At 56.9% G+C, this 70106-nt stretch overlaps 2 protein-coding genes across 2 annotated transcripts; both read right to left on the reverse strand.

The window, feature by feature from the left end:
- Positions 1-33886: 33886 nt before the first annotated feature.
- On the reverse strand, positions 33887-35734 carry LOC138822130 (uncharacterized protein DKFZp434B061-like). The gene has a single exon (XM_070014684.1). The coding sequence runs from the start codon at positions 35732-35734 to the stop codon at positions 33887-33889; it is 1848 nt and encodes a 615-aa protein (XP_069870785.1).
- Positions 35735-63291: 27557 nt separating this feature from the next.
- LOC138822131 (uncharacterized) lies at positions 63292-66553 on the reverse strand. Its single transcript, XM_070014685.1, has 3 exons — positions 66233-66553; positions 64294-66156; positions 63292-63561 (listed from the first exon to the last, which is right to left on the reverse strand). Exons 1-3 carry the CDS (start codon positions 66551-66553, stop codon positions 63292-63294), a joined length of 2454 nt encoding a protein of 817 aa, XP_069870786.1.
- Between the last annotated feature and the right edge of the window lie 3553 nt (positions 66554-70106).

The following is a 70106-nucleotide window of genomic DNA, read 5'->3' on the forward strand; positions in this document are numbered from 1 at the left end:
CTCTCACACGCTGCTGTGCGGGCAGATGCGTGCGTGGGTGTGTCGTGTGCTGGAAGAGGAGGAAGGCACAGCACCCTAGATCTGCCTCTGCCAGACCCGTCCTGCTTTCTGCCTCTGAAGGTGAAGAGCTGATCTTGGCACTTGCTCCACCCTGAGTGGGACAGCAGCCCTGGCCACTCTCTGATTGTGAAATCTTCTCTGATACCATGTTTCACACCCACATAGAATGTAGATTACATATGCCATAGGTATTTTAATTGACTCATTACCACATGCGTTGGTCATGGAGTCATTCACATAACTGGATAATGCTTATTGGAGGTGAGGATCCGAGGTGTGTGGCAGGGACCCGTCTCCCCCGGGGACACCAGGGCAGAAGTCAGCATCCATTAGAGCATGTTCAACACTGGTAAAGTAGTCCTAATGATAGCTCTTTGATTTAAACACCTTCTGAAAGCTTCTAGTGTTCCTTTAAATGTGCCAAGATGAGAATTCACTTCCCGAATGACAGCCGCTCTGCCCTCTTCCGCTGCCCTGGTTGCCCTGAACAAAGGGCTGTTGTCCAGCTGGCCAGACGGCCCTCACACCCACGCCCAAGCTGAGCTCGCGGCCCTGCACACAGCTTTAGGGACTTCAGCTCAATGGAAGACCCAAGTCCACAACTGCCCTTTGCCCTCAGGCCAGAGGCGGAGCCCTTCATCCATCAGAAGCCCTGTGATTGGTACAGGAGCACTCTGGCCCAACAGAAGCCCTGTGATTGGTACAGGAGCACTCTGGTCCAACAGAAGCCCTGTGATTGGTACAGGAGCACTCTGGTCCAACAGAAGCCCTGTGATTGGTGCAGACATAATCCTTCATTTGCATAGTAGGCTGTACCTGGGGGTGTGGGGCAAACAGGAGGGGGTTCTTGTGCCCTGTCCTGCCTGGTCTCCTCCTCCTTCAGGCTTCTCACCTGGTCTTGCGAGCCTCTGGGAAAACATCCCTTGCTCTCTCCATCCTGGGTACGACATCAAATCAACCAAGCCTTCTGCTGAGCAGCCGTCTCTCCCAGGCCACACAGCTTACCCGCCACACTGCCAGGGCAGCGTCCTCCCTGCCCCCTGCCGCTTCTCCTTGTGACCTGAGAGCTGGACTCCGTGCCCCGCCCACGCTGCCAGAGACCCGGACTGGCCGGTGCGGCCCACGGTATCTACCCCACCACCCGAAGCCCCCCGGGCCCGGGGTGAGGAGGCCTCCCTCACCCACTCACCATCTCCAGAAAAACCCAAGCAGTTTGGCTGGGTTTTCACCCGAAATCCCTGTAAGGAGATCATGTCAGGTGGAGGCGGCGGTGGGGTGGGGGGCAGGGTGCTGTTCCCGCCCCCTGGGGACAGTCTCCAGAGTGTATTTGAAGGGCCAGGTGGTGACCCTCGAAGCATTCTCTTCAACAGAAGCCAGTTTTAGCTGGAGAAGTATGGTAAATCTATTTTCTATTAAACAAGTGAGCTGTGTAATTGTTACAGATGATAATTTTTTTTCAACAGGACAGGGCATAGCTGCAAATCACGCAGATTCTATGAACAACCAGAGCTAATGAATCCTGAAGAGACTGAGGTAGAAGTGGCCAGGCCGGGGCTGTTGCACACTGCATGGCGGTGGCGAACCGTGTCATCACGGGTGGATGTGGGCAGAGACGTGGCCAGTGTGGCTGTCACTCCTGGGCCATGAGCACGACACCCGGGGGGCTGCACAGGAGAGGGGTGGCTTGAAGGTGCTGCTGCTGGGATCCGGAGGCTGCCGGGGCAAAGCGAGGGCCCTGCTCTCCACCAGGAAGGGGGTGGCCTGACTCGAGGCTCCCTGGCAGGAGGGTGTCCCCCGTGGCTGGCTTCCAGGCCATGAAAGATTAGGTGTGAGTAGCACGTGAAAGGACTGGTATGGCTGTGGAAAAACCCAATCTGAGGAGGTTCAAGAGCTGGTGGTCCAGCTGCCATGGTGAGTGGGGCTGAGGGGGACAAGCCTGGAATTGGGGCGCTGCAAGGCGGCTCTGGAGAGGTCCGGGGGAGGCCGAGGGGCTTCTGGACCGGTGGAGGGGCCACACAGTTGGACAGGGAGAGAAGACGCAGAGGAAGTTCACTCAGCCGAGTGGGACTGACTGAAATGGTTGGCGTGGGGCAGGCACAGAGGAGGGCAGCCCGGGTGGGCCGGGCTTCCACTGCGGAGACTGTGGAACGGGCCGTGGGACAGTGACCACGATGATGTGAGAGGGGGATTGAGCGTTTGGGAGGTTGGAGCCTGCGGGAAGAAGCCGGGCCTGCTGAGGCCCGCGGTCCTGGCTGAGCCCGGGCAGCGCACGCAGCCCGGCACGAGCCACAAGCCGTCTCAGGGAGCAACGCAGCGTCTGAGGACGGGGCAGCGGGCCATGAGGCAGAAGGGAGGACTCAGAACAGAGCCTGCGGGAGGAAGGGGGGCGGGAGCTGCGTGCGGCAGGGGTGGAGGAGGACCCGCGGCCGGCACCGGCCTCCCGGACACTGCTCCCCCGGGTGGGCTGGGCTTTTTCATTCACTCTCCATGCTTGTGAACCAACCATGCACACCTCTGTGTGTGCTCTCCATGGTTTCCGTCACGAGGTCAGGCTCTCCATACCGGGTCCCCCATCACTCAGGGATGTGACTGTCACAGGGTCGGCGTGTGGGCTCTGAGTGACCTTCGTTCCCCCGAAGCTCTCCGTGGGAAGTCAGGCCGGGCCGGGAGGGGCACAGCCCACAGGTCACTGGCGTCAGGTGCACGTGTATCTCTTTGCACACCCTACTCAGGCGTAATTTCCCCACTCAGGACTAAGGGCAATGGCAGACGTGGTTCAGACAGGGCCTGCTAATCTCCGACGTTGTGTTTGGGCATGCGGGTGCATGCAGGGTGACCGTGAGGACTGTACTGGCCCTGTGAAATACTGGATGCCACGGGCTGGGAGACAGGGTTCTGCATCTCAGCGATGGAGCTGGCCGGTCACCCAGGAATGGCGGGTCTGTGTCAAAGCCCCGTGCTCCCACGGTGCTGTCCTGGTGGTCACCTCCAGTCACGTGGCCCGAGTGCCGGAGAGGAAGGCTGAGGCTGAGCGAGGCTGTCCTGCTGGCAAGGGTGCCGCTGGGCGGGACTTCATCCCAGATCTCGGGAGCTGCAGGCGCCCGGCTGTCTAAGACCCGATGTCTAAGATGTTTCCGTGGCTTTCCGTTTATAGCACCTCTTTTGTGAGCACTCAGCCAGATGGCATTCATGCAAACCCAAATATCCCCCAGAAAACTACTCCTTCAGATTAATTAGTTTCCTTTTATATGTCTCACCTCCAAAAGCTTTAAAGATACTCTTTGATATTCAGTTCTGGCCTTCTCCTCCTCATCTTTACTATGTCCTCCTGTGCCTGCAGCATTTCCCAGAACAAAGCTTGGTACCTCAACCAGGCCCTGTTTGCCCACCGCCAGGTATGCGTTCTTGGGAGCAGAGCACTAACCATTCCTCCTGGACACCCCTGGACCCAGACTGCACTGGGATAATGTGTGAGCCTATTTTAAGAACAAGGAACATCTGTAGTACAAGGGCACATTGATTACCAAAGAGAACAAAAAGGATTCTGTAAAAATGCAGTAGGAGGCACAATTTCCTGATGCTGTCTCCCAAGCCCAGGAGGTAGGTAGGTTGTAATAGGTTTGCTTGCTCATATGTGTTTTACCCTGATGCAGATGTGGACCCCTGTGATGATGGATGAGACCTGTCCCTAGCTCAGAAGAATGTTAGAGTCCTGTGACAGAACCACACAGGGTAAGGGGTAGTGTTCTTGCTTAGACCTGTAGGCACAGCACAGGGATGAAGTTTAGGTGCTTTTGGAGTGATAGATCTGAAGGGTGCAGGGACGGATTTTTGAACTTAAAGCTTCACCTTGAAAGTGGGTAAGATCAGAGATAGGAGGAGGAGGCAAAGGAGCTTCTGGCAGAGGAAGCCTCAGTAGAAAGGTAAGAATGAACAAAGCCATATGCGTTTGATGAGATTGAACCATAACATGTAAAGTCTTGTGGGGGCGGCCCCATGCTTCACACAGGAAGTAGCCTGGAAAAGCAGCTGGGGCGACAGCACGGCGCCACCGTCATCCATGCCGTTGTGGTTCTACGTGCCGCAGCTTCTGTGCAGCAGCAGCAGCAGGTCAACCGTGGCCCGACACCACTTCCATCGCAGCTTCTGCTGTGACTTTCTCCATGACATCTGTGTATCACGTGACATCTGCCGTGACTTCCCTAGGGCTGGGAAGGCTCACCACATGACCTCTATCATGCTCCCTCTGAACTCTTCCAGCGTGACTTCGCCATGACTTCGGAGCGTCAGGGTTCTCTGCCTCACTTCTGCCACGTCTTCTTGAATCACAACTTTTCCCACGACTCCAGGATGCCTTCCTTGCGTCATGCCTTCTGAGACTCAGGCTGGTCTGTGCATTTTGCTTCATATCCAGATGACAACTTTTGCTTGCATATGAAAATAAGAGTTATGTCTAAGGTGGTCTTTCCTTCTCACACTGCCCTTCCTTATGAGTGATAGCTCAAAGATTTCGGAAGTGACTTGTTTATGATTACTTCTTTGCGATGTGTAAGTGCCGGCAGTTGTTCTTGTCTTTCTTCTCAATTTTGCCTGAAAAATCAGATTTTTCTGCCTGTACAACCAATTCCACGCTTCTGCTCTGTCCAGCATCTGGGTTGGTGTTCTGGGTACCTACTTCTCGGCCGTTAGGTTAGCTCCGGGAACTGGACCTCGGTGAGTGGCCCCCTCAGAAGTTCTTGTGGGTCTGCCAACAGTCCCTCCTGAGAATGTGCTCTATAACATCATCATGGCAAAACAGGCATCTGATGTGAACGATCTCTCCTCTCAGAGGTTCGCATTGGTGGTGCGACTGATTCCACGTGTGTCAAGGCCAGCTGCTCTGGTGGGGCTCCTGCCGTCAGGACTCCACCTGGACTGGAACTTTGATGGGGTGCTTCCTTGCTGGCTGCTCCAGGGAGATCCTTTTCTTTTGTTTCTTGGATTCTTCATCTGTATGATGAGGATGGTGGAAAGGTTTCAGAGAGAGTACAAATCAGGTGCTTAGTGGTGAAATTCACTTAGGGTGAAACCAGGTAATACTTATTGTTGTTTATACAAACGACACATGATTTCTGCCCTCCAGGAGCTATAGCCAAGCAGAAAAGCCTGCAGTTAAAGAGGTGAGTGATACACGGTTTGATGAAGGTTGGCATAGAGGTGGAGCATAGATCCGGAGAGAGGCAGGGCGGGTGGGGAAGACAGGGAGACGGGAATGCTTGCGGACTGGACACTGAAGGACCGTTTAGACTTCTCACTGTGACCCTTGCAAGGCCTGAATTCTGCCTGGAGGAGAGCTGTGGCACATTCTGCAGCAAAGATAAGAAGCCTCATGCTGGGTTCAAGCTTCTGAGAACTGCAGACTTGGCTTTTGCCCTTCTGGGGACGAGTCTGTAGGATAAAGGATAAGCCCAGGCTGTGAACCTAACAGAGAGCGTTCGTACGTCCTGAGCCCTGGGGGGGGAGGGCTGTCGGGCAGCTGAAGAGGGCCCGCCTGGGGTAGAACAGAGGGCCCTGGGGTAGAACAGAGAGCCGTGGGGTAGGACAGAGAGCTCTGGGGTAGAACAGAGGGGCCTGGGGTAGAACAGAGGGGCCTGGGGTAGGACAGAGGGCCCTGGGGTAGAACAGAGGGGCCTGGGGTAGAACAGAGGGGCCTGGGGTAGAACAGAGGGGCCTGGGGTAGGACAGAGGGCCCTGGGGTAGGACAGAGGGCCCTGGGGTAGAACAGAGGGGCCTGGGGTAGAACAGAGGGCCCTGGGGTAGAACAGAGAGCTCTGGGGTAGGACAGAGGGCCTTGGGGTAGAACAGAGGGCCCTGGGGTAGGACAGAGGGTCCTGGGGTAGAACAGAGGGCCCTGGGGTAGAACAGAGAGCTCTGGGGTAGGACAGAGGGCCGTGGGGTAGAACAGAGGGCCCTGGGGTAGGACAGAGGGCCCTGGGGTAGAACAGAGGGCCTTGGGGTAGAACAGAGAGCTCTGGGGTAGGACAGAGGGCCTTGGGGTTAGAACAGAGGGCCCTGGGGTAGGACAGAGGGCCCTGGGGTAGGACAGAGGGCCCTGGGGCAGGACAGAGGGCCCTGGGGTAGAACAGAGGGCCCTGGGGTAGAACAGAGGGCCCTGGGGTAGAACAGAGGGCCCTGGGGTAGGACAGAGGGCCTTGGGGTAGAACAGAGGGCCCTGGGGTAGAACAGAGAGCCGTGGGGTAGAACAGAGGGGCCTGGGGTAGGACAGAGGGCCCTGGGGTAGGACAGAGGGCCCTGGGGCAGGACAGAGGGCCCTGGGGTAGAACAGAGGGCCCTGGGGTAGAACAGAGGGCCCTGGGGTAGAACAGAGGGCCCTGGGGTAGGACAGAGGGCCTTGGGGTAGAACAGAGGGCCCTGGGGTAGGACAGAGGGTCCTGGGGTAGAACAGAGGGCCCTGGGGTAGGACAGAGGGCCCTGGGGTAGGACAGAGGGCCCTGGGGTAGGACAGAGGGCCCTGGGGTAGGACAGAGAGCCGAGGGGTAGGACAGAGAAGCTTGGGGGAGGGGGGTTACACTTGGCAAGGGGGACTCAGAGTTCTTATAACAACTCACAGGTCCCAATTTCTTAGGATAACACGTTTCAGGAAAGCGTCTCTGTGTTACCTGTGTGTTACAGAGGCTCGGAGAAGCAGCACAGGGCCAGGTGCACCTCAGCCCTGGACCCTGGCCATGCCCACAACCCGGAAGCTTCCTCAGCTTCGCCCTCCTAGGTTGGTGGTATGAGGCCTCGCTGCCAGGACTGACGGACGGACGCCTCACGGACTTGGCCGGGCTCCGGGCTCCCCCAGGAGGAGGGCCGAGTGCAGCTGGAAGTTCCACACCTTGGTGGTGAGCCTGCTCCTCCCTCCACCTGCCCTCCCAGTCTCCCCAGTGCGATCGCGTTAGCATGAACAGGGCGTGCTGCAGAGACACGCCTTGTGTGTCAGGAGAGATACTCCCAGAGCTCAGGAGATGGAGAGGTATAGAACCCTGTTCCAGGCAGGAAAGACAGACAGGCACCATAGGAATACAGGTCACAGAGATAGATTGCTGGCCCTACCTCTTTGCTTCATTCACTCATATCTATCTATCTATCTATCTATCTATCTATCTATCTATCTATCTATCTATCTATCTATCTGTCTGTCTGTCTATCTATCTATCTATCTATCTATCTATCTATCTATCTATCTATCTATCTATCTATCTATCTGTCTGTCTGTCTGTCTATCTATCTATCTATCTATCTATCTATCTATCTATCTATCTATCTCTATCTATCTGTCTGTCTGTCTGTCTGTCTGTCTGTCTGTCTGTCTGTCTGTCTATCTATCTATCTATCTATCTATCTGTCTGTCTGTCTGTCTGTCTGTCTGTCTGTCTGTCTGTCTGTCTGTCTGTCTATCTATCTATCTATCTATCTATCTATCTATCTATCTATCTATCTGTCTGTCTGTCTGTCTGTCTGTCTGTCTGTCTGTCTGTCTGTCTATCTATCTATCTATCTATCTATCTATCTATCTCTATCTATCTGTCTGTCTGTCTGTCTGTCTGTCTGTCTGTCTGTCTGTCTGTCTATCTATCTATCTATCTATCTATCTATCTATCTATCTATCTCTATCTATCTGTCTGTCTGTCTGTCTGTCTGTCTGTCTGTCTGTCTGTCTGTCTGTCTATCTATCTATCTATCTATCTATCTATCTATCTATCTATCTATCTGTCTATCTGTCTGTCTGTCTGTCTGTCTGTCTGTCTGTCTGTCTGTCTGTCTATCTATCTATCTATCTGTCTGTCTATCTGTCTGTCTGTCTGTCTGTCTGTCTGTCTGTCTGTCTGTCTATCTATCTATCTATCTATCTATCTGTCTGTCTGTCTGTCTGTCTGTCTGTCTGTCTGTCTGTCTGTCTGTCTGTCTGTCTGTCTGTCTATCTATCTATCTATCTATCTATCTATCTATCTATCTATCTCTCTGTCTGTCTGTCTGTCTGTCTGTCTGTCTGTCTGTCTGTCTGTCTGTCTGTCTGTCTATCTATCTATCTAATCTTTAAGTTGTACAAAGGAGTTGCCATTCAGCAAGCAGCTTATGAATACATCTCCATCAACGCCCCCCCTTTCAACACCCCATCCTTCCCTCCCCGCCCTTCCCTCACATTGGATTCTTGACTACCCTCTCCCCCTTCCTCTTCCTTGTCCACCCCTTTCCCTTTGAACAGACCCCACCTCTTGCAAGTACCACTTCATGGTATCTATGTTGTTGAACTTTGATTTAGCCTTTCTATCACATCGTCCTTGTTTCTTTTGTTGTGGTAGTGGGCTTTGAACTCAGGGCCTGCTGCTTGCTGATCTAACCCCCATCCCCTTTTTGCACGGGTAATCAATGAAGATGCATGTTTTGAAACAGAAGTCAAGGCAGCAAGTCTGAAATGGAGTGCTGGCAGGCTAGGTTCTTTCTGAGGACAAGTCCTCCTGGTCTCTTTCACAGCTTCTGGGAAGGGCGGCTGTACTTGGTGTTTTCGATCTGTGCCTGCGTCGCTCCGTCTCTGTCTCCGTCTCTGTCTCCATCTGTTGGTGTTGTCTGGGTGACTCTGCCTTCTAACCCTCATACACAGACTCGAGTTTGGCTGGATGGGGACCCGCTCTATCCAGTGTGACCTTGTACAGCTGTATCTGCACAGACCGCACATCACACTAAGTTCACATCCTGAGTTATGTGGGGGTTGGGGCTGCAATCTTTTTTTTCTGAATCTAATCCATCATACTTAATGCTTAACTGATTATTTAAGAAAATGCCCCATTGTTTCATCTCCTATTTATTATGTTTGTTTTTGCCTTGTTAGGGCTCTTGGAACAGTGGGCATCAATTGTCCATGTACCAGGACATTATGTCTCCAAAATCTCTTGACGTCAGTTTGACATGAATTGCAATCTAGATGCCCATACTGGTTATTTTGAGACAGGGTCCCACCTCCTGTTGGAGGAGATACCTAGACTGTGATCCACCTATCTGATGCTTCCTGCTGTAGTGTAGATCACAGGAGAGCACGGTGCCACCACGCTTGACTTCTTTCTGTTGAGATGCAGTCTTAAAACTTTTCTACCCAGGCTTCCCAGAACTGTGATACTACCAATCTCTGCCTACCGCAGAGCTGGGATAAGAGATGCACACACCCACCAGGTATTGGTTGAGATGGTCTCAAGTTATGCATGGGCTGTCCTTGAGCCTCAGTCCTCTGAGATCATCTCAATGTCAGCTTCCCAGGTAGCTCGGAGCCACTACACATGAGCCACTGGCTCCTGATCCAACTGCTAACTCAGAATCCTGGTTAATTATGGGTTTGGCTGAGGGCAGCAAATAAAGCTCCGAAAATACTTGATCCTACGGTTAAGGGATTAACCATGTGGGGATGAAAAGCAAGATATCTATTTTGAACAATCAAGAAACAATAACCTCAAAGCTTAGCATTTACCTGAGGATCAACAGCTTATAGTATTTTTCTTTTTGATGTAAGATAGTCATTAGCCAATTACTCCAGATTGGAATGAGAGCGGGCTTGGAGGAGAGGTCTCCTGAGCATCTCATGGGAAGCCGGAGGCAGTGGTGGTGAGCGCAGGGCCTCGGCTCCCGGCCTGTCTCGTGCATGGTGGAGGCCGGGCTTGTGAGAGCAGCGGGGCTGGCTGGGCATCTGGGAACAGCAGCGCGGGCCTTGCTGTCCACTTCCCCTTGGTTTCTGTGGTTCTTAGCTGCTCTTTCTGCCCAGGGAAAGCCTGTCCAGCTCAGCGAGCAGCCTGACAAGGAAGCACTTGCTCGGGAGTGACTGGCTTTGAAGGTGCTTCTGGGCTTATTCCCTGGGACCCCGCCTGCCTGTCTTCCCACCTGCGTCCAGCCAGGTTTCCGCGGGAGTGAAGGAGAAAGCAGACAGGCCTGCTGCCGCTGCTGCCACACGCAGCTCGGAGCCGGGAGGCGCTGCCCTCTCTTCACTGCTGCCGGAGTCTCAGAAGTGCTTCACTTCCATTCTCCCGGGACTGGAAGAAGTCTGCGGAGCAGCAGACAGACAGGGAGTGCGATTCAAAGAGACTGCCACTTCCCGAAGGTCTCCCCGTGACGGAGCCAGGCTCTCTCCAACTGACAGTCACATGCGATCCGTGCTTTTTTCTTCTTCAAGGTTCTATGGTTAAAATAGTTCTGTGAAGAACCAAGTGCATTTGGCGTCCTCTTGTAATCAGCAGACAGCCCGCACGGGCTGGAGAGATCTAGCAAGAGACCAGAAGCTGCGCTGTCTAGACATGAGGAGCCATTGCCACCGGCTTGTGTTTTAGAAAGGGATGCTTCATGCGGGCGTGAATTCCTATTGAGCCCCAAATATTGTGGCACCACCCAGGGACAAGTTCTGGGGTTGGGATGCCCCATGCTCTACCCAGCCAGGGGGCTGGGAACAGGGACTGCGCTGGGGACAGAGGGACTGCGCTGGGGACAGAGGGACTGCGCTGGGGACAGAGGGACTGCCACCAGAACCAGCCACAGGCTTTGATAGGATGACCGTTCAGCACTGCCCAGACGGCAGTTCTGCCTGACCGAACCACTCTGGGATCGCTTAGAGTCGTCCTCAGATTTTAAGAGTCTGACATGAGGGAGCAGTATGGGGCAATATGGTTCTGGAGGTAAAGTTTTGCCGTTTGAGTCCGTTTCGAAGGGGGCTTTTGAACACTTGTTCATTTGATTGACTTCTAGGGAGATTTTGGCGGACTTGTCAAATAGAGCCCTGTCCTTGGGGCAGTCACAATCTAGGAACAAAACTGTTATTTTAAACTGGACAGTAAGTGTGGCGTGGGTGGTGCGGGGACGCTCCGGAGGGCTGGCGGTGGCCGGGCCGGGCAGGGGGGGGTGTGCTGGTGCCCCCGATAGCTGGAAGCGGAGGCAGGGCGGTTATGTGGGCTCAGGACTGAGAGACCAGCCTGGGCAGTGCATCAAGTGTGAGACCGCAGCTCAGAAACACACACACACACACACACACACACACACACACACAGACACCACACACACACACACACACACACACACACACACACACAGACACACACACACACACACACACACACACACAGACACCACACACACACACACACACACACACACACACACAGACACACACACACACACACACACACACACACACACACACACGGAGATCTGCGCCGTCTGTGCCTGGCCCGGCAGAGGGAGGGCCCGAGGCAGGCCGAGACCAGAGCTGTCGTGTTCTCAGAGGGGCGGAGGGGTCCGGAAGGGCCCTGGCATGGAGGGGCGGTGTCCCTCGGCTGGCCTGTGGGCCATCGTCCGGAGCAGGCAGGAGTGCCGGCCCGCGCTTGTCACGAAGCCGGGCATTCTGGGCCGGGCAGGGCCCCGGGCTGGACCTCTGCCCTCCATGCGTACTCACGGGACTGGAGGTGAGGCCCGGCACGGGAGCGCTGCTGAGAGGCTTCATCCGGAGGACAGCAGAGCACAGCACAGCCCGGCTGCGCCTTCCCGGCTCCCGGGCGGCTCTTCTCTCCAGGCCAGCGTCCGGCCTTAGGTGTTTCCCGCCCTCATCCCCGGTCTCCTTCAGGTGTCTGTGTGGATGGCACAGAGGCACACCATCGCAGCGAACGCCGCTTCCTCCCAGTTCTGCCCAGTTTGGGCTCTGATTGCTGAGGATCCTTCATGAGAGCTCCGTCGCCAAGCCCAGCAGACAGGATTCACCTTCAGAGCTCAGACGTGAAGCCTCGGAGTGGGCTGTGTCCACAGGCCACCCTGCCGTGGCCCCAGGGCCCCCCAGGGCCTCCTCTCGCTGTGCCTGGCCCCTGACTGGGCCTTTTCCTGCTTCCTGACCCATGGCAGAGAGGACGGAGACGGGAGGGCTTCTCTGTAAACAGCAGGGACTCGAGAGGAGGGGAAAGAAGGGGCTGAGATGTTGGGAGCTGTAAGATAACAAAGGACATGGGGTAAGGGGAAGGGGACATGGGGACAGGCCTGGAGTGCCAGGGGCCGCACAGGGCGGGGGGAGACCTGGAGAGGGGTGACCACCAAGCCTGGAACGGAGGGGGTGGACAGGGGAGGGGGTGGACAGGGGAGGGGGCTACAGGGGGGAGGGGGTGGCACAGTGGAAGGAAAGGCCTGGAGGAGGGCTGTCAGGGAGCAGACCTGAACAGATGGGGTCAGATCCGGGGAAGAGCTTGTCCCCGAGAGGCTAGGCCCCCACAGGACACAGAGTGGCCTTCCCAGGGCAGCAAGGAGAGGCAGAGATAGGAGCTGGCTTGATCAGACATGGGCATACAATAGAAGATTCTGGAAGCATTAGGGGGCTCTCAGAAGGCTTGAGGTTGCCCCTTTGGCTTGTCCCTAGAGACCACGATGCACAGAACTAAGCTCTGGGAGGCTTCAGCGGGTGTCCAGTCAAGCTGGGGCTCCTTGCTCCTAATCAGAACTGGAGAGGAGCGGGTGGGAGAGGCCAGAGGGCAGAGCCTCATCACAGGGGTCCATCCCCACATCCTCCCTACCCTAGCATCCCCACGGCCCTGGACCCCCCACCCCTGCCGTGCCCATGGTGCAGACCTGGGCCCTGGGCTCAGGGAGGGGGACAGATGCATCATTTCCAGAGCCTTCATTATGCCAGAAGCCAAGTCCGGTCCCAGAGAATGCACAGGAACTGAGGTGCAGACCTTTGGGCTGGGCCTGGGGACCCTGCCGTGGTCGTGGGCCGAGCAGAGGGGTGTGGCCAGGCTGGTTTGGGCCACGCAGAGCCTCAGCCTCCTCTCCTAGTGGGGGACTCGCAGTGACCCGTGTGTAGCTTTTCCAGGTACACCTCTTAAAAACCAGATGAAATGAGACCAACTAAGGGCCATCAGCTGGGTCGTGGAGGGTCCCTGAGCAGACACAGAGCTGGGGGGGAGGGGAGCGAGGCCGCGACAGTTCTGAGTGGCGCCTTGAGGCGGCTGAAGCATCCTGCAATGCCCGTGGGGGAGGAGCTTGAGCAGGCGCAGGGCCGACTCCGCATGGCTGCCGATGGCGCCCGTCCTGCAGTACTGGGTCCTCCGCCTCTGTCTCTCAGCATCGCCTCCATTTGCTTCTCACCTTTGCCCATATCCTTGACGCCAAGAGGGAGAGAAAGCCATCCATGCTGCCTGCGACTCTACTGGCATGGTGAGTCACGGCGAATTTGATTGTGCTGGAAAATGCAGAACTGGGAATGGAACCCAGGTCTTACACGTGCTCTACCAGGCCAGTGCTCTACCACTGCGCTACACCCCGACCACCACGTTGCCAGTCACTTTGGTTTGGAGGAAGAATTCTCAAAGCCGCCAACCAGAGATCTCCAGTGAAAACCCTGCCAGCACGGGGCACTTCCTGTCTGACTCAAATCCATTTCATAGGGAACACAGCCTCGTAACCTGCGATGACGGACCAGGAGACCAAGGGGAGGCCTGGGAATCCTTCTGATGGGAGAGGCCAGCAGGCCGAGGGCTCAATCCACGGTCCCGCTCGTCCTAGAGGAGGGGCGTTCACGGGCAGAGCTGGTCCACGGCTCTTGGAGGAGCGTGTGCCAGGCAGCCGGACACTCCCCGTGAGCAGGGGGGTGGGGGGTGGGGGGCCTGGGCCAGTGAGGAGTGGATCCGTGCGGATCCATGCATCTTCTCACGAGCACTGCATGGCTGGGGCAGGGCAGGGGTGGAGGGGTGGAGGGGGACACGGGGGGAGGGCACCTTCACGGGGCTGCCCCCCAAGGAAACGATGGCTTCAGCTTCAGGGTGTGTGTGTGTATGTGTGTGTGTGTGTGTGTGTGTGTGTGTGTGTGTGTGTGTGTGTGTGTGGGTGTGTGGTCTGTGCGCCTCCCTGGGAAGGGCTCCAGCGTCTGGCTGTGTCCTCGGTGGTGGCTGGGCCTCACTGGGTTGGTGACGTGGTTGAAGGCTCTGGGCACGCCAGGATCTGGTTGGACTTGCTGCCTGGCTGGTTGGTGGAGCCAGGCATGCTCGGGCACAGGACAGCAGGGTCGCCTGGCCGTTCTGTTTTCAGTCTCTTGAGTGGCCAATAGAGAGCTGCTCACCGGAGGTGGAGGAGTGACAGAGGCTTGAGTCCTATCGGTCATGGTTGACCTCCTGGGTCATGCACAGCCAGCGGCCTTGCTGAGCACCTGATCCGATGTACCCAGCCTCCGCTGCTCCTGCCGTACTGAGGCTCCGCCCTGTGTGTCCGCCCAGCGCTGCCCGCTCCGCACCAGACGCCATGGTGGTTTGGAAAGATACTGAATCCGAAGCTGGAAGTCGTACCTCGGCGGTCCAGCTCCCCCCGTCCTCCCGCCCGCTACAATGGTCCCCAGCAGCTCAGGGAGCGTTTCTAGGTTGAGCTCACACGGGCAGAGCTGGGGCCGGCAGCCAGCAGTCTCCTGAGCTCACATGCCGTCTTCTGTGTCCTTGTACCACATGCCCAGGTTCTACTTCTGTGGTTGCTCCTCTCTAAGTGAAGACTGCCTTCTTCCCTCCTGGTGGCGGGGGCGCGGAGAGGAATACATAATAGTTTTTCTTCTTAATGAGGACAAGGAGGGATTTTAGTCTATGAAGTACGAAGTTGGCTGTATCTTCTCATTGTCATCCAACCAAGCATCTACCTCCTCTACGTCGTGAGTTTGATAGACTCTGTTTTGTAGCACTAAGCGTATGGACAGCACTGGTGCCATTTTGACCGGCAGGTGAGGAGTTTTATTGGCGGGATGGGGATATGGAACGGTGCATGTGCAACGGCGAGCGTCATCGGTCAGTTACGAGCCATAAGCGGCCCTGCGTCTGGCCTGGCCTGTGTCATGGAATGTCGGTCAGCGTTTTCATAGACATCTGTCCAGTGTCACCATTCAGGTGAGCTGTGGTCAGAACCGCGGGCGGTGGGGACACCGGGCTCTTTCCTGCCCGTGTCGGTCAGCGTTTTCATAGACGTCTGTCCGGTGTCACCCTGTCCGGTGTCACCCTGTGTGTCAGGTGAGCTGTGGTCAGAACTGCGAGCGGTGGGGACACCGGGCTCTTTCCTGCCCGTGTTTGTTATCCTACCGTCTAATCGTCTTTCTGTCGGGCTCTGGCCGCACGGCACTCTGCTCCCTCCCTCCCTCAGGGATTCCCACGCCGCAGTTACAAGCTGGCCTGCGCGTGGTCTGCCCTCTGGCTGCACTGTCCCTGAGCAGCAGAGGACCAAAGCCTGGCTGTTCCACGGGCCGCCTCCAGTGCCCAGCCCGGGCCTGGGAGCGACTCCACACAGGAGCCTCCGCGTGGTGGGAGCCATGGGTCTCGGTATCTGCGTGCTGCGGCCAGCTAGGGCTCTCCCTCGCCACAGAGCAACAGAGATCTCCTTTCCTGAATTCCTGGCCTGGTACTTGCTGTGGGTCGTCATCTATGACCAGCCCTGCAGAGGGAGCGTCTTTACCCAACTCCCGTAGAAGGAGAAACGAGGCCCCACGAGGGCCGGATGATGGGACATCGGGCAGCCCACGGACCCCCGCCTCCCTTTGTGACCCTGAGTCCACGCTCTTCCCCCCCGGAGGCTGGTTCTCCTATTTATCCCCTGGTGGGAGGAGGCTGGGCCAGCTGTTCATCAGCAGAGACAGAAATGGAAGGTGTACCAGTAAGCAGCCACTTGCTGGGACACGATGCCTGGGAAAATCAGCTTGAAAAGGAAGTCTTCTATGGCTCACAGGGCCCAGGTTTGGGCCTATGGCTTCTGGGTCTGTGTCAAGTCAGGACAACTTCCAGGGAGCCCGCAGGAGAGTGGACCGGCCCACCTCCAGGTGGCCAGAGGCCGAGATGAGTAGAGAGCTCTGATAACATCTAGTTATTCTGTGAATGGATGGGCTCTTCCACGAGGTCAGAGTCCGCACGGTGAGACCACCTCCCGCCTTCCACATCATGTCCACACAGAGTCCACAGTCAGACCACCTCCCAACAACCCCGCATCATGTCCACACAGAGTCCACAGTCAGACCACCTCCCAACACCCCCACGTCATGTCCACACAGAGTCCACAGTCAGACCACCTCCCAACACCCCCACGTCATGTCCACACAGAGTCCACAGTGAGACCACCTCCCAACACCCCCACGTCATGTCCACACGGAGTCCATAGTCAGACCACCTCCAACACCCCCACGCCATGTCCACACGGAGTCCACAGTGAGACCACCTCCCAACACCCCCACATGATGTCCACATGGAGTCCACAGTCAGACCACCTCCCAACGCCCCCACACCATGTCCACACAGAGTCCAGTCAGACCACCTCCCAACACCCCCACATCATGTCCACACAGAGTCCAGTCAGACCACCTCCCAACACCCCCACATCATGTCCACACAGAGTCCAGTCAGACCACCTTCCAACACCCCCACACCATGTCCACACAGAGTCCACAGTCAGACCACCTCCCAACAACCCCGCATCATGTCCACACAGAGTCCACAGTGAGACCACCTCCCAACACCCCCACACCATGTCCACACAGAGTCCAGTCAGACCACCTCCCAACACCCCCACGCCATGTCCACACAGAGTCCACAGTCAGACCACCTCCCAACACCCCCACGCCATGTCCACACAGAGTCCACAGTCAGACCACCTCCCAACACCCCCACATCATGTCCACACAGAGTCCAGTCAGACCACCTTCCAACACCCCCACACCATGTCCACACAGAGTCCACAGTCAGACCACCTCCCAACAACCCCGCATCATGTCCACACAGAGTCCACAGTGAGACCACCTCCCAACACCCCCACACCATGTCCACACAGAGTCCAGTCAGACCACCTCCCAACACCCCCACGCCATGTCCACACAGAGTCCACAGTCAGACCACCTCCCAACACCCCCACGCCATGTCCACACAGAGTCCACAGTCAGACCACCTCCCAACACCCCCACGCCATGTCCACACAGAGTCCACAGTCAGACCACCTCCCAACACCCCCACGTCATGTCCACACAGAGTCCAGTCAGACCACCTCCAATACCCCCACGCCATGTCCACACAGAGTCCAGTCAGACCACCTCCCAACACCCCCACGTCATGTCCACACAGAGTCCAGTCAGACCACCTCCCAACACCCCCACGTCATGTCCACACAGAGTCCAGTCAGACCACCTCCCAACACCCCCACGTCATGTCCACACAGAGTCCAGTCAGACCACCTCCCAACACCCCCACGCCATGTCCACACAGAGTCCACAGTCAGACCACCTCCCAACGCGCCACCCCCCGCCCCCGTCTTGGCCCAGTACTACAGAGGACATATGGGACCAGGACCGTGACACTCACCAAACAGGACTGACCAGGGGACCTGTGATAATTGCACCCCACACCAGTGACCATGCGACCAGACTGATGACACATGTACCCCACACCACTGACCAGGGGACCAGCCTGTGACACATGCACCCCACACCACTGACCAGGCCTGTGACACATGCACCCCACACCACTGACCAGGGGACCAGCCTGTGACACATGCACCCCACACCACTGACCAGGCCTGTGACACACGCACCCCACACCACTGACCAGGGGACCAGGCCTGTGACACACGCACCCCACACCACTGACCAGGCCTGTGACACACGCACCCCACACCATTGACCAGGGGACCAGGCCTGTGACACATGCATCCCACACCATTGACCAGGCCTGTGACACATACACCCCACACCACTGACCAGGGGACCAGGCCTGTGACACACGCACCCCACACCACTGACCAGGCCTGTGACACACGCACCCCACACCACTGACCAGGCCTGTGACACACGCACCCCACACCACTGACCAGGCCTGTGACACACACATGCACCCCACACCACTGACCAGGGGACCAGGCCTGTGACACACGCACCCCACACCACTGACCAGGGGACCAGGGCAGGATGGGGCTGGACAGGCGCTGGGCAGGGAAGGCTGCGGCAAGGCGCCGATGGCCTGGCGTCTTTCCTGAAGCGTGCTCACCGCCCTAGCCACGTGAGGCGCTGGCGCTCACTAACGTTGGAGCCGATGGTGGCAGTTGAGGACCTTGTTTCCTCAAGCCACCTGATGGCAGCAGGAAGGACATCTTGGCTTCTTGTGCTGCTTTGGGGCCTTGCTGGGCCTCCGGCTGCTGACCGCCCAGCTGCCAGGACGCAGGAACAACATGTCTGGCTGCCATCTTAATGGAGCTATGTGTTCACAGGGTGGGAGCTGTGGAGAGGTGCTGGGTGCTGTGGAGAGGTGCTGAGTACTATTGGGAGGAGCTGGGTCCTGTGGAGAGGTGCTGGGTGCTGTGGAGAGGAGCTGGGTGCTGTTAGGAGGAGCTGGGTCCTGTGGAGAGGTGCTGGGTCCTGTGGAGAGGAGCTGAGTACTATTGGGAGGTGCTGGGTGCTGTTAGGAGGAGCTGGGTGCTGTGTTGAGGTGCTGGGTGCTGTGGAGAGGTGCTGGGTGCTGTTGGGAGGAGCTGAGTACTATTGGGAGGTGCTGGGTGCTGTGGTGAGGAGCTGGGTGCTGTTAGGAGGAGCTGGGTCCTGTGGAGAGGTGCTGGGTGCTGTGGAGAGGTGCTGGGTGCTGTTAGGAGGAGCTGGGTGCTGTGGAGAGGAGCTGAGTACTAGTGGGAGGTGCTGGGTGCTGTGGAGAGGTGCTGGGTGCTGTGGAGAGGTGCTGGGTGCTGTTAAGAGGCGCTGGGTGCCGTTGGGAGCAGAAGGTAAAGTAGACCCTCTGTGAAGGTCAGTCCTAGGACTTAGTCACAGAAGGCGTGTTGTCAGCAACAGGGCGGGGCCTGGCTGAGCTGCAGGGAGGGGGTGGACTCTCCAGAAAACCTCCATCTGCCTGACCTCCAGGATGTGGAGCGCAGCCCGCTCCAGAAGACCTGGAGGGGCACTGGGGCGTGTGTGGGGTCTCCGAGGTCACTAAGTTCCTTGCCTTCCATGGCCCCGGCTGACCCTGGGCCAGGCAAACGTGCTTCCCGCAGGAGGCAGCCCCGAGCGGGGCCCCAGAGCCGGGAGTCGGGCCTGGCGGGTGTGTCCAGGGAGGCAGCGAGGCTGTCGGGGGGCAGCTGTGGGCGTCCAGGGTCGTGGCCGGCCTGGTGCTACCTGTCCTCAGGTGAGTTGCTTGGCCAGCTGTGTTTGCATCTGTTTCAGGTGTTAGCTGTGGGGTGTGGCGTGGACACAGGTAGACTCATGGCTACACAGGTAGACACGCTGGGCTCAACTTTCCGATCAACTTAATGCTAGTCTAATTAATCTGTTTAATGAAACCAAATTAAAGTATTTTATGGGGCAGATGTAACATTTGTTGCTGGCGTAATGCACTCTCGGGGACCCGTGTGCTTGCCCGGAGCCCACGGTTCTTGGCAGGCAGGGCGGTCCGGGCTCACTGCACCACCTCGGCCAGCCTTCACCTAGAGACCTTCTCCTGAGTATCGGCTGGAGGCTCGCTTCCCCTTCACTGTAGTATTTACCCCAGAGGAAGCCGGCTCAGCGCAAAAAGGAGAGATTAAACTCAGGCTCCAGGGCTCAGATTCTAGCCGGCTGCCTCCTGTTTGTTACAGAAGGCCCAGGTTCGAACCTGGCCTCAGACTTCCGTCTCCCGTGGGCCCCCCCTCTCTCCTGCAGGCTCCACCGCAGAGCCTCCGGCTCTCGGCTTCATCACTTTTGTGGTAGCATTACCATGGCTCCCTCCATGACCGCCTCTGGCCACCAGTTCATTGCCTTTCCCGCTCAGTCTCAGAACCCCGGTGGTGCTCCGGCCTTCCTACCCCACCCGTCGTTGGCCTCTTCTCTCTCGACACACCCTTCCCACAGCACTCTTGGTCTTCCGAGAGCACTTCTGGGCTCAGAGCGAATTTCCCCACAGTGGAGCCGCAGGCAGCCCCTTCCGCTCAGCCAGACTTGGATCTACCGCCTCCTCATCCATCCTGGCCACACTCGCAGACGCCCTGACTGTGAAGCCGCCAGGCCAGGTGCAGCCGGTGATGGAGATGGATGAGATCCTCACCCGGCCCAGGGTGGGGGCCTGGCAGTCCCTGCCACGCCCGCGGCTCGGGGCAGCGCCTGCCAACGGGAAGGGGCTCCTGGGCGCTCACCTCCGAGCCTGCCAGACTGAACCCCAGAGAAGCTGGACTTCTGCCAGCAGTGGGGCGGGGAGCGGGGGTCTGACGCCAGCTCCATCAGTGTCATTTGGGTTGGTTCGGCTGATTGTTACGGGTTTCGATTGCTGAATCACCAATTTCCCTGAAACATAAAAGTGAAAAGGTACAAGCAGTTGGGTGCTATGGCTTGCAGGTCAGGACTCTGGACGTGTTCTGGTAGTTGAGCCTGGCCTACACCACACGGCAGGCCCGCGTCCTTCCCTGCTGGGCCTCCCAGGGGAGCTGACCTTGGTCTCTGCTGATATGTGTCCTGCAAGCCTCCAGCCTTGGTTATCAGCAGAATAATGTGTTCAGTTAACTATCCAGCCATAGATTGAGTATATACTGTGGGCTCAGTTTTCTTCTACAAATTTAAGACACACACATGCATGCCCATGCACACATGTGCATGCATATACATGTGTACACACAGGCAGACACGGCTCATGCATGTACACACGGAGCATGATGGAGTACTTCTTCATTGGGAGACGGTCTGAACCCTTGAGCATCTAATTGTCATCCAGCCCTGAGAGACGGCATGCATGCTTCTCTTCACAAAGGAAGCTGAAGTGCACAGGTAGCACACGTGCGTGTTCACTTAGGCGGTGATTGGGAAGACCTTGGTATTAGATGTAGATGCAAGGCAGGACCCTCATTACCTTCACCGGTGTGACACGCAGGGTGACCATCATTTAGTCACAGACGGCGTCTGTCTGCACACGCTGTGATGGTTCACTTTCTCCAGGCTGGCTGATTCTGGAGACAAAGGACCTCTCGGGACCCCAGCAGAGGCACGTCTCATCTCCCAGAAAACCAAACACCAAAACCGGTGTCTGGCACGAGTGTTGGGGACCGTGATCGGCTTTACTCAGTGGTCAGCCGGTGGAGGAGAGCTTTCATCCCAAATCACATCCCAAAGCTCTACTCCAAGGCGTTGAGGTGTGTCAGACAGACAGGCAGTCTGGTAAAAGCAGGGATGCTGCGTCTCATCTGGGAGCAGCCACAGGTCGTCCGGGAATGCAGGTGCCAGGTCGCTGGGTCTTGGATCATGGGGACTGGCACCCTTTGCCTTGAGGGGAGAGACAAGACCCGTCCCGGATCAGGTGACCCTGTGCTGTCATCTGGACACAACATTTCTCAGGGATTAGCAAGTGAGCACTACCTGCAGGGCTGCTAGAATCTGACCCACACATTAAGTCCCTGAGAAACAATCTAGAAATGGCTATGTGCTAGAGGCAAAGCCCTGGGTCACTAACAGATGGTGAGCTGTGTGACCTCCACGTGACCTCCCAAATGAGTGGCTTTTAAGTCCTAAGAGCTAGAGTGTCTGTTCAGGTTTTTCCACTGTAACATGAAAAGAATCAGTGAGCAATCTACACATGGAAATATGACTAAATGTTATTGTCTTTTAGATTCCTGTTTTTAGACAAATCTTTACTCCATTCTTCACCAGAGTGTGAACATTTGCAGGCTGATATGACTTTCCCTCACTGTGTTCCGAGAGGTACAGCTACTAAACACACAATTGCTCAGGGAAGCGTTGGAGCTGAATCCCGTTGAGCTAAGTGTGAGTGGATCTGCTGGCCGGAAGGCTTCCTTGGAGATGGCCCGGCCCCAGCAGGTCCTAGGACCCAGGTGGAGTCAGTCAGACCCGGAGGGATGGGGGTTTCTGAGGGTGCTAAGGCCCCAAAGAAGCAAGGAGGATGTGTCCGGAACAAGACCCAGGCGGGCGCGGGGCTGCTTGAAACAGACCCCGTGGGCTGTCCACGTCACCGCCTCTCTCCTGGATGCGGTAGCTTCCCCGCCCGCAGATTTCAGGCCACTTCCAGCTCCGCTCCACTCTACCCCGGGCCTGGGCTGGCCTTGCTCTGTTCATTAGAATGGGCACCTGTGTGAGCTCACCGATGACACCGTGAGCACGTGTTAGCACGGTTAGCACGCCGAGCCCCCCAGGATCAGAGACCCGGCTGGTGTCCGCAGCTTTGCCGTGTGCGCTGGTCACTCAGAGGAGAGGCTGGGAACAGCTAGGACAGGATGTCAGCGCGCCACGCTTAGACTTTCACATTTGATCTCAAGGGCCAAGGGAAGTCTGTGGAGTGTGTGACTCAGTGGCCTCCCAGATAGGATCAGCCGCTGTAACTCAAGATGTCATGATGCCTGCTCGCTCTGTTTTGTCCCCTGCTAAGATACGCATCGGCTGATTATCCCAATGGTCTTGGTGTGAGATCCTTGGTCATTTGGGCAGAGAGACGACAACTATCAGTAGTCCTAGATGCCATTGGAGAGCTGATAATGGACAAGATACATATGCTTCCACCCAGCCATCCACCTTCTTACCCCTCCCCCCTCCATCTACCCACCCAGCCATCCACCCAGCCATCCACTCACCTCGTCACCTCTGACCTCTGCTGGCCCAGCCCAGCCCCTCCATGGTCAGCCCCCCGCCTCGCCATCTCACGGGCCTCCCTTCCCAGACACTGCCCTTTCTTAGTCCTGTATTGTCGGTTTTCCCTCTCTATTGTTTTGTTTCCAAGAGCAGACGAATGTGAGTTATTTCTCTACCCTTTAAAAACCCTCCCTTGGCATTTCTTTGTCCTGCAGCTATTGCCCCATTTATCTAGTTCCTTTATAGCAGAACTCCTTGAAAGGGAAGTTCTGCTGCTCGGCTGCTGGTCTGCCCCCTCCCACACGCTCCTGCGCACTCTTCAGGAAGCTGCTCTTGTCAAGGTCACCTGTGACCTCTGCCACATCTAACACAATGGTTGTTCTGTCCCCGTTCCTCCAGCCACAGAGACAGCCCAGAGCCCTTTCTTCCCGAGCCCTCCTCCGCGTGGCCGGCAGGCCCGCACCCTGACGGCTTCCCTCCGGCCTCCCGCGGCCCCTTCTCCACTCAACTTTCTCCTCAAAGGGGGAGCATGAAGGCTCTAGTCCTTGGGCATTTTAATTCTTTTCCCACTTATGCCAACTTTTGGTCCCATGTAGTGAGTCCTATCGTGCACAACAGCCCTGTTCCTCCCCGCAGAAATACACTTCGTAGCTCCCTGGGACATACAATAGGCCTGAACAGGACACCTAGTCTTTCTCTTTTTCTGAACTGCATTAGATTCTCTCCCTAGACAAACCGACGACAGTCACGCCCTCTCAGCCACTCAGCCCCAACACCAGAGGACATTGTTTATTTCCCCTTTTCTCTTCCGGTACTACTGAGCAGTCATCAAACCCGTGAGCAGCCCCTGGAAGGCATCGGCCATGTGCACAGGCTTCCGGCCCCAGCCCCCTGCTGAGATCACACGAGCACCCCGCTAGCGCACGGGACCCCACAGTCCATTCTAACATAGAATGCTCTTTCCTACAGAGCGGAAGTGAAATCAGGTCCTCAGATTGGAAAGCAAATCACATAAGGTTTCTCCTTTAGGAAAAGAAATGTCTGTTGGTGTAACTGTTCATTTCTCCTGGGTAGTATTCTCCATAGGAACCTTTGCAGTATTGTTTTGTGTTTTTAAAACATGTATTTATGGTTATTTTTGAATAATTGTACAAGAGGGTTGCGATTCAACACGTCCATTTATGCGAACAATGCATCTTGATTAGAGTCGCTCCCTCCATGGTTACCTCTTCCACCAGTCCTTCCGGACAATCCGTTTTCCTGCCCCTCCCCTCCTTCCCCTTCCTTTTCTTCTTCTCCCCCGCCCTCCCCCTCCTTCCTTCTCCTCTTCCTCTTCTATCAGCTCTTCTTCCATTCACTTTCTCATTCTTGATCACTGGCTCTTTTGCTTAATCTTATCATCTTAATGAGGGCTCAATCAATATCCCATAAAAATTTTTGCCACACCTATCTTGTATCTGCTCTTCCTATATATTTTTGTCTCCAGAAAATTTCTAACATGTAAACATTTCCATATCTCCTTAATTCATTATCTCCTGACTAGAAGTTAAACCCCATGAGTAAAACAATCTTTGCCTGTCTTGATCCTATCTGAGAAGACATCGTGCTATCCCTTTGACAAATGTTGATAGAAAGAAGGAGCGGATAAATTCAGAGCCATTTGTTGAACCTGAGACTCTTCTCAGCCATGCTCACACACCCTATGGGAGGGAGAGGTGAGACCTGTCTCCCTAGGCTCTTTCCTGCACGGAGTTAGAGAGGGAGAAGCGCGTTGAGTGTTTTCTGAGCACACCCCTTACTTGAGAAGCTCTGGACTTTCACGAGACACGTGCCCGTTTCTGCGGGACGGGTTCCTACTGCACGGGGCCCGGGGAGACTTTGGCCACATCCTGCCCTAGTCTCATTATAGGGAGGAGAGGGCTATACCGCTTCCCAGCCGGCCTCTGCTCCCTCCCAAGGCAAGTCCCGGTGCTCCTAATGCTGGCCTGCCAGACCTTCTGCAGGTCAGCCCGAGAATGCCAGTGGTCAGCAGGACCTCTGCCTCCGATTATAAATTAGAGGGAGACCGGCGCTGCATTCTTAATTGCTTCCCCCCAGGGCTCTGCCGAGTGCGGTGCAGCTGGGGGTCCCCAGGCCCCCGCTGAGCGCGGCTGAGGGTCAGTTCTGAGATGCTCCCGGCCCTTCCCAGTCCTTGCCGAGAGTTCAAAGGAAGCTCCATGTTCACCCCATTAATATTAATTCCTTTGCTTTAGGGACTTGTCCTGTGACATATCTTCTTGTTAAATATTCATTGCTGGAGTGAGCAGTGCCCTGCGAGCTGATTATTACTGGGAGGAATTGAACAAATCTCCATTAGCTGCTGTGGACGGCTGTCCCTGTCCTGTCCCCTGAACCCTGGGGGGCAGTGCCCTTGTCAGGGGGTTCACCTGCTCTTCCTCGGGGAGGGGGAGGCTGGCCGGCTCTCGGGTGTCCTTGGCTTCCCCTTGGCTGTGTCCTGGGTTGTGGGACCCTGCGGGGCATAGCACGAGAGCAGTCTGTCCGTGGCTGTGGGCAGGGCTGCACCCTGTCTTGTCTGCATCCTTGTGGCGCTCCAAGAATGATACCCAGTGGGGTAGAAGGGATTTCTAGATCAAATCCTTGCTTTGTAGATAGGACACTGATAGTTATCTGTGAAGGTAAGAGGGATGGATCAAAATTGTAAGTTGACTGGGGAGTGAGAGAGCTCCATCACAGGGCCGGCTCCCTATTTGTGAAATCAGTCATGTGTACCCCCGAGAAGATGCCACTGGTGACGTTTAGATCACCAAAGCCCTTTAAAGTCAATTATGACTAATAGCAGTCAGTCAGTCTGACTTGAATGGCCACTGCCAGGTGCCTAGCACCGTCCAGGCACAATGGGACATGTCTCAGGTGAGCACCTTCCATGACTGGAGAAGCCTTATCCAGCTCAGGTGCAGGTATTACCCACTATTCAACACCACCCACCGACCTCAGGTCTAGAAACATTCTTCCACTCTAACATAGGCAAAGCAGCTTCTACTGTCCGCCCTCTAGAACCTAACCTAACATCAGAAGTCCACCAAGAACCTGATCATTTCTTTCTGCACAAACTCTCTCCTAGGCATTCCTCAAAGGCGCTGGGACCCTCTTCCTTGCCGTGGAGAAAGTGCCCTCGGCCACTGTGGTTTCGGCCTGGGTCTTCCTTCGTTCGTTCTCATTTCAGTCCTCCTGTCAATCTCCTTACCCAACACTGATGCAAAGGGACCCAGGGGAGCCACCAGCCTGTCTTTGGCGTGCAGAGAGCTCCCCAGCAATCTCCCATGCTTCTGTGCGGAGCTGGGCATCCGTTCAGAGCAGGTGCGTTCCCCCGAGGTACCCAGGATGTCACCTGCAGACGCCATCTGCTGCTCCTACTGTTGGTTTTGTAGCAAGGGGTTTGCAGCCCCTTTCCACTCCCCAGGCTGAAAGGCAAGCCGAAGGGCGATGTCTGAGCTGTGTTCTTTAGGATTTGTGGCGGCTCTCTTGGTCATTTTCCTCAGGAGCCTCCAAAGACAATTGTCCATGGTGGCAAAATGCCGGCTCACCCTGGCTTCCGGGGCTGAGGATCTGAGGCTGTCGCTGATTGCTGAGCCCTGGGCGCCTGAGTCCTCTGTGCAGCCTCTGCATTCGCTGGGCCTCTCCCCAGCCCGGCCTCACCGCCTGCTGTGTCTCTGCCTTCCTGCAGGGCGGACTTCAGGCCCCCTGCGCGTCCTGTGTTCACAAATGCTTCTCAGCTGTTGGCCCAGAAGAGGAGGCCAGAAATCGCCATGTGATGGGAGGTGTCTACTTCCCTGAATGTGGGCTGTGGTTCCACCCCAGCCATTTCCCCGGGAACTTAATCCTGACCACCTCGGGGCACGGCCCTCTCCCGTGCCCTACTCCCCATGGAACTGAAATTCCCTTCCACAAGTGCTCCCTTCCACGGCCTCGGCCGTCGGTGGCTTCACTCTCTGATTATGGAACATGATAATGACTGTCATTATTTGTCAACCACCTCTTCTGGCCCAAGCTTTTCCAGAAATGGATTTGCGGGATCCTATGGAAATTCCACATTGTAACGGCTTCAGGAACTTCTGTGCTGCTTTCCACCGCGGGTGTCTTCATGGTGGCCCCGCCGGGCGTGGGCGGGTCAATCTCTCCACCTTGGTGTCTTCTGGTTTTGGTAATACCGCCCTCAGCAGTGAGGATGGACACAGTAGATGAATTTGTTAAAAACCAGGGCCAAGATGGGCCCACAGCTGTAGGCGGGATCACCATCCATCACTGCCTCTAGACCATGATGTGAAAATTCTGTCCTTATTCCCTTGAACCCTTAGGGGTCCACTTAGAAAACAAAGGGACAGGGCTGGGAAGTTGGCTCAGTGGTAGAGCGCTTGCCTTGCATGCCTGAGGCCCTGGGTTCGATTCCTCAGCACCATATAAGCAAAAAGCAAAAAGCCGGAAGTGGCGCTGTGGCTCAAGTGGTAGAGCGCTAGCCTTGAGCTGAAGAGCTGAGGGACAGTGCCCAGGCCCAGAGTTCAGGCCCCACGACCAGACCCAAAAAAAAAAAAAAAAGAAATGTACTCATTACCTTGCTCATGTAACCCCTCTGTACGGTATTTTAACAATAAAAAAGGGATTGGGAAGGTGGCTCAGTGGTAGATGCTTGCCTTGCATGCCAGAGGCCCTGGGTTCGATTCCTCAGCACCACATAAGCAAAAAGAAAAAAGCCGGAAGTGGTGCTGTGGCTCAAGTGGTAGAGCGCTAGCCTTGAGCTGAAGAGCTGAGGGACAGTGCTCAGGCCCAGAGTTCAGGCCCCACAACCGGACCAAAAAAAAAAAAAAGAAAACAAAGGGACACCCATAGTCGCCCAGCACCATCCCACATCTGGTAACTTTGCAGCGGTTAGGATTTAACGTCGGGATTTGAAGTCAATGCCTACAGTCCCCCCATCAGCGTGGCTTGTGTGCTAATCCTTGAACCTGGGGCTATTTATGGATAGCCTTTCAGAAACAAGGGGCAGGGATTTCAAAGCACTGTTGAATACGGTGCCTGGCGTGTTTATGAACTGAGGGCCTCACGTTTGTCGGTGGTGGGGGTTTGGGAGCAGCTGCTGCGTCTTGGGGCAGAGAGGAGTGAAGAGTTGCCTGGAGGCCCCAGAACACATCCCGGCCGAGGCTCACAGGGTGGGGGGTGCGGGGCTTCTGTCATGTCGGATGGAGCTGAGCCGGAATCAGGGTTTGACAGGCATGGTGGGAGATCTGGAGTTGGGATGGACCCCAGGGGAGGGCTTCCTCTTCTGTGGCGTGGGGATCAGAACAGCAAGGTGGCCTGGCCTGCAGAGCACCCTTGGTGTGACAGTGTGGGAGAGGAGCTGGGCGAGGCGTCCGAGCCAGCTCGGACATCACCCAGCAGCGCAACTCCGCAGCAGTGTCTCACCTCCCATGAGCCCAGGCTCTCAGCGTGGAGCACAGACAACTCCGGGTGCTTCGAGGTAGCTTGGAGAAGAAAATGAGGCTGTGCACAGAAGCAGTGGGCTCCGGGCCTGAGGCGGGTGCCAGGTGCCTCAGCTCCCCGCTCACCCAGTCCTACCTCCCTCTACCCTCGTTCCGGGACGTTGGCTCTAACACCAGGAGGGGTGCAGTGTCTCAGGCCTCGCTTGCATCCAGTCAAGAGTCCTGGACTAAGGATGCTCTCAGATGACACTTCCAACCTGGGTGCTTGCAGACTTGTTTTTATGCTTTTCTCAATTCATCAAGCTATCTGAAGTAAATGAAATTTTGCAATTAGCTACTTATTGTCCCCGAACTCAGTAACGCAGGAATTGGGGATTGTTTTCCTCCGTCGTTTTTGTCTTTCATTGTGCTCGGTAATGAATGGAGCCGTTTACGCGCAGGTAACCACGCAGAGTGACATGAGCTAATTGCATACTTTGCAACCTCAAATCAGCAGAATCTCACAATATATCATGATAATGCCCCTGTATTTCACCCAGGAAAGGCAGCTGAGTGCCGGGTTAATTATGCATGCATTTCATAGACTCGTGGTGCGGGGTTGGGTGGAGGGGTTGGGGCGGGAGATGTGGAGTCAGCTCGGTGGGAGACTACACCCTTGTCGCTGCTGCCTGCATTTACTTGTACGACTGGATGAAGCCTGACCCCTGCAAGGCGGGTGCCGCTGCGCACAATAGGTTCATCAGTACTGTCACCGACTCACCAATAAACTTAAGAACTAGTAGACGGAGGAATTTTAGCTGTTTCTCAAAAAAAGTACATGAAGAAACCGAGGCCCAGGAAGAGCCGTCCTGTGCAGGCTTGACCTCAGCTCTTACTGGGCCGCAGGCTGCCGGGGAGAGTTTCAACGAGGAAGACCCAGGAGTCCCTCTGGGCTGCCTGGGGTAGCTCACCTGCACATGCGCGATCACCTGGTCACGCTTCCGCTTCCCCCACCCTTCCATTGTCTTCATGACTCCAAACGGCGTCGTAGGACGTGGTGTGGGGAAAGCCTGGCTCCCTCTGCTGTCTGAGGTCATCGCTGGGGACCAGAGTTGTGAGACACCAACTTGCTTAGAGAAATCTCCCTCCTCAGGACTAGGCTGCAGCCCTCAGCTTTGGTTCCCCCGTGGCTTGTTTGCTGCTCTCCGCTGTGGTCTGTGTGCTACACGACCCTGTGTGTAGCGCTGCCCCGTCTGCCCAGGGACAAGGCCCAAGTGTGAGGACCTCGGGGACAATCGGGAGTTCAGAGCACCCCGAGACCCCCGCCCCTTGATGGCTCTGAGTCTGCCGGCGGTGTGTTGGGCCTCGGCTGACCCTCTGAGCTGAGGACAGAGCATGTGCACCTGCAGGGCAAGCTCTGTGCTTTTCCTGCCACACTGCCATGGTGTGCAGACAGAGGAGGGGCTCACTGAGTGTGTGAGGCCTGCAGGTGATGATGCCGTGTGTGCCACGCAGTGCCAGCCTGGTGAGCCGGCCGGGGCCACCTGCAGATCCCACAGAGGCTGATTGCTGCGTCACCTTCTCTGCACCAAGCCAGGAGGAGAGGGGTGGTATGTCTCCAAGCCTAGCCCCAGGACGTGAAGGGAGGGGCGGGCACCACCAGAGGGAGGAGGGAGGAGGGTGGCTCTCTTTGGCCAGCTGCGTCACCGTGGGCCTCTGGTCACAGTTGGAAGCGGTTGACTTGTCCCTTTGAGGGAGTGGCTTCAGGGGCCTGTGAGGTGCCCGGGCTGGTGTCCTGGCTGCCGGCCCCGGCTCTGAGCAGGGCCTCATGCTCATGAGGGCAAGGCTGCAGCCGCTCGCCAGGTCTGTGAATGTCACCTCTCCGGAAGGTGCCTGGAGTACAGCCCGCTGCCCATCGGCACAGTCCTGGGGGATCGGGGGGGGGGGGATGGAACGGGAGCCACAGCACTGAGAATATTCACGGGGCCTGGGGGGGCGCCTGCATGCGGACCCAAGTCCTCTGCAGGGCGGGGAATGGCGCCAGGGCCCACGGCTGTGGTGTGGGCGAGGGGAGGGGGCAACGTGCTCCTGAGCGTGCGGAGGGAACCCTAGGACCCACTTCCGGAGCTCAAGCCTGGAGACAGGCCAGTGCACAGCGGACCCACCCTGCTCCTTGGAAGTTATTTTGACTTTCAATCGATGCTCAGCGATGACACATAGTTTTAGGGCACGGCACAAGGTTTCAGTACGTGAACAGAATCTGTAACCGTCGGGCAAGGGCCTGGCGTGGCTGGCTACTCACACGTGTGCCGCTTCTCTGGACTGGGGACACATCCCTACCAGCAGTGTTGAAATACTCAGTTAATTGTTGGCGACCCTCGTTTAGCCCACTGTGCGACACACTCCAGGTGCACACCTGTGCTGACGGCACAGTGGCCCACCCTCCTCCTCCTTCCTTTCCCAGCCTCCCCCAGGAGCTCAGCCCCAGCGCCGGTCTTTGTGCCTCTTCACTTTGTGTCCTTCGGCTCCACCATGTTGCCGTGACTGGCAAGGATTTATTATTTTCTGGGCTGGAGTAATATGCCACTTGTGCGTGCACATCACGTTTTATTCACCCACGTATGCATCCATGAGCCAGGCTGGTTCCCTGGCTCTGCTGCTGCGGAGGGTGCTGGTGTCTCTTGGGCATGCAGGTGCCATCCACTCAGGTGTGGCCCTGCGGTGGGAGTGTGGGGTGACAGGGCAGTCTGGGAGGGGCCTGGCGTCACAGGCTGGCTGGGAGGATGAGTGGGGCTGGTCCTCTGACTCCTCGTTCCCTGGATCGACCCCTTTCCTCGTCTTTTTTGTAACCACCCCTCTCCCTGGAACGAGACAGCAGTCGGCGTGGCACTCCCCTGATGAAGAGCCGTGAGCATGTGCATGGTGCACATGTTTCTCGGCCGCGTGTGTATCTTCTCCTGAGGAGGTCTGTTCACATCAGGCCCCCATCTTGCTTGGCAGTTTGGCGGCTGAGTGGCTTGAGCTCCTGTGCATTCTGGTTATGATCATTTCGTTTGGGTGGACCGTGCGCAAGTGTTCCTTCTGATTTCCAGGGCTGCCTCTGCTCTGGGACTGCCTCGGTCATTCCCACTCTCGGGCAAAGCCCTGAGGCTGGCGCAGCTGCTTGGTATGGAGCACAGAGCAACCCTTTCACCATCTCCTCAGCACACACACAGCCCTGCTCCCAGATCCGCCAGCACTGGTATAACAGGGCACGGAGAGGTCACCCGTGTCCAGCCAGGGTGAGGGGTCACTGTGTCCAGTCAGGTGGTGAGAGGAAGGACCAGAAGGGAGCACTCATGAGAGGGAGGAGGTCCAGGTGTTAGAGGGGGAGGACCAGGAGGGAGCACTCATGAGAGGGAGGAGGTCCAGGTGTTAGAGGGCAGAGGACTAGGAGGGAGCACTCATGAGAGGGAGGAGGACCAGGTATTAGAGGGGGAGGACCAGGAGGGAGCACTCATGAGAGGGAGGAGGACCAGGTAGGTGAGAGGGCAGAGGACCAGGAGGGAGCACTCATGAGAGGGAGGAGGACCAGGTGTTATAGGGGGAGGACTAGGAGGGAGCACTCATGAGAGGGAGGAGGTCCAGGTGTTAGAGGGCAGAGGACCAGGAGGGAGCACTCATGAGAGGGAGGAGGACCAGGTGTTAGAGGGGGAGGACCAGGAGGGAGCACTCATGAGAGGGAGGAGGAGCAGGTGTTAGAGGGGGAGGACCAGAAGGGAGCACTCATGAGAGGGAGGAGGTCCAGGTGTTAGAGGGGGAGGACTAGGAGGGAGCACTCATGAGAGGGAGGAGGACCAGGTAGGAGCCTTTGTTCCATGTGCGAGAGGAATGTCTGACAACCACGGTGATAGTAACTTTAGAGAGTTGTGCCCTAGCTTCCCACGCAGTGGTGCAAGGAGAGTGAGCCTCATTCTCAGGAGCAGTGAGGCGGGGCTTGAGGAAGAGCCAGGGCAGCGGGGCCAGGCCCTCAGTTACCACTTTGCTCCTGACGCTGTCCTTGTGGGGCATGGTGCCACCTCTGGGGACATGTTGGGGGGTGTACCAGGGATGATGCCCTTGGAGAGGCCATCGGAATCTATGGGTGAATGAATCCTCTGTGGCAGGAACCTTCCAGAGCCCATGATTGACTTGCTTGCTTCCTCCCCTCTTCCTGTCCCATCACAGCTTCACACACACACCAACCCGTGACCAAGAGGCCCCACGTGGACTGTGGAGGCAGGAACACGGGCCCTCTCCACTTCAGCTTCCCACGTGCCTCACCACCCGCTCACCTGTAATGTGGAGATTGTTGTCTCTGGAGATTTGTGAAGAACAGAATGGAGGTGTATAATATGTCTTTTGAATAGTCAGCATTTATTAGACAATAATCATTATGATGGCTCCCGGGCTAGAGTGAGCAAAACTATCCATTACTTCTTTATGGGAAGCCTGTGTATGCTGAGGATACAGGAAAGAATGAGCTAAAAAGCCAAATTGGAAGCCAGCCTGCGGGAGCATTTGTTCCAGTGGAGATGGGCAGGCTGTGATCGCAGCGGGGGTCCAGACAGGGGCTTGAAGAGGCAGGTGGGGAACGGCAGAGGGGGCATCCTCAGGAGCAGGTAAGAGGGCAGCCCACCTGACCAGGGAGAGGTGGGAAGGAGGTGCCCCCATGAAGCAGGAGTGACCAGGAACAGGGTCAGCAGGTGTGGCTGGCCAGAGGAGAGCTGGTGTGATCAGAGAAGGTCATGGCGTGAGAAGAGGGAGCGAGGATGCATCAGAAGGTGGCAGGCCCGTGCCAAGGGCCCCATGGGAGAAGCTGTGATGTTTTGAGCAGTAGTTTACATGGAAGAAAGACTTAGAGCAAGTGTGTGGTGCAACCTGAGCTCCATTTGAGAAGTGGGCTGTGCATGACCTGGTGGTGCTGGGTCATAGGGACGGGTACTTAGTGGTATTTTGTACACTCAGAATGAGCTGAGACCAGCACCTGGATGAGAAGGACTCAGGGTAGAGAGGACACTGTGCTGGTTCTGGAAGAGGCCTAGTGGTAGAGAGGATAGCCTGATGGGCTGGCTTGGGGCAGAGGCAGCTGGCGTGGGTGGGTGGACTGGGGGCAGGGGCAGCTGGTGTGAGTAGGTGTGGGGGGTGGACTGGGCACAGGGGCAGCTGGCATGAGGGGGGCTGGGAATCAGCACACAGCATGGCACTCAGAGCATGGAGGGATCTCCGTGAGTGAATAGGAAAGTCCACATTTGGGCACGAAGTAAGCCGGGAGAGTGACGGAGGGGTGTGTGGAGTTTTGCATCTGCTTTCTCCTTGATATAAGAAGGTTATTACCTGAGTAAGAAGCAAGGGAGGAGAGGCTGGAGTTTGGAGGGAGAGAATGGAGTCGGCCTGAGGAATGGAGGTGGCCTGTGGGCAGCACAGTGCTCCATTCCAGCTGTGAGCCTGTGCTGGCGGCATAGACGTGTGTCTATGCAGGCATGGAGGTGTGTGATGCTCTTGGTCTGCACGGATGGCAGCTGTGCACTAACCACCTGGTGAGCGCTAGGCGGATCTGCTGGAGGACGTACGGGGAAAGTAACTCAGAGGTGTGTGGGGAGCTGTCCGCGAGGATGGTGCCTGAGGCCCTCATGGTGGAAGGCAGCTGGCGAGGGCCGGACCTGTGAAAGGCGGAGGTAAGTGTGTTAGGACACAAGTGGAATTGGTAAGAAAAATAACAAACCACACTGAAAGTTTGAGTGGATGGTCTGAAAGGTGGGATTGAATGGAGGTGTTAAGGCTGGAAAATGTTTGATAAGGGCAAAGCCTTGGGCTTGGCAGCAGTGAGTGGAGGCCACCAGAGAGTTCTGGTGTGACTGAGGATGGTGTGAGTTCTGGTGTGACTGAGGACGGTGTGAGGAGCAGTGTGACTGAGGATGGTGTGAGGACCAGTATAGCTTGAGGACGGTGTGAGGACCAGTGTTGCTAAGGATGGTGTGAGGACCAGTGTGACTGGGGATGGTGTGAGGACCAGTGTGACTGGGGATGGTGTGAGGACCGGTGTGACTGAGGATGGTGTGAGGAGCAGTGTGACTGGGGATGGTGTGAGGACCAGTGTGACTGAGAATGGTGTGAGGACCGGTGTGACTGAGGATGGTGTGAGTTCTTCTGTGACTGGGGATGGTGTGAGGACCAGTGTGACTGAGGATGGTGTGAGGACCAGTGTGACTGGGGATGGTGTGAGGACCGGTGTGACTGAGGATGGTGTGAGTTCTGGTGTGACTGAGGATGGTGTGAGGACCGGTGTGACTGAGGATGGTGTGAGGACAGTGTGACTGGGGATGGTGTGAGGACCGGTGTGACTGGGGATGGTGTGAGGACCGGTGTGACTGGGGATGGTGTGAGGAGCGGTGTGACTGGGGATGGTGTGAGGAGCGGTGTGACTGGGGATGGTGTGAGGAGCAGTGTGACTGGGGATGGTGTGAGGACCAGTGTGACTGGGGATGGTGTGAGGACTGGTGTGACTGAGGATGGTGTGAGCAGCAGTGTGACTGAGGATGGTGTGAGGACCGGTGTGACTGAGGATGGTGTGAGGAGCGGTGTGACTGGGGATGGTGTGAGGACCAGTGTGACTGAGGATGGTGTGAGGACGGTGTGACTGGGTATGGTGTGAGGAGCGGTGTGACTGAGGATGGTGTGAGGAGCAGTGTGACTGGGGATGGTGTGAGGATGGTGTGACTGGGGATGGTGTGAGGACCGGTGTGACTGGGGATGGTGTGAGAACCGGTGTGACTGGGGATGGTGTGAGGAGCAGTGTGACTGGGGATGGTGTGAGGAGCAGTGTGACTGGGGATGGTGTGAGGAGCAGTGTGACTGGGGATGGTGTGAGGAGCGGTGTGACTGGGGATGGTGTGAGGACGGTGTGACTGGGGATGGTGTGAGTTCTTCTGTGACTGAGGATGGTGTGAGGAGCAGTGTGACTGGGGATGGTGTGAGGACCGGTATGACTGGGGATGGTGTGAGGACCGGTATGACAGGGGATGGTGTGAGGACCGGTGTGACTGAGAATGGTGTGAGCAGCAGTGTGACTGGGGATGGTGTGAGGACGGTGTGACTGGGGATGGTGTGAGGAGCAGTGTGACTGGGGATGGTGTGAGGAGCGGTGTGACTGAGGATGGTGTGAGGAGCAGTGTGACTGGGGATGGTGTGAGGATGGTGTGACTGGGGATGGTGTGAGGAGCAGTGTGACTGAGGATGGTGTGAGGACCAGTGTGACTGGGGATGGTGTGAGGACGGTGTGACTGAGGATGGTGTGAGGACCAGTGTGACTGAGGATGGTGTGAGGATGGTGTGACTGGGGATGGTGTGAGGACCGGTGTGACTGGGGATGGTGTGAGGACCAGTGTGACTGAGAATGGTGTGAGGAGCAGTGTGACTGGGGATGGTGTGAGGACGGTGTGACTGGGGATGGTGTGAGGAGCAGTGTGACTGGGGATGGTATGAGGACGGTGTGACTGGGGATGGTGTGAGGAGCAGTGTGACTGGGGATGGTGTGAGTTCTGGTGTGACTGGGGATGGTGTGAGGAGCACTCTCTCCACCGTGGTGGTGGTGGTGCTTTTGTGGAAGGAAGTGCAGCATCATGGGAGGTGTGCAAGGACAGGGCCCTCTGCCACATCTGTCTAGGGCTGCGTTGTTTGGAGAGAGGCAGGGAGCCACCCTCAAAGGAGTTAGAGGTCTATGAGAGTCTGAATTCCAGGCAGACGAAGGAGGTAACAGGAGGCTCGGGCGGGTGAAGAAGACACAAGGGTCATGGCTGCCGGTGGCCCTGGGAGAGGAGAGCAGAGGGCGTGTGTGGAACTGGGGCGGGCGCATGAGAATGAGGGGCCAGCAGGCTGGATGGTGGCCGTGACTAAAGGCCTGACGTGGCCTGTGGCTGAGGGTCAGCAGAAATCACAGTTCCATGGGTCACTGCTGGTACGTTCCGGAACTTGGATGATCAGTTCTGAGTGCAGCGTCTGCAGGGGCCGGGGTCGTGTGTGCCTCTGGATTCCTGTACTGAATCCCAACCCCAGGCACAGGGGTGGACCCAGAGCCTTTGGGAGGGCCGCGTTCATGGAGGGAAAGTCCACAGACATGGCACTGGACTGGCTCTGCCTCCCAGCTCTCTGGGCATGTCCAGTGCATTTCTGAGCATCTTCGTGCACACGTCCTCGACACGACTTTCACAGTCCAGCTGCCTGGATGTCAGGAGCGCGGAGGGGTAGACACTGGCCTCCAGACATGATTCAAGTCCAGGAAGGCCGTCAAAGGAATGGCCCTGGCGACTGAGAGGCCTAGGTCTTTCTTGCCTCTCGATGGCCATGAATCACGGGTCCAACTTAAGGTTTCTGTGAAGCTGAACTGGTTTGACAGGTTAGAAACTCGGGGTGTAAGAACCCAGTCTCTGCATGTGGCAAGCCAGGCAGGGTCTGAGTGGAGACCGTGGGGCGGGCAGATGCCTTGTTCAGCCCAGAGCAGTCATTCAACGCTCGGAGACCTTAACAGCCCTGTGCTCCACGGCTCCAAGCCCAGCAGGACAGAGGCCCAGGCCAGTGCTGTTCACCATTCTGGTCCAGCTGAGACTGAGCACTGCTGGCTGGGAGAAAGGGCAGCTGCAGCAGGGGCTGGACACAGGACCCACAGCACACGTGTGAGGCCGTGGTGTGCCGGGGGCTGGCCTCGCAGCACACGGCACACACATGAGGCAGGCACCTGCCCACACTGCACACGGCATGCGTGTGAGGCCGTGGTGGCACTCTCAGGTGGAATGTGGAATACAGATGGTTGCTCCTAGACTGTTCCTGGCAGCCTCTCCAGCAGGAGCATGGCTGTGGGCCCGTGTGTGCAGCGCGGGTGTGAGCTGTTGGGGAGGGAGCTCTGCCTGGCATCGTCCTCTGCAGCCTCTTCCCAGCCCCCTTTGCTCCCCCCTCTCGCTCACTGGATGCCCCGTGCACAGCCCTCCCAGCTCACCAGCCCTGCCGCCTGCCCGGCTGGCTCCTTGCTGGCTGCGGGGCAGGTGCATACATCCTCATTCACAGGCCCTGCTCAGATCTAGAGCGAGGGGAGGGTGGAATGTGCACCAACGTCCGACCACATCCCCATTCCACCCGAGACGGACACTCACCAGCTCCCCATGGCAGCAAGGCTCCATTCCAGGGGTGCAAAAATGGGGGCTCTTCCTGGAGGGCTCGATCCATGATTTTTTCTGCAGTGTCACCCTTCAGCATTCTGCTCTTCAGCCCAAAGTGCCGCCATAGTCCAATCTGTTTCTCTGTGTCTGCCCATACTCTCATTCCACCATTGTGCACCCCAAGTTCAGAGGGTCCCCGTCCCCTCTGCCATGTTCCGCACTGCTTTCTCAATACCGTGGCCCATTTGGCCTGAGCCCTGACTCCCACGGGATTCAATGACTTCAAGGTGCCTCCTCAGATGCATCGCTCCTCTGTGCCCTCAGATACATGCGTCCTCTGCCCTCAGACCCAAGCATCCTCTGCGGAAGCCTCAACCGGTTACCCTCCATTCACATGTGCTGTGTCCCTCTCACCTGCAGCTCGGCGCTCACATGATCAGCTCCGCCTCAGCCCACGCTCCTCCTGACTGCCTTTTATTTACCTCTTCCTAACTCTCAGCCTTGGAGGCAGTGATCGGACGGACCCGTCCTTCCTGTACACGCTGCCAGAGCTCGGCACGCTGCCCTGTAGGAGGAGAGATTTTGATTGAATCGATAAGTGTATGCGTTAGCTAATTCCAGTGTCTACCGGAGGAAGCGGCATGAGTTCTCCAGGTTTAGCTTCCTCATCTTGAGAATAAGTTAGGAATACCTGCCTCTCAGAGTTGGCATGAGATTTAAAATAAATCACCGAGGCCGTACGCTCAGCCAGTCACGGGGCAGCAGCCCATTCCATGCCTTGAAGTCTGGGGTTCTCTCACTGGTGTGCTGTTCTCTGTGGAGGGGACACACTCCAGATGTGTGGAGTTCTCTCACCGGTGTGCTGTTCTCTGTGGAGGGGACACACTCCAGATGTGTGGAGTTCTCTCACCGGTGTGCTGTTCTCTGTGGAGGGGACACACTCCAGAGTGTGCGAGGATGGTCTGAGTTCGGGGCACATTGGTCCCGCACCCCACGTGCTCACGGCTTCTGCTGGAGATGAGCAGCGCTGCCTCCACTCAGCACGCCGAGGAAGGGAAGTTGGGAGTGGACTTGCTGGTCAGAGACCCCGTATGCGTGCGCAGACGCCTGGCTGTGATAGTCGGGTTTGTTAGATGATATGGAAACCCATGGTGAGGCTGGTGGTATCTTCATTCTGCCTTCCTGGTTGTTGATGAAAGCAGGGAATCGCAGCGCCCCACAGGTGCCGGGCTGCCGACCTGACTCCGGCTTGCCGGACACAGTGCCTGCTTTCAGCACCGCGGACAGCGCAGGTCCATTGCTCATTTCAAAGGCTCTCATGGTCTGGAACTCTGAGCAGACTGAGCGGATGCTTCATGAGAATCTGGCAATGTTCTGTTTATTGTTCTCCATCCCATGGCTTACGGTGGCTTTGCGAATGCTTCATTTGCTCAGAACCTGGAACAAAATGCCGTATGCAGACCTGCAGATACCTAACATTTCTGATTTGAGAAGCAAAACGCAGAAAGAGGGATATTACTTTTGAATTGAAGTGTTTGTAAAATTGAATACACACTTTCTTTACATAAAACATAACTTAAACACTCATTGGTGATGTTGTAAATACCACTTATGCACAGAGACTGGGGGGACCTGCCACCCTTCCTCTGTCTACCAGGTGGCCTAGGCACAATGCAGCTGTTGAGCATTTCTCTTCTCATGAAAAGCTGCTATCAGTTTCTGTGAGATAGATCTATTTCTAGGTGTTTAATTTTCTACCTTTCTAATTCTTTGAAATACCTAATACACACACACACACACACACACACACACACACACACACACACACACACACACACACACACACACACACGGAAATCAAATGCAGTTTGGAAGGGGAAGCCATGGGGACCAGAGGGCATAGCGGAAGAGGCAAATGCGTTCAAGTGTGTTGTGCACATCGGTGGAATTATCACAACACGATTCCTTTGTGTTATGAATGCATGTGAATTCAAACATTTTTAATGATATGTTTTGATATATGTATTTGATATTTATTTTAACTGAATATGGCGCAGGCGGTGGTACAAGGTGACACGCACTAGGGGGTGGTGAGAGGAATCATTTGGTGGGTGGCCTGAGTGCTCACGGGAAGATGTTGATGAGCGATGGCCTTGTGAATGAGGCCCTGTCTTGGAGGGTGGCGGTGGCGTTGGCAGAGAGGTGGGGTGGGAGGTCAGGGTGATTGAAGATGTGGGTCAGCCGTGGGCCTGATCCTTGGCAGTTTGTGTCCTTGCCACGTTGGAGCGGTGTGACCTAGGATGAGACTGGCCTGCCTCCCTCCCGAGTTCCACCTGTGATGAAGGAGCTGTGCCACGCTGGGAGGCACCCGCGGGACTCCGGCTCCATGATGGAGGGACTGTGACTCCAGGCCTGGGAAGTCCCCACAGACCACAGGCTTTGACTTGGGGGGGGTTGACAAGCTCCACCCATTTTCTTGTATACACTCTGCTACTAAGGAAACATCATAACTGAGTAAACAATGCAGGAAAGAGTTGGCCTTTGTCAGGGTCTGTGGCTGGTGAAGGCCTTGATGGTGCAGTCATAAAGAAGCGCAGCACTGCCAGACAGGCCTGGAGGGCAGTGTGTGGGGCCACAGGGTCCGGCAGCTCTGGAAGGTGCCACCCCTCAGTACCAGGGCACTGCAGAGTGGCATGTGGGTCACCCCAGGTCATGGCACCGAGAGCGCAAGTTTTGTTCCTGGTCGCTTGGGGTGGAAACTTGTGGGGCACACAGGCAGCAAAGATGGCTCTGAGAGGAAGTGGAGTGGGCAGAGCTGATTTGTTTACGTTCAGTGCGTGAACAGCTCCTGGAAGCTTAGGTGCATGATAGGGTGTGACCTTTACAGTGATTGGTTGGTTCAATTTCCTCCCCTCCCACGCAGTCTTGCTTTAAAAAGTGCTTGCTGTGTGTTAATAAACGAGTTTCTGCTTGACTTGACTCCCTGCTGGGTCTGCTTGTCTCCTGGGCTCAGAGAGGTTGGGGAACAGGCGAGTGGCCACACTTACCTTTCCTTGGACCCTGTCCATCCTTTGTGGGATGGACGAAGACCCGACAGAAACTGGCGTTTTCCCTTTAACACTTAAGATATCAAAAGGATCACTTTTGGTGATCTCAGTGACTGGAAGATCACCAGGTGTGGTGGGCATGCCTGTAATGTCAGCTTTCGGGTTAAGGTAGGAGCGTTCTAGGTCAGTCTGCGCTGTGCAGTGAGATCTTCCCTTAAAATCACTTTCATTCAGGGGCACAGATGGTGGAATCAGTCGCTCTGTGGCCAGCATGATGCCGAAGACCTCCGTCGGAGGCTCAGGGGGTGAGAGACCCCAGGAGAGAAGAAGCAGAATCTTCCAGAGCAGCATGGTAGTACCGACGCCCCTCCCTCCCCAAGGAGGAGCCCTGCTGGGCCCACATCACCCCACGCATCCCCAGGGCATCCCTGCTGCTCTCCTGAAATCCCATTTCCTTGGTTTTTCTTATCTCTGAGGTGACAGGATGACATTTTAAAAACACTTTACACATTCTAGGGGGAGCTGGAAGGGAGGATGACAGATTAAGCAGTCCAGTGCTTGAAGTGCTGGGTTTCATGGCTGTCTGGCCCTGTCCTCCACAGGCCCTTGACGAATGCCCATCTCAGCCCATGGTGGCCAGGACGCCTGTGTCTGGTACTGCGGGTCTGGTAGCACTCCCCTCCTGTGGGCGAATGCTGGGGCCGCAAGCTGCCCTCCATCAGCTCGGTCCAGCTGCCCAGAGAGGCCACAGAGACATGGGAGAGGAAGGGGAGGGACATGGGACAGGAGGAGGGACATGGAGAGGAAGGGGAGGGACATGGAGAGGAAGGGGAGGGACATGGAGAGGAGGAGGAGGGACATGGAGAGGAGGAGGAGGGACATGGAGAGGAGGAGGAGGGACATGGAGAGGAGGAGGAGGGACATGGAGAGGAAGGGGAGGGACATGGAGAGGAAGGGGAGGGACATGGAAGAGGAGGAGGGACATGGGAGAGGAGGAGGAGGGACATGGAGAGGAAGGGGAGGGGAGCCAGGGCATCTCTTCCCCTCATGGACGTGGCAGCCCCTCTGGGGGCTCTGCCCCCATCCCTGTCCAGGAGGATGCCACTCTGCTCCTCTTCCTCTGTCACATCTCCAAGGGTAGCCATTGTCACCGTCTTTGGATTGCCCTTGTCTCTGGCTCAGGCGCCCAGTTCCCCAAAGCTAACCCTCTCCTTAGCTCTCAGCGTGGGGTCCCTCCCCACAGGCCTTCAGAAGACACCCGTCACCCGCAGCTCGTGGGCCTCGGTCACCCTCCCCATCCCCGTGCCATCACGCACCCCCTACGTGAAGTCTCCCAGCCCTCCTCTGCCCTGTTGCTGACCAGACACACACGCATCCAACACGTGCAGATGCTTTCCTCTGGATGCATTTTCTGGCTGTCCCAATTTGACATCTGCCACCAGAGCAATAACAGGAATAGGTGCTTTTCCACAGACGGTGGGACTGGGGAGTCAGGACTGCTTCGATGGCACACCCCGGCACATGGTAGCGGGAATGTGCGCTCTGCGACTCAGCGCCAGCCGCATGGCTACAAGGACGGCAGAGACGCAGCGGTCTGGCCCCCCGAAGGGTGTCCAGCAAGGACAGCCAGTGTGCGCTTGGTGGTGGAGACAGAAAAAAGAAAATGTTCTTGTTCCTCCGCATTGCAGACTGGGGCTGGGGATGGCAAGAGTGGTCGTACCACCCCTAAGTTAGAGCTAGCGAGCTGGACATTACATTTTGGAGGATTAAACCTGGCAGGTAGAGCTGGGTGTGAGCTTGGACATGCCTACAGTACTTACAGAGTCACAATGTGGGCACGTGGGGATGGCCCAGAAAGGGCCCATGAGGAGGGGAGGCCAGGTTGGGCCAGGAGGCTCGGCGGCAGGAAACATGTGGGGCTCAGAGTGGAAACTGAGGCAGAGAGACACAGACAGAAAGACAGACAGTGACAGGGACTGCATGAGAGAGCTGGAGGGGGACAGAGGGGAGAGGGATGTAAAGGGGTGTAGAGGGACGCACCCACAGGTAAGTCAAGTCAGAACTTGGAGTCCATTCATCATATATACTTTCTCTTTTATTCAGATGGACCATTGGGAATTTCATGAGTTAAACCCTTGTGTGAATAAACAGCGCCCAATTCTATGTGGAGAATCACAGCACACAATTCTATGTGGAGAATCACAGCACCCAATTCTATGTGGAGAATCACTACAGAAGAAGAAAAAAGCTGCACAGCAACCTGCTAGGAGCTCATGGAGGTCACACCAGGAAGGACAGAGGTATGGACGGGGGAGGTCACACCAGGGAGGGCAGAGGTGGGGGAGGTCACACAGGGGTGAGGACAGAGGTGTGGATGGGGGGAGATCACACCAGGGAGGGCAGAGGTGTGGACGGGAGAGGTCACACCAGGGAGGACAGAGGTGTGGACGGGGAGATCACACCAGGAAGGACAGAGGTGTGGACAGGGGAGGTCATACCAGGGAGGGCAGAGGTGTGGACAGGGGAGGTCACACCAGGGAGGACAGTGGTGTGGACGGGGAGATCACACCAGGGAGGACAGAGGTGTGGATGGGGGAGATCACACCAGGGAGGACAGAGGTGTGGACAGGGAGATCACACCAGGGAGGACAGAGGTGTGGACGGTGGTGGTCACACCAGGGAGGACAGAGGTGTGGACTTGGGCTTTGGGGATTAGTTCAGTGTGAGAATGGAAGCTGTGAGCGATATGATGATGTGGACATCTCTGTGGAGATCTCTGTGGAGAGTGCGTGTGAGAGATGGGAGGGTGGAAAGAACTGAAATGTGGTGCCCAGAATTTGCTGACCCTGTGAGAAGCAGAGAAGAATGCCCCGGGCCTTGATCCGCGCTGCTTCCTGGGGCGCTGCCCTTCCCGGTGAGACCCAAGCCTTTGAAGGTCAGCACACCCAGACCCCAGGCCCGGCTGTCAGCGGGGGTTCTGAAACCTCTGCTCCCTGGTCAGGGGATCACCTGACGAGCCGGGAATCCCAGCCACAGCCACAGTGAGCACACTGACCACACTGAGCCAACACTGATTGTGCCCGTGATGGCTGCGACCGTACCGGAAGGGTGGGAAGGGTGCTGATAATTCTGGGGTTTGCAGAAATCTCAAGTCTGGCCTCTGCGGGGGTCCACGTCTGGACTCCGTGTGTCTGTGTCGAGGTGTCTATACGTGTGTGGTGTGTGTGCTTGTGCATTTATGTTCCTGTCTGTGTGTCTCTGTGTGCACTGGTGTATGATTTTGAGTGGATGCCTGTACCTTGTGTGTCTGTGGGTTTGCGTGTGTGTCTGCTGTGTTTGTGTGAGTCTGTGTTCATATGTTTGTGAGCATGCATGTGCCTCTAAGTGTTTTTTGTGTTGCATTTATTTGCATGTTTGTATGTCTCTATGTGTCTGTGTGTACGCATGTGCCTTTGCTGTGTGTCTGTGTGCATGTATGTGCCTGTGTGTCTATCCATGAGCCTTGGTGTTTCTGTGTGTGCTTTGTGTGTCTCTGTGGTAGGGTGTGAAGAGTGTACATGGCTGTCCCTTTGGGAAGAACTTGCCCCAGGAAGCCTCAGGGGGCTCAGGCCCCGAGTCTGCACTCTCTTCCCCCAGGCTGAGACCTCTTCTGCTGTGTGAGGCTCATGTGTGCATTGCAGTCTCTGTTCCCATCACTTGTGAACCACAGCTGCTGTCTCTGAGTGACAACCCCTTGAGGGTGGCCCCGTCCTTCTCTGTGCCCCCCGGCCGTGGAAGCGAAGCCTTGCCGATCACGTGCTCACATGCAGCGCTGACAGCCAACACCAGGCTGCCTGTGAATGAAGGAAATGCTCTGTGGAAGCCTGTGGTCCTGTGGATTTGATGAGAAGGTAGTAAGGAGCTAAAGGGGTCACGGGTGTGTGTGTGCGTGTGTGTGGTGGTGTGGGCAGATCCTGTTGTAAATCGCCCCTGGTGCTGGCAATCTCGGGGTCACCCTGAGGTCGCCCCCGGTGCTGGCGATCTCGACTGTGGTTGTAGTGAGGATCAACAAGCACGCAGAGACAGTGTTGGTGGTGGGGACAGCTTGGGCACTGTGAAGAAGCTAGAGAAGGAAGAGCAGGAGGAAGAGCAGGAGGGAGAGCAAGAGGAAGAAGAGGAGGAAGAGCAGGAGGAAGAGCGGGAGGAAGAGTGGGAAGAAGAGCAAGAAGAAGAGCAAGAGGAAGAGCGGGAGGAAGAGCGGGAGGAAGAGCGGGAGGAAGAGCAAGAGGAAGAGTGGGAGGAAGAGCGGGAGGAAGAGCAAGAGGAAGAGCAAGAGGAAGAGCGGGAGGAAGAGCGGGAGGAAGAGCGGGAGGAAGAGCGGGAGGAAGAGCAGGAGGAAGAGCGGGAGGAGGAGCAAGAGGAAGAGTGGGAGGAAGAGCAAGAGGAAGAGCGGGAGGAAGAGCGGGAGGAAGAGCGGGAGGAAGAGCGGGAGGAAGAGCGGGAGGAAGAGCAAGAGGAAGAGCAGGAGGAAGAGCAGGAGGAAGAGCGGGAGGAGGAGCAAGAGGAAGAGCGGGAGGAGGAGCAAGAGGAAAAGCGGGAGGAAGAGCGGGAGGAAGAGCAAGAGGAAGAGCGGGAGGAAGAGCGGGAGGAAGAGCGGGAGGAAGAGCGGGAGGAAGAGCGGGAGGAAGAGCGGGAGGAAGAGCGGGAGGAAGAGCGGGAGGAAGCCATATGGCCAGGGTGGACCTGCGCATCTCAGGGCAGATTCACCGTCTCAGAACTCACTCAAGGAGGGACTGCGGCAGCAAAGTCCCTGGGGTGCACTCAGGGTCTGCCTTTGTGTTTCCGGCTTTAGCAGGTCCGTGTGGAGCCTGCGGTGCACAGCAGGATCTCGCCCCGACAGGTCTTCTCTGTGTTCATTCCCAGGCCACATCAGCGTGTTTCCCTCTCCCCCTCCACGTCTCCTCTTCTTCGTGAATTTCCCTGGGTTCTCCATGGAGAACGACGTTCGTTCTTTTTCACTTAGGAGACAGAAAGTTGGGAGAGTGCTCAGGACTTCTCCTTCACACTCTCCTTTCCAGGGAGAGGAGCGGCTGATGGTGAGCTTCGTCCCAGCACTCACCGGAGCCAAGGACCTTGAGGACGGAAGCAGCCTCCAGCGGTGTCTGAGCTACCCACGTCCAGCAGCTTGCTGGGCCTCCTCCAGGGTCACACAACCCGGGGGCCGGCTGGAAGACTGGCCGATGGGCTGCTGGGAAGACCCCAGGCCCCAGGGGCTTTGTATTCTTCCCCCTCCTCCTCTTCCTTCCCCTCCTCCTCCCCTTCCTTCCCCTCCTCCTCCTCCCCTTCCTCTTTCTCCTGTTCTTCTCCTCCCTCTCCTCCTCTTCCTCATCCCTTTCCTCTCCTCTTCCTCCTCCTCCCCCTCCTCTACCTCCTTTTTTCTCCTCCTCCCCTCTCCTCCCCCTTCCTCCTTCTCCCCCTTCTCCTCCCCTCCTCCTCCCCCTCCTTTTCCTCCTCCTCCTTCTCCTCCTCCTTCCCCTCTTCCTCCTCCTTCCCCTCCTCCTCCCATCCTCTTCCTCCTTTTTCTTCTCCTTTTCCTCCTCCTCCCTCTCCTCTTCCTCCTCCTCTTCCTCTTCCTCCTTCTTCTCCTTCTCCTTTCTTCTCTTTCATTATCTCGTCATTGTTATCATCATCTGTGCCCATCAGTAATGGGCTTGAACTCAGGGTCTTGTGCTCTTGCTTAGCTATTTTTGCTCATGGCTGGTGTTATATCACTTGAGCCACACCTCCAGGTCCAGCTTTCTGCTGGTTAATTGGAGGTGAGAGTCTCAGGTTTGTCTTGCAGGCTGGCTTCACACCATGATCGTGACTCAGTCATTTGAGTGGTGAGGATTGGAGGTGTGAGCCGCCAGTGCCAGGCTCACTGAACGTGTGGATTAATATCCATCTGTGGTGTGAGGGACTTTCATTGTGATGCGGCCACACACCTCCACAGCACATTTTGAACAAAGTCACATTACCACTCCCTCCCTCCCCCTCCCTCAGCCCTCCTTGAATAGTGTTTTCTGGATTTTGCGTTTCCTCCTCACTCCTCAGTATTCTATCATCTTGCCTCACTCCTTCCACCTGGTCCTCCTAGACAGCTGCCTCGCTGCATGCATGTCCTATGACCATGAATATCATTGTCGCCATCACCATCACCACCACCATCATCACCAAGCGGAGCTCACAGTCCCCAGGAGAAGGAACGCAAATGGCTGCTGTCCACAGGAGGAATGCTCTGCAGCAATGCAGATTAAAAGCACAGCAATATTCCATCTCACCCCATTTACAACGGAGATGTCGGCAAACAGGAATCCTGGTGCCCTGCTGGTGGGAATGTAGGATGGTGCAAGCACTCTGGAAATCAGCATGGAAGTTGCCAGAATCTAAGACGGGCCTTCCCCTGGACTGCGCTGTGCACGGATGGGAGGCAGAAAGACCCCTGCATACCCCTGCTCGCCGACGCTCTGCTCACAACAGCCCGACCGCAGGTGGCTTCGTCCCCAGGATGACAGTGAAGGGCCTGGCGTCGGGATGACCCTGTGGAGTCCAGGGAAGCGGCAACCAGAGGGCTGGGACCTCACGCCTGCGCCATCTCACTTGGTTCTAGGTAAGACTGTGAGTGACTGAGCTGAGACGAGGTCATCACAATGGGTCTCCTGGACCCTGTCATGAACCCGGAATGTTCTTCTATTTCCTACCCTTACCTGCTGTGACTAGGACCTGAGCAGAATGCTGTGGCACCTGTGTGTGTGTGTGTGTGTGTGTGTGTGCGTGTGTGCGTGTGTACTGTACATGTTCACGTGCATGTGTGTGTTGCGTGTGCATGCATGTGTATCTGTGTGTCCTTCAAACGCATATTGGTGAGGATCTCTTCTTTCCACTCTGGGAGATGGGATTATTTTGGAGGAGCGTCCTCTGAGGGGAGGGGAATGAGGGGCCTTGGAGAAAGCTGGGCTCAGAAGGAGAGCAAACCCACTGGGCGCCTTTCCCTCTGACCCCTCAGAACTCTTCTTGGTAATGGGCAATGACAGGTAGGAACCCATTTTCACAGTAGCCCCCTTCTTGCTCAGAAATTCTGCTTAATTATCTCGGGCTTGACTAGAGAAGCGCATAGCACTTCCAGCCGAGAGAGGAAAATCCACGACAAATCCCATTTTCCACACCTCTGCCTGATTCGAAATGCCGGCAGATAGAGAGAAGTCCTCGTTGTGACAGAGAACTTTCTAGGGCTCCTCTGAGGGCCACGCTCACCTGAGCTTCCCCTGTCTCCATCCCAGAAGCGTGGGGAGTGTCGGCCTCCGTCGGGACACGGGAGTCAGGGCGTGCAGGCCATGTATGATCAAGGTGGTTATGCGTGCGGGCCATGGAAGCTCATCTGGCAGTGACAGGGGCTGGTCCAGGCAGGTGGCTGGTCCCCACCGTGACAGTGACTAGCAGGCAGGACCAGGACAGTGACTGGAAGCAGGCAGGATCAGGACAGCAGGCCATGCAGGTAGGCTCCCTGGTGGTAATCAAGTGATGAACAGCATCCACACGGTCCTGCATACTAGTGGGATGGGGTGGGGGTGGGGGGACAAACGTTTCCAGGCTTCTCCCCACTTTCTCTCCCTTTATACTTCCAAAGAGGCCCAGCCCATCCAGAAAACAGAATGCGCACGGCCCTCCATCTCATCCAGAAAACAGAGAGCCCGTGGCCCTCTGCGTGACCCTGCTAGATGGAGGTCAGCCTGCGGTGATGGCCCAGCTCTGCTCTGACCCCTTTCTTGTCAGCCTCGCTACCGTCAGGGCCAGCTGGGCTGCGTGTGGTTGACTCTTACCCTGCCAGTCTGGACCTACGCCTCCCAGCTCCTCAGGAGAGGCAGTGTGGGGCCCTGCGGGCTCTCCCTGTGGTGACTGGGATCAGACACGTGCTGGGTCTGCTCCGTGTCTCCCCGTGCAGCCTGGGAGACAGCAACCCTGGCCACACCTTCCCAGGGGCCGAGGTGGAAGGGCCGAGCCAGGATGTCCGGGAGTGAGGGCCAGGGACAAGGGCGCACACATTTCCGGCTCCTTAAATTCAGGTAGCTTTTCAAACAAAATCTGAGGCTCACGCAGGCTAGACGCTGTCCCCGGGCAGCACGGCTCGGCCACAGTGGGGTAGACCTCAGACCACGTTGAGTCCAGACCGCTCTCCATACTGTGTGTGCACCTGTGGTATGGAGTCTTCTGCGGCACACATACATGTGCACATTGTGCATGCACACGCATGTGCACTCAGGCCTTCCTGTGCATGAAACCCCTGAGGACAGGTGTCCTCAGGGCCCTGCGGACAGTGTGGGAGCTCTGCATTTGTGGTGGCGGTCCCCGGGGCATCTTCCCTTCTGATCAATGCAGACAGTCACAAGACTGTCAGGCTCTCCGTTCCCCTCCATGACAGAGCTGTCTCTGTGCGATTAACAAAAACAGCAAATTAAGTGGAAAAATGCAAAGGAGAGTAAGCAGTCCTGAAAGATCAGAGCTGTGGGGACGCAGTGCAGAGATCTCGGCCGTGGTGATGTGGATCCAGAGATCCCAGGCTCCCGGGGGCCCTGCTACCGCAGGCAGTGAGGAGGAGGTGTGACCTCAGTGCTGGCAAGGCCGGTCCCCACCTGACTGTCTTTCAGAATCAGTGTGACTTTCCTTTGAAAGATGTCTCTGCTTGCACGGATGTTCCCTGCCATCTCCCCTGGCTGCGGGAACAGCTGGCAGGCAAATCAATTGGTCCAGCAGTCCTACCATCCAAGATGCAGAGCGGAGCCGACATCGCCCAGAGGACCCCAGAGAGTTGAGCCTGGGCACCTGGGTCTGCTCAGCGTAGAGCAACAGGCAGGCGCCGGCGTGCTGTCAGCTGGGCAGTGGAAGGGGACACGCTGCCGTGTCAAGAGTGACACCCGGACTTCTGCTGGTCCTGCAAGGGCCTCTGTGGAGATGTGGCTGGCTGACACTGGGGGCGGCAGGAGCTGCTTCATGGGCCGGATTGAAATTCATCCGACGCCCTGCGCTCACAGTGATGATTTTCAATGCTAATTCTCAGTGAGCCAGGCATGAAATATATTCACAGGCGCCGCTCACGAGAGCCCTTTGGAGTTATGTGAGGTGCTGGGATGGAAACATCTGTGCCACTTGTGTGTGTGCATTTTTGTCAGTCTTTGGGCAGGGAGAGAGGACGGGTTTGCTGATGTGGCCCCTTTCCCTCTGATAGGAGCGAGCGTCTTGCCGCTGCCTGATCAGGGGAAGGGAGAGGGCTTCCATCTTCCCAAACGCAGCTCTCGGCTCATGCAAATGAGCTCCTCTAGAAGTGTCCCAGCCTCCCGCCGGGCTGCCTGGGGCCCCTGAGCCATTCTTTCTGTACGACAAATACTGGGTGGGTTTTGCTCAGATCATGTCTGTGAACATAAGTAATTAATAGGGCTGCCAGCTGCAGAAGGAGGCAGGCCCCTCTAGGCTGTGTGTGTGTGTGTGTGTGTGTGTGCGCGCGTGTGTACACATGAGAGAGAGAGAGAGGGAGAGAGAGAGAGAGAGAGAGAGAGATGGAAAGCCATTTCACACCTTCCTTCTTCTCCACCACAGATCTCATTCTTCCATGGAGACCATGGTCCAGGTGCACACTGAGCAGGGGTGACATGTGCTCTGAGACTCAGGGATGCGTTCCCCCCCAGCCCCCCACCACAGGGCAGACACACAGGCCTGCATGCCCCTCCCCCCTTCCCCCCACAGTGCAAACACACAGGCCTGCGTGCCCCTCCCCCCACAGTGCAGACACACAGGCCTGCGTGCCCCTCCCCCTCCCCCCACAGTGCAGACACACAGGCCTGCGTGCCCCTCCCCCTCCCCCCCACAGTGCAGACACACAGGCCTGCGTGCCCCTCCCCCCACAGTGCAGACACACAGGCCTGCGTGCCCCTCCCCCTCCCCCCACAGTGCAGACACACAGGCCTGCGTGCCCCTCCCCCTCCCCCCCACAGGGCAGACACACAGGCCTGTGTGCCCCTCCCCCTCCCCCCACAGTGCAGACACACAGGCCTGCGTGCCCCTCCCCCTCCCCCCACAGTGCAGACACACAGGCCTGCGTGCCCCTCCCCCTCCCCCCCACAGTGCAGACACACAGGCCTGCGCGCCCCTCCCCCCACAGTGCAGACACACAGGCCTGCGTGCCCCTCCCCCTCCCCCCCCCACAGTGCAGACACACAGGCCTGCGCGCCCCTCCCCCCACAGTGCAGACACACAGGCCTGCGTGCCCCTCCCCCTCCCCCCCACAGTGCAGACACACAGGCCTGCGTGCCCCTCCCCCTCCCCCCACAGTGCAGACACACAGGCCTGCGTGCCCCTCCCCCTCCCCCCCACAGTGCAGACACACAGGCCTGCGCGCCCCTCCCCCCACAGTGCAGACACACAGGCCTGCGTGCCCCTCCCCCTCCCCCCCCCACAGTGCAGACACACAGGCCTGCGCGCCCCTCCCCCCACAGTGCAGACACACAGGCCTGCGTGCCCCTCCCCCCTCCCCCTCCCCACAGTGCAGACACACAGGCCTGCACACCCCTCCCCCCACAGTGCAGACACACAGGCCTGCGTGCCCCTCCCCCTCCCCCCACAGGGCAGACACACAGGCCTGTGTGCCCCTCCCCCCTCCCCCCCACAGGGCAGACACACAGGCCTGCACACCCCTCCCCCCCACAGTGCAGACACACAGGCCTGCGTGCCCCTCCCCCTCCCCCCACAGTGCAGACACACAGGCCTGCACACCCCTCCCCCCCACAGTGCAGACACACAGGCCTGCGTGCCCCTCCCCCCACAGTGCAGACACACAGGCCTGCGTGCCCCTCCCCCCACAGTGCAGACACACAGGCCTGCACACCCCTCCCCCTCCCCCCACAGGGCAGACACACAGGCCTGCGTGCCCCTCCCCCCTCCCCCCCACAGTGCAGACACACAGGCCTGCGTGCCCCTCCCCCCTCCCCCCCCCCCCACAGTGCAGACACACAGGCCTGCGTGCCCCTCCCCCCACAGTGCAGACACACAGGCCTGCGTGCCCCTCCCCCCACAGTGCAGACACACAGGCCTGCGTGCCCCTCCCCCCTCCCCCCTCCCCACAGTGCAGACACACAGGCCTGCGCGCCCCTCCCCCCACAGTGCAGACACACAGGCCTGCGTGCCCCTCCCCCTCCCCCCACAGTGCAGACACACAGGCCTGTGTGCCCCTCCCCCCACAGTGCAGACACACAGGCCTGCGTGCCCCTCCCCCCTCCCCCCCACAGGGCAGACACACAGGCCTGCACACCCCTCCCCCCTCCCCCCCCCCCACAGTGCAGACACACAGGCCTGCGTGCCCCTCCCCCCACAGTGCAGACACACAGGCCTGCGCGCCCCTCCCCCCACAGTGCAGACACACAGGCCTGCACACCCCTCCCCCCTCCCCCCCCCACCACAGTGCAGACACACAGGCCTGTGTGCCCCTCCCCCCCACAGTGCAGACACACAGGTCTCATGCAGCACACGTGCGAGTCCCCCCTCCCCCCCTCCCCACCTCCTCCACACCTCTGCACCTTCCCTGTCTCCCTTGCCCTCCCGTGGCTGGTCCAGGGGTTGACCCCACTTCTCGGTGCCCACTTCTCAGCAGGACACTCAGTGGGACGCACACACAGCCATGCATCTGCAGAAGCGTCCCTGCTCACCTGCCTTCAGCTCTCTAACCAAGTGCAAATGCTTTTGCAAGAAGCACCATCTTGGAACTGCCTTACGTGGCTTGGTTATTGTGGGAAATACAGAAAGAGGTCAATTGCATTATTCCAAAACAGGAGTTCACAGACAGCCGGGTGCTGGTGGCTCATGCCCGTAATCCTAGCTCACAGGAGGCTGAGATCTGAGGATCGCAGTTTGAGGCTGGCCTAGTCAGAAAAGTCTGTGAGACTCCAACAAACTGCTCAGATAAAACCGCACATAGCACTGTGGCTCAAGTGGCAGAGCGCTAGCTTTGAGCAGAAAGAGGCTCAAGGACAGTGCCCAGGCCCAGAGTCCAGTCATGGCACTGCGAGGTGGGTGGTCATGAGGGAAGTCCATTGATGTGGGTCCCCGACCTTAGCCCTGGCCAGGGGTCAGCGGGATGGCCGGCTGCCTGCAAGACCAACACGTAGGGTGTGAGTCGATCATTCCTGGCCATGTGCATTCCCCACTCTGCTTGCACCTGCGGTGGCCTCCTCTGCACCTTTGTTTCTCTTCTCTGTCCTGGAGCGTGGTGGCCCGGCCTGCACTTTGGACAGCTTGGGGCCACGCCCCCTGGCCTGTGGGTTTCTGACCAGGTCCCACAGCTGGGCAGCACTGGTGGGCTCAGGCCTGGAGGACCAGCTGCCAGTCGCCTGTCTGTAAGCGTTCCCCTATGGCATACCCCTCGGGCAGCAGCAGCCCCCCTGGATCCATTTCCTCTGGCCACAGTTCCAAAGTACTCCAAATAGAGGATGTTCCGAGTGTGATGCCCACGCTGCCATCTCCCCTTCCATCCTACACCTTCCCTGGCTCAGACAAGGACCTCTGCGGGCCCTCAGCCACACAGAGAACGGTAGGGGCGACAGCAAGGGAGCGGGAGGCAAACAAACTGGCCCTTCCCGTTACCTGTTAAAAGCCAAGTGCTACCAGACAAATAAAACAGCGTTCAAACAGCCCTCTGGTTCCACTTGCCCTTAATTACCTTCTCAAAAAGTTACTAGTTTGGTCATAGAGCGGAGCCACGGGCTCTGAGCTTACTGGAGACAACACCTCTGCCGTGTGAGCTGTGGCACCATTGCTGGGTCTCTGTGCAGACATGGGAGGCTGGTTTTGTTAAAGCACAGCCTCTTCCCGGGGCCCCTGAAGCGTGACGGGGGGCCTGGCGTCAGCTTCCCGCGGTGCCTGTGCCTTTCACAGCCCTCACCTGGGTCCGCTGCTACTCAGCTCTGGGTGAGACATGTTGGTCATTTAACACGTGTTGTTCAAGCCGGGAACTCGGGGTCGAGGTCACCTGTGGCCGGTTGGAGCCTGCATGTGGTTTCTATCCCACCCCGCTCTCTGCACCACTCAGCACCTGAGTCAGTCCACCTCATCGGAAGGCCCAGACCAACTACAGGGCAGATGCTTCTGCAAGAGGACCAGGGCCTCAGTGGCTCCTGGACCAAGTGAGCGCCCATCAGCATAGCAGGTGCAGGACCAGGACACTTGTCCACCGCAGGAAACATCCCCGGAAGCCGTGACCGGGGCACACACCACGCTCCGGACCACTCCAGAGGGAACCGGTAGAATTCTGCCCTGCCTCGGCTAAGTGAGCAGCCGGCTCATCATCGCCTTTCCCACCCGAATCCACCCCGTGCTCGCTGTCAACACATACAGCTTTCATTAGCACACATCGATAACACCACAAGTTCGTCCTGATGCATTGGTATGTATATATGGCACATTTTGAACAATTTCTCCCGTATTTTATATTATCATATTATAGTATCAGCTGTTCAAAGGGTTACATTATGCTGTGTTCAAATACACAAATACACACACACACACACACACACACACACACACACACACACACACACACACACACACAAATACAAATTTTGATTCTTCCCAACCATCAGTCTCCTTCTTTTTCCCTTCCTTACTGATACTCCCAGATAGCTTCAGTCTTTATGATTCATCATTGTCATCATCATCATCATCATCATCATCATCATCATCATCATCATCATCATCGTCATCATCATCGTCATCATTGTCATTTTAAGTCCAGGTTTCACCCACAAGCAAGAACAAAGACATGTGACATTAGATTTTTGAGCTTAGCTTGTCTCCCTGAGCAAGATGATCTCTAGTTCTGTCTCCTTATGTGTTATGTTACTGCAGGTGACGTAGTTTTATTTTCCTGATGGCTGAGTTTGTATATGTATGTTCCATATTTTCTTTGTCTGTTTGCTGGTTCTTGGGCACCTTAGCTGAGCCCACTTTTGGCTTCTGTGAACAGAATTGCAATGAACATGGGTGTGCAGATGCCTTTCTTGCATATTAAGTTACGTTCCATTGTGTGCATGTCCAGAGGTGGTGTGGAGGGTCGTGGGGAAGGACTACTTTTGGGATTTTTGAGGACCATCCATACTGACTTCCGTAGCAGGTGCATCAGGATACACTCCCATCAACAGGTGTGAGCTGTTCCCCTGGTCTCGTCCGCATTTGTTGTTTGTTTTCCTGATGGAGGCCATTTTGATGGGGAGAAGAAATCTTTGTATAGTTTTGGTTTGAGTTTCCTATGGCTAAGGGTGTTTAGCGTTTCCTCATGCAGCCTGTAACGAGTTGTGTAGCTGGCTTCGAACTGGACGTCCCTAGCACTGGCCTGTCTTGACGTCCTACAAAGAAGCCCTGCCCGCTTCTCATATCCACGGCCTCTGAGCCAGAGGACCCCCGTCCGCATCTCCTGGACGCCCCCCTTGGTCCTGTCTGCAGCCCCAGTGCCCCAGGAGGTGAGCACACAGAGGTCTCCAGGGCTGAGGACGAGAGGCCTCAGCTGAGTTCTTCTCCTACAGCATCCACCCTCTTCTCCCTGGTCTCGGCCTGTGGCCTAGGATGGCATCTTCTTATCTGAGCTCAGTCCAGAGCCACACAGGTCCAGACTTCCTTCAGTCCCATCCAGGACTAAGGGAGGAGAGAGCTGCAGAGCTGGTGCCAGTAGCCCAGGTTGTGGGACTAGACGTGGGCACCACATTGCCCCTGTCCCCTTGCTCGGCTACTTGTGCCTCTGCACTGGCCACAGTGTCTCTACTGTGGCAATTGTCCCTTTGTAGCCATCTTCCCACACATCAGTAGGCCTAGGAATCAGGGTCTGGGCCTGGTCCTCAGTGCTTCCCACACCCCAGCGGGGCTGGTGTGCGGGCAGACCGGGCCGGCCCAGGTCCTTCTTCCTTCCTTGCTCTCAGTCCATTACTGTTCGGTTACTCAGCAGTTGCTGTATGCTCTGCAGCAGCACCTGTGTATCTGGGTATCTTCCTGTAGACCCAGAGCTGTGTGACCCAGAGCCTGGCATGCTCTCCTTCCGAGGAGGAGAGCAGGGCTGGAAACACGGGCTGGGTGCACCAATCCAAATGCTGAAAGTTGACAGTGTTCTGGCTGTTTCTCGGTGAGTGAATTGTCCTTCCTTCTGGATTCTGAGGGTCCTGGTGCTGTCCTTCCGTGCCGCCCTTTGATTTCAGAGAAGTGGGGAGACCGCACGGGAACAATCAGCATTCTCCTGGTACGGGGAAGCCTCCTATACGGAAAAGAAAAAGGGAGAAAGAGAGAAAGCTTTCACACAGACTGGGATGAGGAGCGGAGGAAGCCCAGGCCTAGAGGGAATGACATCTGGACGTGGGGTCGGTCTGCTCCTCCATCTTCTTCCTCCTCCTCTGGTCGGCATGCCCAGACGGAAGGTGACGCCGCCATGAACCACGTTGCCGTCAGCCACGGTGTGGTAACCTCCTCCACCCCTCACCGGCTCAGCCAGCCCAGGAGCCACCCCGTCCCCGGGGGCCGGAGGAGCCTCAGGGCCCAGGGGGGCACCCAGGCCAGAGTGTTTCCATGGACTAATGGGAGACCTTGGGGACCCTCTGACCTTTCTTCTGTCCCTAACTTTCCCCATCAGCAAGTGCGAGGATTAAAACCAGCTGGGCGGTTTCCGTGGAAGGCGCCGGGCCGATTTTACTGCCCCTGACACCTAGGTTTAGAGTGGCCAGGGTTGGGCTGCCCCTCCACCTACACATGTGGGATGCGAGAACCAGTGAGGGAGATGATGAGAATCAGGTCCAGAAATGGCCATTTGCACAGCACCAAGACATTGCCAGGAAAAGCCCACAGACCCTTCCAGAAACACAGCCTGAAGCTGAAGCTGTGCATGTCACGTTTTAAATCATCAGTGTGTGTGTACGCGTGTGTGTGTGCATGCGCGTGCGCGCAGAGGGGGAAGGGAGACGGGAAGGGGAAGGTTTGGAGAGACAAAGGAGCAGAGGTGGCTGGGTGGAGACACTCAGCTGCGTGCTGTGGAGAGGAGAAGGATTTAGGGAGCCTTTCTTTCCTTCTAATTACCTCGGATGGCTGCTGTGCTTTCTCCCCTCCTGTCTCCACTGCTGCGCTCAGTGTCTGACAATCAATAGCGGCGTGGCTAAGAGCTCTTGGAGGAGCCGGTCAGTCACTTTAGCTGCCAGGCAGGATGGAGTCGGAGGCATCAGGCAGAGACCCAGGCTGGGGAAGCGGACGCCACTGGCCCCGGGCTGCTCTTGAGGCTGGTGGTTTGTGTTGTCCTGTCCTCACCTCAGAGCAACGGCCACACATTTCCAAGCCTCCCCCTCCCCCACCTGCCATTCTTCTGTGTACCTCGTCTCCTGCCCACACCTGCCGACCTACTTGGTGTGCAGGGGCGGTCAGAGTCTGGAGCCGCAGCCCCTACATGGGGCACAGGGGGCTCTGCCCACATCTTGGGCAGGGAGGTTGAGGGGTTCCACCACACTGAACCCAAATCTGGGGTCCGTTCCTGTGGCGCTGAGCTTGGAAATGCTGCTCTCCTCAAGGGGGGTGTGGCCTGTGGGCTGGGCCCACGTCTTCACAGGAGCGGGTGCCACAGGGCCAGCTGACGCTGCGCCTGCTGGAGAAATGGTGGGCACGAGGGCAGCTCTGGGCCTTGTCCTGAAAGGAGGTGTGCCGGTGCCACACAGAGGCCTGGACGGGGCAGAGGGAGGGCGGTGGGGAGGGGGCACTGGGGCAGAGGGAGGGCGGTGGGGAGGGGGTGCTGGGGCAGAGGGAAGACAGTGGGGATGGGGGGCGCTGGGGCAGAGGGAGGGCAGTGGGGAGGGGGGCGCTGGGGCAGAGGGAGGGCAGTGGGGAGGGGGCCGCTGGGGCAGAGGGAGGTCAGTGGGAAGGGGGTGCTGGGGCAGAGGGAGGGCAGTGGGGATGGGGGCGCTGGGGCAGAGGGAGGGTGGTGGGGAGGGGGGCACTGGGGAAGAGGGAGGGCGGTGGGGAGGGAGTGCTGGGGCAGAGGGAGGGCAGTGGGGATGGGGGCGCTGGGGAAGAGGGAGGGTGGTGGGGAGGGGTCACTGGGGCAGAGGGAGGGCGGTGGGGAAGGGGGTACTAGGGCAGAGGGAGGGCGGTGGGAGGGGGGGCGCTGGGGCAGAGGGAGGGCGGTGGGGAGGGGGGCTCTGGGGCAGAGGGAGGGAGTGGGGAGGGACAGTGCTGGGGCAGAGGGAGGGCAGTGGGGAGGGGGCGCTGGGGCAGAGGGAGGAGGGGCTGCTAGGGGCCAGCGACCTGGGCAGGGTCTCTGTTGAGTCTTTGCTGTGGAAGTCCAGCTGGGAGCCCACTCCAGTTCTGAAGTGAGGCTGTCCGTCCGGGCCTCACGCTTCACCGAGTGTCTGCCCAGTTCGTTGTGAGGCTAAAAATGAGATAAAGTGTATCTACGAAAGCTTTCCTTTTTAATTATGGAGAAAGATGTATTATTTGTCCTCCGGGCAAGGTGAGGGATGGGTGGGCAAAGTGCCTGCTTTCCAGAGGCTCACCTCCAGACGCAGCCTGCCTCAGCCCGCTCCGAGGGTGGGGGCCACTGGGTAGGACGGCGGGGGCTGCTCAGAAGACCTGCACTTGCATGAGGTGGCAGTCGGGGCTTCTGTGGGCCGCCAACCCCATGAGAGAAAGTCAGAGCTCAGCCCCCTTGGGTCTGAGTCTGGAGTCCGCTCACCCATCACCCCGGGAGCCCCTTCCCACCCACGCTTGAGAGGCCTCTGTGGGCGTGAGCTGGGGCTCAAGTGGTAGAGCGTTCACCTGGAGCGGAAGAGCGCAGGGCCAGCGCCAAGCCCACGGCCCACAGCAATAGCCAAAAAGAACCATTGTGCCAGCATGCATCTGAGCAACAAGGCATCCCAATCCATCGATAGCCGCGTGCAGTGAAGGTTGAACAGTTTACCCCTACTCTACAGTGTGTTGCACTGGCCTGACTCCTCCTTCCTCTCCACTTTGGGCTTCAGCATGCTATCATTGTGTGTGTGTGTATGTGTGTGCGGTGTGCGTGTCTGTGTGTGGTGTGTGTGTGTATGTGTGTGGTGTGTGTGTATGTGTTGTGTGTATGTGTGTGCAGTGTGCGGTGTATGTATGTGTATGCAGTGTGTGTGTGGTGTGTGGTGTGTATGTGGTGTGTGGTGTGTGTGTATGTGGTGTGTGTGGTGTGTATGTGTGTGGTGTGTGTATGTGTGTGTGGTGTGTGTGCAATTTATGTATGGTATGTGGTGTGTGTGTGGTGTGGTGTGTGTGTGGTGTGGGTATGTGTGGTGTCTGTATGTGTGTGGTGTGTGTGTGGTGTGTATGCAGTGTGTGTATGTGTGTGGTGTGTGGTGTGTGTGTATGTGTGTGCACTGTGTGTATGTGTGTGCAGTGTGTGTGTGGTGTGTGTATGTGTGTGTGGTGTGGTGTGTGTGTGGTATGTGTATGGATGTGTGTGCGGTGTGCGTATGTGTGTGCGGTGTGTGTGTGGTGTGTATGTGGTGTGTGTGTATGTGTGTGTGCTGTGTGTGTGTTGTATGTGTATGTGGTGTATGTGGGGCTGGGTGTGTGGTGTGTGTATGTGTGTGTATGTGGTATGTGTGTGGTGTGTGTATGTGTGTGTGGTGTGTGTGGTGTGTGTGTGTGGTGTGTGTGCGGTGTGTGTGCAGTGTGTGTATGTGTGTGGTGTGTGGTGTGTGTGTATGTGTGTGCAGTGTGTGTATGTGTGTGCAGTGTGTGTGTTGTGTGTTGTGTGTTGTGTGTGTTGTGTGGTGTGTGTGTGTGGGGTGTGTGTATGGGTGTGTGTGTGAGATGTGTGTATGTGTGTGCAGTGTGTGTGTGGTTTGTATGTGGTGTGTGTATGTGTGTGCAGTGTATGTGTGGTTTGTATGTGGTGTGTGTATGTGTGTGTGGGGTGTGTGGAGCATGTGTGTATGTATGTGTGGTGTGTGGTGTGTGGTGTGTGTGTGGTATGTGTGGTGTGTGGTGTGTGTGTATGTGTGTGTGGTGTGGTGTGTGTGTATGTGTGTAAGTGTGTGTGGTGTGTGGTGTGGGTGTGTGCGGTGTGTGTATGTATGTGGTGTGGTGTGTGTGTGTGGTGTGTGTGTATGTGTGTGTGTGTGGTGTGTGTGTGGGGGGGGTGTGGTGTGTGTATGTGTATGTGTGTATGTGTGTGTATGTGTGTGTATGTATGTATATGTGTATGTGTGTATGTGTGTGGTGTGTTGTGTGTGTGTGGTGTGTGGTCTGTATGTGTGTATGTGTGTGGTGTGTGTATGTGTGTGTTGTGTGGGTGTGGGGTGTGGTGTGTGTGTATGTGTGTGTATGTATGTATATGTGTATGTGTGTATGTGTGTGTGTGGTGTGTGTGGGGTATGTGTGTATGTGTTGTGTGTGTGTGTTGTGTGGGTGTGGGGGTGTGGTGTGTGTGTATGTGTGTGTGTGGTGTGTGGTGTGTATGTGTGTGTATGTGTGTGGTGTGTGTGTATGTGTGTGTTGTGTGGGTGTGTGCGGTGTGGTGTGTGTGTATGTGTGTGTGGTGTGGTGTGGTGTGTGTGTATGGGTGTAGTGTGTGTGTGTGTGTGTGTGGTGTGTGTATGGGTGTGGTGTGTGGTATGTGTGTGTGTGTGGTGTGTGTATGTGTATGTGTGTATGTATGTGTGTATGTGTGTGTATGTATGTATATGTGTATGTGTGTGTATGTGTGTGTGGTGTGTGTGTGTATGTGTGTGTGGGTGTGGGGGTGTGGTTTGTGTATGTGTATTGTGTATGTATGTGTGTATGTGTGTGTATGTGTGTGTGGTGTGTGTATGTGTGTGTGGGTGTGGGGGTGTGGTGTGTGTATGTGTATGTATGTATGTGTGTATGTGTGTGTATGTATGTATATGTGTATGTGTGTGTATGTGTGTGTGGTGTGTGTGTATGTGTGTGTGGGTGTGGGGGTGTGGTGTGTGTGTATGTGTGTGTATGTATGTATATGTGTATGTGTGTATGTGTGTGTGTGGTGTGTGTGGGGTGTGTGTGTATGTGTTGTGTGTGTGTGTTGTGTGGGTGTGGGGGTGTGGTGTGTGTGTATGTGTGTGTGTGGTGTGTGGTGTGTATGTGTGTGTATGTGTGTGGTGTGTGTGTATGTGTGTGTTGTGTGGGTGTGTGCGGTGTGGTGTGTGTGTATGTGTGTGTGGTGTGGTGTGGTGTGTGTGTGTGGTGTGTGTGTGGTGTGTGTGTATGGGTGTGGTGTGTGTGTGTGTGTGGTGTGTGTGTATGGGTGTGGTGTGTGGTGTGTGTGTGTGTGTGGTGTGTGTATGTGTATGTGTGTATGTATGTGTGTATGTGTGTGTATGTATGTATATGTGTATGTGTGTGTATGTGTGTGTGGTGTGTGTGTGTATGTGTGTGTGGGTGTGGGGGTGTGGTGTGTGTATGTGTATTGTGTATGTATGTGTGTATGTGTGTGTATGTATGTATATGTGTATGTGTGTGTATGTGTGTGTGGTGTGTGTATGTGTGTGTGTGTGTGGTGTGTGTATGTGTATGTGTGTATGTATGTGTGTATGTTTGTGTATGTATGTATATGTGTATGTGTGTGTATGTGTGTGTGGTGTGTGTGTATGTGTGTGTGGGTGTGGGGGTGTGGTGTGTGTATGTGTGTGTATGTATGTATATGTGTATGTGTGTATGTGTGTGTGTGGTGTGTGTGGGGTGTGTGTGTACGTGTTGTGTGTGTGTGTTGTGTGGGTGTGGGGGTGTGGTGTGTGTGTATGTGTGTGTGTGGTGTGTGGTGTGTATGTGTGTGTATGTGTGTGGTGTGTGTGTATGTGTGTGTTGTGTGGGTGTGTGCGGTGTGGTGTGTGTGTATGAGTGTGTGGTGTGGTGTGGTGTGTGTGTGGTGTGGTGTGTGTGTGGTGTGTGTGTATGGGTGTGGTGTGTGGTGTGTGTGTATGGGTGTGGTGTGTGGTGTGTGTGTGTGTGTGTGTGGTGTGTGTGTATGGGTGTGGTGTGTGGTGTGTGTGTGTGTGTGTGTGTGGTGTGTGTATGTGTGTATGTATGTGTGTATGTGTGTATGTATGTATATGTGTATGTGTGTGTATGTGTGTGTGGTGTGTGTGTGTATGTGTGTGTGGGTGTGGGGGTGTGGGGTGTGTATGTGTATTGTGTATGTATGTGTGTATGTGTGTGTATGTATGTATATGTGTATGTGTGTGTATGTGTGTGTGGTGTGGTGTGGTGTGTGTGTGTGGTGTGTGTGTGGTGTGTGTGTATGGGTGTGGTGTGTGTGTGTGTGTGTGGTGTGTGTGTATGGGTGTGGTGTGTGGTGTGTGTGTGTGTGTGGTGTGTGTATGTGTATGTGTGTATGTATGTGTGTATGTGTGTGTATGTATGTATATGTGTATGTGTGTGTATGTGTGTGTGGTGTGTGTGTGTATGTGTGTGTGGGTGTGGGGGTGTGGTGTGTGTATGTGTATTGTGTATGTATGTGTGTATGTGTGTGTATGTATGTATATGTGTATGTGTGTGTATGTGTGTGTGGTGTGTGTATGTGTGTGTGTGTGTGGTGTGTGTATGTGTATGTGTGTATGTATGTGTGTATGTTTGTGTATGTATGTATATGTGTATGTGTGTGTATGTGTGTGTGGTGTGTGTGTATGTGTGTGTGGGTGTGGGGGTGTGGTGTGTGTATGTGTATTGTGTATGTATGTGTGTATGTGTGTGTATGTATGTATATGTGTATGTGTGTGCATGTGTGTGTGGTGTGTGTGTGTATGTGTGTGTGGGGGGGTGGTGTGTGTATGTGTATGTATGTGTGTATGTATGTATATGTGTATGTGTGTATGTGTGTGTGGTGTGTGTGTGTAATGTATGTGAGAGACTCGGTTTTCTTTGAGTCACAGCCACTTGCTTCGCCTTCTCACTGAGCCCTCCCCCCCAGGCTTCCCGCAGACATGAGGGGTTTTCTGCTGCACCAAAGACAGGAATCCTAGATCTCCTTGTTTCCGTATTTTCTTATCAGTGGAGCACCAGAAATGAAAAGAAGAGAAGTTCTAACTCTCCAGTGACTCCCACCAGTTAGGACACACTTCCTTTCTGTACTTCTACAAAGCCTGCCACATTTGAACCACTCCAGCCACGGAAAGCACAGGGCTCAGCAGAGACGGAGACCTCCGGACAGCTGCACCCTGGGGTACCCACTGTCTGCTGAGCCTCTGCCGGCCACGGCTCACGGAGTGTGGTGAGCCCCCTGCTCCTCCCTCACTTGTCGGCTCCCAGGTGACCCCTAGAGGCCCGGTGACCATGTGGAGTCTTTTGTTTCCCACCCCCACTACCCAGCAGGTGGACAGGGGCCCTGAAGTCAAGATGGCCTCCCTGTGACCTCAGGCAAGAGATGCGCCCGTCTTCTGGCTGGTGGGAGCTCAGCACAGACTCAGGGCTCCATCTTGTTTTCAGGGTTGTGTGATGAGGATGCCAAGGCAATTCCAAACAGCTCCGAGAGCCGTTCTATTTCCTCTCTTCTCTGGGCTGGGCTAGCCGAGCATCTGGGCATTTAATAATGCAGCGGAGGCTCTTGCCCATCAATTATTAAGCATCCCTTTTGCATTTCTAAGGGCAGCTGGGGAGGAGCTCGGAGACAGAGGAGAGCGGCACCCGAGGTCTCCGGCACACTCCGTGGAGACCTCCTGCTTGCGTGCTGGTCCTGTCCTGGGGTTTGATAGCTTGTGGATGCTTTTTTTTCTGTCCTGCACGCGTGCTTCTGTGCAGGGTGCATGGGGACAGAAATCCCCCGAGAACCTGGGGGGGGATCCTCTCACAGGAAGGGGCCGGAAGCTGGTTCTTGAAGAGGCCTCCTTTGTCTGGGAGGCCGCCATCGGCCTCCAGCGCTGTGAAGTTCCACATGGCCTGGAGGCACAATCCTCCCTGTCAGCTGGGGGTGGGATGCTCCCTCAGCTAATGGCGGCACGTTCGGGGCCTCTCCTCTCGAAGCAGCCCTCTCTGCGGCCGGCCAGCGGTGTCCCACTGCGCCGCGGTGCCAGGAACATGCTGCGGGGTACTCCAACTTGCTCCTCGGCCCCCGGGCCCAGCCCCTCCCTGGCTCCAGACAGCAGCTCATTACAGACCTGGGGAGAGGGCTGGGGGTCCCCTTCACACAGCACTGTCAGCCGCCCCTCCCTCCACCACACATCCCCAGCTATCTGGCTGAGACACAGAGATTCCTGGGAGAGGAGGGGACGGGGGGCAGCCCATTTCCTCTCAGTGGCACTCCAGCCTGGGGAGCCGGGTCACCAGCATGGCCTGTGCTGGGAGAGCTCTCTGGGGAGGAGGGCACCCTGGGGCACCTGGAAGCTGGGCACCATAGAGAAGGGTCCAGTCTCCTCAGTGACCCACAGCCTGCCACGGGCCACTGACCCTTCCCCCTTGCCCTGAACCTGCTCTTCCTGCCACACCATCTGTGACTTCCGGCCCAACATCTTTCTCCAGAGCTCTGACTTCCTGAGTTCTTCCCTAGGCCAGCGATTTGGCCTCGAGGCCTGTCATCAGACTCCCCACCGCGGGCCCATTCTGCTGCTCAGCTCCCGGACTTGCCTGGGACACTCCTGGAGGGAAGCCTTATGCACCGTGAGCCTGTCCTGGGGCGGAAGTCTTCCTGGTGTGAGGCCTGGCCCGTGATGGCCTGCTAAGGCCATGCAGGGCGTGCCAAGGCCCTGGGGTGAGACACAAACACTAGTGTGGGGCTGGGACCCATCCACATGGCCTGCAGGTGCTCTGAGCCTGAGGAGTGGCAGGGGTGGACTCTCACCCATGACCACTGTGATTCCTCAGAAGCCTGTGAGGAGCCTCTCATTCTAGCAGGTGAGGTATGGCTGCTCTGGGTCTCCATAGTCCTCCCCAGTGTCGGGAGCTGTGTGTGTGTGTGCTGTCTGTCCAGGCTGCCTTTCCCATCCAACCCTGACGGGAGGCCCTGCTCGGGCCTCCTGGTGTGGATCTGGGGCCTGCATCAGGCAGGCAGGGTTCCGCCCAGCTGGGGGCTCTGTCCGGATGGGGGCTGTGCCTGGCTGGGGGTTCTGTCTGTCTGGGGGCTCTGTCCGGATGGGGGCTGTGCCTGGCTGGGGGCTCTGTCTGTCTGGGTGCTCTGTCTGGCTAGGGGCTCTGTCTGGCTGGGGGCTGTGCCTGGCTGGGGGCTCTGTCTGTCTGGGGGCTCTGTCTGTCTGGGGGCTCTGCCTGTCTGGGGGCTCTGTCTGTCTGGGGGCTCTGTCTGTCTGGGGGCTCTGTCTGTCTGGGGCCTCTGCCCGGCTGGGGGCTCTGTCTGTCTGGGGGCTCTGTCTGTCTGGGGGCTCTGTCTGTCTGGGGGCTCTGTCTGTCTGGGGGCTCTGTCCGGCTGGGGGCTCTGTCTGTCTGGGGGCTCTGTCTGGCTGGGTGCTCTGTCTGTCTGGGGGCTCTGTCTGTCTGGGGGCACTGTCTGTCTGGGGACTCTGTCTGGCTGGGTGCTCTGTTCGGCTGGGTGCTCTGTCCGGCTGGGGGCTCTGTCTGTCTGGGGGCTCTGTCTGTCTGGGGGCTCTGTCTGTCTGGGGGCTCTGTGTGGCTGGGGGCTCTGTCTGGGGGCTCTGCCCAGCTGGGGCTCTGTCTGTCTGGGGGCTCTGTCTGTCTGGGGGCTCTGTCTGTCTGGGGGCTCTGTCTGTCTGGGGGCTCTGCCCGGCTGGGGGCTCTGTCTGTCTGGGGGCTCTGTCTGTCTGGGGGCTCTGCCTGGCTGGGGGCTCTGTCTGTCTGGGGACTCTGTCTCTCTGGGGGCTCTGCCCGGCTGGGGGCTCTGTCTGTCTGGGGGCTCTGTCTGTCTGGGGGCTCTGTCTGTCTGGGGGCTCTGCCTGGCTGGGGGCTCTGTCTGTCTGGGGGCTCTGTCTGTCTGGGGGCTCTGCCCGGCTGGGGGCTCTGTCTGTCTGGGGGCTCTGTCTGTCTGGGGGCTCTGCCCGGCTGGGGGCTCTGTCTGTCTGGGGGCTCTGTCTGGCTGGGGGCTCTGTCTGTCTGGGTGCTCTGTCTGGCTGGGGGCTCTGCCTGGCTGGGGGCTCTGTCTGTCTGGGGGCTCTGTCTGTCTGGGGGCTCTGTTTGGCTGGGTGCTCTGCCCGGCTGGGGGCTCTGTCTGTCTGGGGGCTCTGTCTGTCTGGGGGCTCTGTCTGGCTGGGGGCTCTGTCCGGCTGTGGGCTCTGTCTGTCTGGGGGCTCTGTCTGTCTGGGGGCTCTGTCTGTCTGGGGGCTCTGTCTGGCTGGGGGCTCTGTCTGGCTGGGTGCTCTGCCTGGCTGGGGGTTCTGTCTGTCTGGGGGCTCTGTCTGGCTGGGTGCTCTGTCTGGGGGCTCTGTCTGGCTGGGTGCTCTGTTTGTCTGGGGGCTCTGTCTGTCTGGGGGCTCTGTCTGTCTGGGGGCTCTGTCTGGCTGGGTGCTCTGTCTGGCTGGGTGCTCTGTCTGGCTGGGGGCTCTGTCTGTCTGGGGGTTCTGTCTGGCTGGGGGCTCTGTCTGTCTGGGGGCTCTGCCCGGCTGAGGGCTCTGTCTGTCTGGGGGCTCTGTCTGGCTGGGGGCTCTGTCTGGCTGGGGGCTCCGTCTGGCTGGGGGCTCCGTCTGTCTGGGGGCTCCGTCTGTCTGAGGGCTCTGTCTGTCTGGGGGCTCTGTCTGGCTGGGGGCTCCGTCTGTCTGCGGGCTCTGTCTGTCTGGGGGCTCTGTCTGGCTGGGGGCTCCGTCTGGCTGGGGGCTCCGTCTGGCTGGGGGCTCCGTCTGGCTGGGGCCTCTGTCTGGCTGGGGGCTCTGTCTGGCTGGGGGCTCTGTCTGGCTGGGGGCTCTGTCTGGCTGGGGGCTCTGTCTGGGGGCTCTGTCTGTCTGGGTTCTCTGTCTAGCTGGGTACTCTGTCTGGCTGGGGGCTCCGTCTGGCTGGGGGCTCCGTCTGGCTGGGGGCTCCGTCTGGCTGGGGGCTCCGTCTGTCTGGGGGCTCTGTCTGGCTGGGGGCTCTGTCTGGCTGGGGGCTCTGTCTGGCTGGGGGCTCTGTCTGGGGGCTCTGTCTGTCTGGGGGCTCTGTCTGTCTGGGGTCTCTGTCTGTCTGGGGGCTCTGTCTGGCTGGGGGCTCTGTGTGGCCGGGGGCTCTGCTCCAGCTCACATCTTCAGCGTGGGTTCCTCCCTTGTTCTTACTCCGGAGCTGCTTCCGGGACTCCCCAGCAGGCCAGGCCATGAGGATCTCCTGAGCAGACACCCTGCAGGAAGCCTGGCTGGCTGGACAGAACCCCAGCTCCCAGGAAAGCCAGGTCCTGCTCTCATGCGGCTCAGAGGTCCTGCGCTACATCCGGTGCCCTGGGATGCTGAAATGCTGGCCCAGGAAAACTCTGGACCTGCCACATGAGGGCCCAGAGAGTCTGGTCCACGTCCCCAGCCCTGGCGCAGGAATGCAGGTGCCCTATGCTTGCACCATACTCAGAAATGAGGGTGGCACCGGCGTGTGCCAGGCAGGCTCTGAGGAGCTCCTGTCCTTGTCCACGGAGAGCCGAGACACCCGACCCCAGGGACGAGCACCCCTGAGCCAAGCTGCCTGCCGGGAGCAGGGGAAGAAGCTCTGTCAGCGAGGACTCGGCCTGCAGGGGAACGGCAGCCCGGGTGACGGGAGTGTGCGAGGAGGGCGGTGAGATCTGATGCAGGAGGTAATGGGGTAAATTGGGAGGGGAGGGGTTGGCAGAGTAATCAGGAGGAGCAGGTGGCGAGCACTGCCGCTCCATGGGAAGACGTCCCCCGAGGAGCCGTGGCGCTTCCCGAGACGCGCGAGGCCAGACGAGGAGAAGACATAATCTACTCCAGGGACCAATTCTGCCCTGCAAAGAAACAATCTGGATGATCTAACGCCTCTCCTGTCTCTGACTTAATGATGAGGTGCACAGCGGAGAGAGAGACGGAAGACACGGCCTAGAAGGGGAATTGGGAAATTATACCACAAAGACACGGCCTAGAAGGGGGACGGGGAGATCACACCACCAACACTGTCTCTCCCGATGCCTCCTGATGGCTTTGACCAGACACCTTGTTCTGTTTGCCATTAGACCCCAGCTAACCATTTTCCAAGGTGTCACAAAGTAATTTCTTTGCTCCAACTACAAAACTTGTCTTTGCAAAGTGCACAGCTTTCTTTCTTCTCTAAAGATAAAGCACTTAAATTTGAAATTTAAAATTAGCAAGAGGAACCATAATTATAAAACCCACCACCATGGTGAGACATACTGTGGAGCATGCATCAGTCATTCCACAGAACAGCTCCTCGCCCTGCACACGGGGTACGGCAGATGGGCTGGGGGGTGTCCAGGTCTCCACCTACACAGAGAAGGGGGAGGAGGAGGAAGGGAGGGAGAGAAAAAAGAGAGAGGGATGGAGAGTGACTGGGGAAGTGGGGGAGAGAGAGAATGAGGAAAGAAAGGGAAGGGGTGAGGGAGAAAGGAAGAGAGAGAGGGAGATAGAGGGGGAAGAGGGAAGGGGAGAGAAGGAAATGGAAGAGAATGAGGGAGAGAGAGGAAGAGGGGAAGAGAGGAGTGAGAAAGGGAGGGAAAGAAGAGAAGAAGGTGGATTGGGGAAGACAGAGGGGAGAGAAAGAAGGAGAAAGAGGGGGAAGGGAGAGAAAGAGGGAGATAGACATGTGGAGAGAAGGATACAGGATGCCAGACCTCAAAGAGGAAGGGTGATGGGAACTGTCCCAAACCAGAGAGGAGACAGGTTTGAATTCCTGCTGCAGGATGCTGGCATGAGGCTGAGGGCAGACATGTAGCCACATACCAAGAATGCCACACACACCATACACACATACACACACACCACACACCACACACACCACACATACCACACACACACCACACACACACACACATACCCACATACCCCCCACACCACACATACCGCACACACATATCCCCCCCACCACACACACACATCCCCCCAGACCACACACACACACATACCCCACATACCCCACACACCACACATACCACACACACACCACACACACATCCCCCCACACCACACACTCACCACACACACACACACATACCCCACACACCACACCTCCACACACATCCCACACCCCCACACCACACATACCACACACACACACACACACATCCCCCACACCACACACACCACACACACACACACACATACCCCACACACCACACCCCCACACACATCCCACACCCCCCACACCACACATACCACACACACATATCCCCCCACACCACACACACAAATCCCCCCAGACCACACACACACACATACCTCACATACCCCACACACCACAGCCCCCCCCCACACATCCCACACCCCCTACACCACACATACCACACACACATATCTCCCCACACCACACACACACATCCCCCCAGACCACACACACACACCACACACATACACATACCCCACACACCACACCCCCCAGACACATCCCACACCCCCTACAACACACATACCACACACACATATCCCCCCCACCACACACACACACATCCCCCCAGACCACACACACACACCACACACATACACATACCCCACATACCCCACACACCACACCCCCCAGACACATCCCACACCACACATACTACACATACCACACACACATATCCCCCACACACCACACACACACACACATCCCATACCCCACATACTTCACACACCACACACCACACACACACCACACATACCCCCATACCACACCCTCCACACATATCCCACACCCCCCACACCCCCACATACATATACCCCGCACACATCCCACCCCCACATACCCCACACACCACACACACACCACACATACACCTATATAACACCCCACACATACCCCCATACCACACCCTCCACACACATCCCACACCTCCACACCACACACACACCACACATACCCCCCCACCACACCGCCCCACACCACACCCCTCCCCCCACCCCCCCCACACCACACACACCCACACCACATACACACCACACACACCCACACCACATACACACCACACACACATACAACACACACACCACACACACATCCTCCCAACCCCACACACCACATGCACCCTACCACACACACATACCCCACACACATACCCCACACACCACACACACCACACACACTATACACATACCACACACATATACCCCACCCCCCATACCACATACACAAACAACACACACAACACACACTCCCACACCATATACACACCACACACACCACATACACACACCCCCACCCCCCACTACCACCCCACCACACACACATACCCCCACACCATACATGCACATACACAGACACATCGAGGCAGGCAGGAAGGGGCCTTCTGCCAAGGGAGGTACAGGGTATGGGGCTGCTGTCAGCTCTCAGATCTCTTCTCATCTCTGTTATCTGTGTTCTAGAGATGAATCGCCACAGGTCTGGTGTCTCCTGACAGTCCCTGCAGGATGGGGTCTGGCTGAGGCTGCTCCAGGGTCCCAGAGTTTCCTTGGGGACACCAAGGTCTCTGCACCTGGTCCTGACGCTCAGCATGGAACTACCTAGTGCTGCATACATGTACCACCGGGGAACAACCTAGTGCCATATGCATGTACCACCATGGAACGACCTAATGCCACATGCGTGTACTACCGCAGAACGACCTAGTACCACATGAGTGTACCACCACAGAACGACCTAGTGCTGCATGTACCACCACGAACCGACCTAGTGCCACATGTGTGTACCACCGCGGAATGACCTAATGCCACATGCGTGC

This window comes from Dipodomys merriami, unplaced genomic scaffold (genome assembly GCF_024711535.1).
Source record: "Dipodomys merriami isolate MVZ:Mamm:240054 unplaced genomic scaffold, mDipMer1.0.p SCAF_99, whole genome shotgun sequence".
Classification (NCBI taxonomy): Eukaryota; Metazoa; Chordata; class Mammalia; order Rodentia; family Heteromyidae; genus Dipodomys; species Dipodomys merriami.

What these genes read in the sequence shown, in the direction of transcription:
- LOC138822131 (XM_070014685.1), bottom strand. Translation starts at nt 66,553, where the DNA reads ATGGCCTGGCCTGCTGGGGAGTCCCGGAAGCAGCTCCGGAGTAAGAAC. An exon ending in GGAGCCCCCAGCCAGACAGA is followed by an intron (nt 66,157 to 66,232) that starts GTACCCAGCTAG and finishes GCCCCCAGCCAG; the next exon opens with ACAGAGCCCCCAGCCAGACA. An exon ending in GAGCAGGGCCTCCCGTCAGG is followed by an intron (nt 63,562 to 64,293) that starts GTTGGATGGGAA and finishes CTCCTCTCCCAG; the next exon opens with GAATCTCTGTGTCTCAGCCA.
- LOC138822130 (XM_070014684.1), bottom strand. Translation starts at nt 35,734, where the DNA reads ATGATGCTGCACTTCCTTCCACAAAAGCACCACCACCACCACGGTGGA.